The 72,089-nt window shown below is 44.7% G+C and overlaps 2 long non-coding RNA genes across 4 annotated transcripts; one reads left to right on the plus strand and one right to left on the minus strand.

Moving 5' to 3' along the window:
• Positions 1-4,621: 4,621 nt before the first annotated feature.
• On the minus strand, positions 4,622-7,641 carry LOC123086312 (uncharacterized). 2 transcript variants are annotated; one of them, XR_006440792.1, is made up of 7 exons: positions 7,499-7,641; positions 6,103-6,217; positions 5,918-6,019; positions 5,580-5,832; positions 5,283-5,487; positions 4,919-5,016; positions 4,622-4,809 (listed from the first exon to the last, which is right to left on the minus strand). It is a non-coding gene; the product is annotated as an uncharacterized lncRNA (long non-coding RNA). The 2 variants fall into 2 exon arrangements; XR_006440787.1 differs by having other exon boundaries at positions 5,918-6,217.
• Positions 7,642-26,741: 19,100 nt separating this feature from the next.
• Positions 26,742-32,050, plus strand: LOC123106232 (uncharacterized). Of its 2 annotated transcripts, XR_006451245.1 has the most exons (5): positions 26,742-27,122; positions 27,375-27,602; positions 29,870-30,059; positions 30,161-30,284; positions 31,634-32,050. It is a non-coding gene; the product is annotated as an uncharacterized lncRNA (long non-coding RNA). The 2 variants fall into 2 exon arrangements; XR_006451244.1 differs by having other exon boundaries at positions 27,375-30,059.
• The last annotated feature ends 40,039 nt before the right edge of the window (positions 32,051-72,089 follow it).

The raw sequence follows: 72,089 nt of genomic DNA on the forward strand, positions 1-72,089 counted from the left end.
ACAAAAATCCCTTACTGACCATGAGCCAAAAAGGATCAGAAGAAACGATGGCACCCATGTAAACATAGCAAGTTTCGTTAACAGATTCAGCAAACAGAGCATGGCATTGACAGAATTATGAAGGCATCTTCGCGAGCTCGATTCACTCACCACAAGCCATTGCATGACAATATAAGCATAGCATCAGCAAGAATACATGCTTATGAAGCTATCCATGGCAAGAAGAAGTTGATACCATGCAAGGATCAACTACAACAACCTTGGCAAAATTGAATAACATGTAAACAATCTGCCAGGAAACATTTTCTAGCAAAAGTAGAGCACGAAAATGACATGCTAGGCTACTCCATACTTGAAACCAGCGGCATGATTGGATAGAGCATAACCATATGTTCAAAACATCCTTACTGAAGTATCTCAAAATATGCATGGATCTCTCTGTAGCATCATGTTTACATGGCATCAAAATAACAGCAGAACAGGGACTAAAATCAGCAACATCACGAGGCCTAGTTTGCATGCTTGTGCTAGTCACCATATTGATCACAAAAATACATGGTAAGCACCTATGTAAAGAAGACATGGCATATTTCAAAACATATGTACGGCTCAAGTCCATAAGATGCACACATCAATCATGACAAAAATAACAAAAGTGCATGTTCTGATAAGAATCTGAAACTAACATCACATAGCCCTCTTCCTACAGCATTTCGGGCATCAAGATTTGCTCAAATGAAAATTATGCAATGCGATAAAATGATGTACCCATCGAGACGAACAATTCGGTATGCTACACGCCCAAAACGGAGCCACGGGTGCAAAGTTATGACACGATGAATATGGCATGATAATATGCAGACTTAGCGAAAAATGAAATCAAGCTAGGGTTCTTCTCCAAATCCGATCTGGCACGCGAATCGAGGCGAGGCTGGGGCTCGCCGGAGCTGCTGGAGAAGGCCGGAGATGGGCCGGCGAGGGACCGGGGCGGCGGATCCGGCACCGGACGCGGCGACGGACAAGGAGGCGGGGTCGGGCGGCGCCGGCGGCGACCAGGACGACGACGGGCGCGGCGGAGGCGGGGCCGGGCGGCGCCGACCGGAGCCGCGGCGGCCCACGGGCGGGCGAGGCTGCGGGCCGCGGCGGCCGGAGGGCGGCGTCGGGCGGCGGCGTGCGAGCTGCGGGGCGGCGGGGCGCGGGCTTCGGGGGCCGGGAGCGGGCCAGGCGGGCCGGCGGCGCGGGGGCGGCTGTGGCGCCACATGGAGGCTCGCGATTGGCCGGGCGGCGGAGGGCAGACGCGTCCGGCGCGGTCCGGGCGTGTCCGGCAGCGCGAGGGGAGCGGTAGCTAGGGTTTGATCCGGAATTTCGGAGGGGGAGGTGTTTTTATAGGTAGAGGGAGCTAGGAAGCTCGAAATGGAGTGCGGTTTTCGCCCACACGATCATGATCCGATGATGGAGAGCATGGAAGTGCCTTAGATGGGTTATTGGTCTGTTTTGGAGGGGTGTTGGGCTGCAACTCAAAAGAGGCATTTGCGGTTATGCGGTTAACCGTTGTAGTATCAAACGACCTCCAAATGACACGAAACTTGACAGGTGGTCTACCGGTGGTATACCAAGGCCACTTGGGAAGCCTCGGTCCATTCCGAGAACGTTTAACACCCGCACACGAAAAGAGACAAGAGGGGTGCGCCGATGCATGTGGGAGTGTCGGATTGCAAAACGGACAACGGGGAAAAAGCTCGGATGCAATGAGACGAACAGGTATGCAAATGAGATGCACATGATGACATGATATGAGATGCATGACATGAATAAATGCAAAACAAAAGACAAAAACCCAACCACAGAGGGAATACCATAACACATAGCCGAAAATGGCAAGAGTTGGAGTTACAAAGATGGAAAATTACATCCGGGGTGTTATAGTAATGTTATATAGTTTATCAATATTGGTGATCCGTAGATTCTTCAATTACAAACAATGCATGGTTTATATGCAATTAATGTCTAAACGGGATTACACTATATGTTGCGTGTGTGAAACACATTATACATATTTGAAAAGTTAAAAAAACGCATGAGACACACATGAATTGGAGACAGTTAGCGAGGAATGCATACAGTGGATTTCAACATAAAGTGGTTTCAAATATTTGAAAATCCAAATTGATGGATACAACCTTATGAATCTGAGATCATGCCATTTGTAAACCATATTTATGTATAAATGGTGTTGTGCTTTTGATAGTATATATAAAAAAATGATGTATATAGAATGTAATTCCAACTGAAAATGGATCCCGCCCGAAAAAAATAGTAGAATACAAACGGGATTCGAATTGAGTTGCCACGGTAAACGTGCATTGTGCAAAATTTGAACGAAGCGGGGAAAGTCGCAGTAACCGCCCGAAACCAAAATCTGCGAGATGGAAATCACTACTGCCTATCCCTGCCACGCAAAGCCTATCTGTTGGATATCTATAGGTTTCGATAGGGATAGGTTTGTAATTTCACCCAAACGTGACGTAACCGCCTCTCACCCGGATTCATACACGGTTGGCGCCAAAACACAGTGTGCCCTCGGCCGAAATCGACTCCCTCCCCGATTCATATTCATACACGGTGGGTGCCAAAAACAAACTCTCGTCCGCAAATATTCGGTGTATGCGAGATTACCGTCCTATCCCCAACCGACTAATGTTGTTGTGATGTAGTAGAAATTTGAAATGGGGGCTAAGTTTGTAAATTTCCTCGCATTTGAGACAAGCAAGCCCTGAATACATGGTTCCCCTCCTTCCTCTCTACCTCCCTTTTCCCCATTCGTACTCCGTGGGCGCAAAAACACCCTCTCCACCCCACCCTCCTCCGTCCGCCGCCGTCCGCCACCCCATCCACCGCCGTCCTCCTCCACCATGCCAGAGCTGATACCCCGATGCTGCTGTCCATTACAAGAGATCGACCTCTCTCATCCACTCCTTCGGACCGGGATCCTTGCATCCCGTCCTCTCGCTTCATCCCCGCCGTCGTCCACCTTGCCGACGCCGCTCCTACAACCATCTCGTCCACCGCGCCCCTCCTCCATCGTCTACCCTCCTAGATCTGCTTCCACGCCGCCGACAGCCATCGCTACTGCAGCACCGTCAAATTCTCAGCAGATGCGTACACGGCGCCGCACCAGAGGCGGTACTCTTTCGTATCTGCTCAACTTATTTATCACAGCAAGAAAATAGATCGCCATTTCTTTACTCTGATTTCTTATCTTGGTTGCGAAGTTGCCTTTGTCCGGTTTGCACCTTCAGATCCGCCATGGCACGCTCAACACTATACTCCCAATGCTTATGGTTTTCCCCTTTTATATTCCACACTAGTTAAATCACAGTAGACTAAATTTCAAAATTGGGTCAGTCGATTTTTCAGAGCTCGCCGGAGTTCGCCGGTGCGATCCAAGGGGCTCGGGTGGTTGTGGGGCCTTGCCGAATGAAGAAAACTCGACGTGGGTGGGGGTGGGGTGGCGGAGGAACACTGGCAGTGGGGGCCGGTGGTCCGGCCGGCAGCCCGTGCGGTGTTCTGTTTGGGAAGAGTCAGAGACGAGGAAGAAGAAGGGTTAGGAGACATAGGATCTTCATCCAACCGCCTGAAATGGTCGAGAGACAGCTGGGAGTTGCATTCTTAATGCGCTCTGGTTCATCATGTGTGGGCACTGCGCAACCAACATTTTATTATCCAAAATCTGCTTGCTCTTCTTTACCATGTTCGATAGTGCTGGCCTGTACGTGATTGATAGGCTTTCAATTACTAGCGGCAATACAACACCGTATTTTCAAGCCAGTTCCACTTTCCCGATTTATATATCGTGGTTATGGTGTACCCCTGTTATGTACACTATGATCTGCCTAATTGTTCACTACAAGGATCTGGGTCTATTGCAACAAAAGCGTTCGTCACAATAAGTTCCCAATTGTCGCAATAAGTACCTATTGCCACAACATGGTGTTCGTTGCCGGCCGTTGCGACTGAACACATGGTAATAGGTTATCGCGACAAAAAAATAATTGTGGCAAGAAAGTGTGTTATTGCAACAACCATGTGACAAGTTGCCACATTTGTTCCTGTGGCATCACGCACTTGATGCCACAATTTGGTCTGCAGCAATAGCTTAATGCAACAGGTAGCAAACCGGGCGAATTTGCCGTTTGTGGCGATAGGCATTTGTTGCAATAACCTATACCAACAACTCTTTTTCGTGGCGCTTGCTCTTCCGTGGCAATACCCTATGGCATCAACTCTTGTTTTTGTGGGTATAGTCCTTTCACCACGAACACTATGTTCGTGGCAGTAATGTATGGCAACGACTCTCTAGCCGTGGTAATACTAAAATTGCAACATACTCATTTTGGTGGTGACAAATAGCTATCACAACGGACAGAATGTTTGCGGCGATAAGTTATTGCGACAATATGAAGTGTTCTGTCGCAACAGCCTGGTGCAACAAAACAAGTGGTTGCGGAGACTAACATTTGACGCAACGCTACATTTTTCGTGGTGCCAACATGTTGCAACCAAAAGTAGGTTGCGGTAATAGCCCACTGCAGCCGTAAAAAAATACAGGCACTCAATTACATGAGTCAAATAATGCATATATGATGTAGAATTGTAGATACATAAAACATCAAGGTTTACATGGCCAATATCCATCAAATGAAACTGAAATATAATTTAGCACACATTCAACATACTGAATGTGCCATCCTAATTAAAAGCAAAGACTAAATTGTCCATGGTCTAGAGTCCATTCCAGTTACTTTGATCCTGCAACGAAGAAATCAAAATTTTATTTAGCTCAAGTTAAATGAAAATTGAAAATACTTAGTCAGGAAAATAAAGAAACAACACAATGACTAATTAGCAGTGTACTCACATAAACATCATGCTACTCTTTGTTAGTCCATGTTCCATTCTTCGTGTGGGTTAGTTCCCAAAGAGCAATACAATCTGGCTCTTCTCCGGTTTAGAAGTCTATGCAAATAGTATAACAATGAGATGCTTGAAACATGGAAGGATAGTTAGCATCCAAGCATACATATTGAGTTAGACTCATAGCTTCTCAAAAAAAAATTTGTGAGTATGATTGTGATCCAATTCTATGTTTCGTCTTCTGTTTTTTACGGTTATCGAAGTTCTGTTGGCTGATTTTCTATCCATTCATTCAAACAAAATACAACCATTCAGACAAGCCATTTCATCATAGTACACAGTTCATAAACAGTGAGCTTAGAGATAACCTGAAAGTTTGAATCAGTGCCGAAGTACTCAATCATCCATTCCCACTCTTCTGGTTGTAAATCTTCCGGCACATTGTCCAATCTACTCGCATCGGTTTTTTATGCCTTGTAAGTGGAGCTTAGAGTTGATCGCCAGCCTCTATATCGCTCTTTCGCAATTTTGAGAATTGTTTCTTCTGTTTCTGGTGTATCATCCAAATCCCAGCTGTCATGTAATGCGTACAACAAATGGATAGGATTTAGTAGTCACCATCGATGGAAAAATGAGATTACACATGCGAAAAAGGTTGTACACACCATCATATCTGCAGCAATGAGTAGATGGATGGTAGGGTGAATGTCCGATTATCTCCTCACTCCAATGAGTGGTGACTTTCTTTTCATTATGACTACCACGTCATCCTTGAATGAACGATAGTTCATTCCTACTGTACCACCCAAATTTTCAGAGAATGCAATATTAGCTTTGCAAATCCATTGGCAAAACGCTTCTTGCTTGATTTAAAACCTTTTAGAACACCTCGCCCTTTCTTCTTCTGTCCATCACTTTCTACAACCCAAACCATACAAGAATTATTGCAATAATCGGTATTGCATTGTAAGAAACGAGGATGCAAATATAAACAAAAAAGTACCATTCTGCAGCTGTGCATGGTTGCGGCGAGCATGGGACGGCCATTCATCCGGTGCACACATGTCATTAGCAGACACGTGAGTGTCAGATTGTTCTTGAGTTCCTGTATAAGGTTTAACAGTTCTGAAGATTAAGAATTCCAGGATCTTCTTAATTATACCAAATATTAGAGATAACTTAAATTACCTTTGCTGCTATGGCATAAATTGAAGTGAACATAAATATCATTACCAAGTTGACGATGTATTGTACTTGGTCTCCTACCAGCAGAATTTTGTGTTGAATTCATCATTGTGCCCTTCTGTAGGTAATATCATAATTTGAGTCAATTTCAGAAGAAACACAATACTTAAAGCAGGCATAACAAAGTGACTAGAAATATTTTTACTCAAGTCTATACTGAAGCTGTTGTAAGAAAAAAGAAGCTAGGCATAAAAAAGTGACTAGAAAAATATCTACTCAAGTCTATACTGAAGTTGTTGTAAGCAAAAAGGAGCTAGGCTTAAAAGAGTAAATCAAATCAAATTGTGTTATAGCATGCAGAACAGAAGTCTTTTAGCAAAGCATAAGTCTATAATTTTGATTTATAATTAAAGCTAGGCTTTCTGTAATCTAAACCTATACTGAAGCTGTGAAGCATACACATGACACATCGATTAGAGCTCACCCTGATAAGGAAATCCCAGTACATACACATGCAGTAATCAAGCCTGAATGTGGTAAGCAAACTACTACCAAGGTTAAATAAGCTGAATGTAGCAATATGCTTCAGTATAGGCACATACGCTTATAAGAAGTCTGGACAGTGGTTGTGGTATTAACTTAATATTTTACATAGTCAATGTTAGCTTAAAACTGATTATAGTCAAACAATTGTCTAAACCTGCCTGTCTCTCTCTTTCACCTAAGCTGCACTAGTACTCTGTTCTTTTTCCTCTGCTTTGTTTGTGCCTGATAGAAACTGAACAAGTTCCTAATCCTATGCATCTGCGTCCGATGCCGGGGAACAAAACGAGGGTCAGCGGCCATCAGTGAAAGGAAAACTTGGGACTATTTACACAAAACGTGGGACACTCCAAAATACAAAAATACAGGAGTCCTGATCGTGGTCGCGACCGCCGTGACTGTGGCCGAGGCCGTGGACGGCACCGACGACAGCAGGTCGACCGTCTCCCAGCACGGCGAGAGTGAGGAGTGCTGCACGGCGGCCGGCGGCGTGGTAGTTCTTAGATGGAAAGGGGGCGCTACCATGGCCATCCGTCCACCGCCTCCTGCTGCCCCTCCTCCTCGTGTCCGCATGGCCGCCCCACCGCCTCCGCCTCCGCGTCCTCCTGACCGCCGCCGCCACCACCAATTTCTCTAGCCTTGCGCGCATCCGCCTCGTCTCCCGCTCCACCCCTTCCCAACGGAACCCCCTCCCGGTCTCCTTGCTCCCACGCCTACGAAGGGAAGAATCTTACGGCCGCGGGGGGACGGGTTCGAGATGGAAGTGCGGAAGCTGCCGGGGAAGAAGAACTGCGGCCGCAACTCTAGGTGCTGCGCTGCACATCTATGCGGACGAGATTTGGGAGAAAGGAATAACCTGAGACGGTGTACGTTCGTTCGATGGACTCCGGTGTGATCCGCAGTGTCGCCGCCGTCCTGACGCCCTGAGGATGGAGTAACCAGAACGAGAGATCTCAGATCCAATCTCGACGGTTTGACTAAGAGAAATAATCGGGAGTATTTGTGAGGGGTGTTTAGCGGGGAGGTTAAGAAGTTGTGGCGCCAGACACTACCAAATTATTTGTTGGAAAATACAAAAAAATTGGAGGGAGGCTCAAGGCTTTAGCGGGAAGGTAAAAAATTACATCCATAAAACAGAGTACACGCTTAATTATTTGTTTAGAAAGTGTTTTTTTAGGAACATTTAGAATAATCAAAAAAAATTGAAAAAAATATTTCGAATCAATATGAAATATATCTGCTGCTAAACGTAATATTACTAAAATTTGTTTGTAAAAGGTTGTTTTGCTGAGTGACCGAGATAGATGCCCTCCTTGTTGGCAATCGTACATGACATTTATGATGACGGGGAGAGTATGCAGTTGACACAAGAACAACAACCGAGGCTCCGAGCCGGCAAGGGTAATGGAGGTGGTGTGCCCTACACTCATTGACAGAAACATCATATCATCCTCGCTTTAAAACTATTATATGTTATACTCTTGCTTTGAAACATATGTAGGTATGTGGTGATGAGATGGTCGATCTATGTCGGTCCCGATCTCACGGTTCGATCTTAAGATTGGGTGATAAGACGGGAGATGACGAAGAACACGAAGGACGCAACGGAAAACCGTCCTTCTTATTGGTTGGTCTGTCGATCCAATAGAATGGAATCCAAAGAAGTCCTGATGGTCACGCATGCAAATACATACACCAAGAACATATGTAGATCATCATGTTAATCATACAACCAAAATCAAATGCCACCACATATATTCGACATTTTTCATCTAGCAAACCCTAGCTAACCATAACCGGCGCTCCCAGGCTACCAACTCACCGGGGCTTCTAGTGCAAGGATGACGCCGATCCAATATAATCCAATCCAAGGAAGACCCAACAGCCTGGACTTGGATGGAGATCCATTTGTAGAGCGGTAATGCTACATCAACGAGTTTTTTTACGGGGTTTCACCGACTGGTTGACGTGGACCACTAGTATTAAGGATGGGGGGAGGAAGGGCCCACACCCCCTAAAAATCAAGGGGGCAGAGAGGTTAGCTAGAAGGATGCCATGTAAAACGCCCATAATCGTCTATGCGTCTAGCATTTTCCTTTATAGAGAAAGAGGCCATGTGTGTCTAGTTCATCTACATAAACCATTCTTGAATTGAATTCCCGCACTCATCAAAAGGTCATGATAGAGAATACACTTCAGTCCTGCAAACAGTTTGGGAAACTATAAACCCGGAACTCCGTCGCCCGGGCCTTTGAATACTGGGCTGAATATACTACCACTCTAAATTAGCCCATAAGCAAATCTAGCCCTACTTCTGCTTTCCAGTTCGATCATGTGTCAGCCAACCTCCATTGCGATCTCGCCGAATCGCTAGGTCAGGGCGGATTCTATTTGACGCGCGCTCATCAAGAAGCTGCGACATCGCTCAAGGCGCCCAGTCCCGACGCCCAGTTTGGGCCAACCCACGGTCAAGCTTCACTGTTTCTACCTTTTTTTCTATTTCAGTTTCTTTTTTTTCTTTTTTTTTCTATTTATGTTTATTTGCATTTTCCTTTTTTTCCTTTTCCTTTTTCCATATTTCTGTTTTATGGTATGATAAAAAAGTTCAATGTGTAAAAAAAATGTCAATTGTGTATTACAAATATGTTCATCTTATATTAAGAAAATGTTCATGGTATATCAAAAAAAGCTCAACATGTATCATAAGAATGTTCATTGTATATTAAGAACTTTTTCAACGAAATACTACAAATGTTAATTGTGTGTTTGATTTTGATTCACCATATCTTACACAAAATGTTAAATGTGTATTTGCGAATTGGTCAACGTATATTACAAAAATATTCGATACATATTAGAAAATTATTCAACATTATTGGAATCGGTCGAACAAGCTGGAATCCGTACCCAATACAACATATGCGTTTCCTTCCTTATCTAACCATAAATGTTTTTTTAGGTGAACTCATCATTAACTGCCACATAAGGGTATTACTTCCAGCCGAAACTGTCAAGCAAACATGAAAAAAAAGATTTTTGATAAGTCACGTCTCACATGGATGATGGCTTTCAAAATCGATGAACTTTTTTTCCAAAACCGATGAACTATCTTTCAAATTTGATGGACTTTTTAAAAAAATTGATGAAATTTTTTCAAATCAATAAACTTTTGCCAAGCATGTGAGCCTTTTTTCAAACTCGATGAACTTTTTTCAAATACGATGAATTTTTCAAAACCGATGATTTTTTTTCAAAATCGATGAACTTTTTTTCAAATTTGATGAACTTTTTCAAAAATTGACGAACTTTTTTCAAATATGATGAACTTTTTCAAAACCAATGGACTTTTTCAAAATTGATGAACTTTTTTTCAAATTCGATGAACTTTTCCCAAAATTGATGAACTTTTTATCAAGCAATATGATTTTTTTTCATTTTTGTGAACATTTCTTTGAAAATCCGTGAATTGTTTTACAAAATGGATGAACTTTAAAAAAAGTGGATTCTTTTTCAAATTTACGTTTTCTTTATTTAAAAAATGTCATGCGACAGAAATAATTGTCATATAGTCTGTTTTCGGAATAAACAGACCAAAGTCATGGAGGTGCAGTGGTACTGTGCGCAAGTTCCTCATGGTGGCATGTGGGTTCGATTCCCACTTCTTGCTTGTTTTTCTATATGCTCTGGTTTTTAGCATAGATGTGTGCAACGCTGGGCCGGCCAACTGTAGCTCACCTTCGGGCGTGCAGGCCCATGATTCGGCTTCGCTCTGTTTTCTTCATTGCGGGACCCCTGTTTGGGGAACTTTCTGGAAAGTCCCTAGTCGGTTTTAGAAACCTTCTAGAAGCTTCCATGAATTTGTTTGTTCTGTTTTCTTTTCCAATCGGGGTTTATTCTTTTCTTGATTTCTTTCTTCTTTCTCTTTTTCTTATTCTTTTTTTTGCTTATTTCTTTCTATTTATTTTTTATTTTATTTTCTTTTTTGCGGTTTCTTTTCTTTCTTCTCCTTTTTTGCCATTTATTTTCTCTATTTTCCTTTTTGTAGTATATAAAAAGGCCACCGTGTATTAAAAATATGGTCACCGCATATTAACAAAATAATCACCTGATATTATGAAAAAGTTTGCCATGCATTATAAAAATATTCATCGTGTATTACAAAAACATTCATCGTATATTAAGAAATTGTTTACCTTGTATTTGAAACTTGTTCATCGTATATTAAGAAATTGTTCAACATATACAACAACATATTCATTGTGTATTTCAAAAAATTGTTCAGCCTATATCACGAAAATGTTCAATATGTTTTGAAAAATATTTCAGCGTATACTACAAAAAATTTCAATGTATATTTAAAAATTGTTCGTCCTATATAAATAGTTGTTCATGTTTTTCAATTTTTAAAATATATGCTATTACGACCAATACATTTTTTGTTGCAATAGGTAGCAAATATTTTACAACAATATTTGTATCTAACGCTACGTCTCACAGACGTCGCAATATCTTTACAAATATTACCACGAATAGATATTTTTGTTGAAATACCTTGTCTCTATTACAACAAGATGATTGTCTCGCGCAACGTAATTTGTTTGTTGCAATATCGCTATCATGTTGCAACGACTATGTAGTTTGTTGCAATACGACGCCTCTATTTCAACAAAATGAGTATTTATCGCCACTAGGCTCGGTTGTGGCAATGTGTGCATCCTATTACCACAACTAGAGAATATGTGGTAATATTGTGTTCTATTGCAACAAAAGATAGTTGTAGCAATAAATTTTGTTGCAATAGACCGGAATCCTTGTAGTGGTTGTGTGCTTTTGTTATTATGGTTTGGCAATAAACTCTCTATACAGTATATTATGAACCTATGATCTGCTAGCTATCCTTACTTCTGGAGTCTATTTTTTTGTGTACTTGTGCCAGATTATATAAATGCACGCACGATATTACAACACACATGAGCTCTCTCATCAGAATCCAGTGATAGCACATAAGTGTTTACAGGGGCGCCCCTATATTAGAATATCATCTGCATTACAAAGATAATCTCACAACTATTTATGTTTTCATGGTTCTCAGATATTATACGAAATTACAGTGAATATCAGAATCCGCACATCAGAAGAATATTGTGGAACACTGCAATGACTTACAAAATTGGCACCAAGGCATTGAGTGCCATTCTGGAAGCAATGAAACCCGTACGCTCCCCACCTGTTGATTCTTGTTCAGAATATCATCCTAATGACTATTCTAACCTCGAGGAGTCAAAGGCTGATGGTCTGTCCTGTTCACCCATCAAGGTGCCTGTTCTAATTTGGCAAGGTGTTATTGATTGCGCGTATCTTGCATATGTTGTCTTGCATTTCTTCTACTTTGTTGCACCATCATCTGCTTAGTTTACTCATCATATAACTCGAGATGCCATGCCCATCCATTATCAATACATATTCCATCCATCGTCATACCATGTTTTTCCACTCAAATGTTGTTTTTGTGCATCAGACATCAAAAAGGAAGAGGGTGATTGCCGAACCTGAAGGAGCACTAGCAAAGTCCTTGAAAAACGTGGTGGTGCCAGAGAAATCAGACAGCGCCCCACTTATATTGGTTGTACAACCAGTGACACAAAACATAGGACCGACTCCAGCAGACTGTACCCATACTTCACTGGCCACACTACTAGCCCCATCACATAGGACCTACACTTCAGCAAAAGGTATACCGATTTCATTTGCAATAGCACCAGCCGTACCACAGAAAAATCCCACTCCAGCAAAAAGTACAGCAAGTCCACCGGCCGAAGACCTATCCCAACTGCAGAGACAGCCAATTCCTGCAAATTGGAACCCCATTCAATTTATTCTCAGTTTAAAAGACAATGTTTTCAATGTTGTTAGGGACTACGTGCATATATTCGCATCATGGGAAGATTATAGTGAAGACAAACACCATTTTCACATCTTCCTGTCCAACTTACGTGTAAGTGATATTATTCATGGTTATTATTTTTCTGTTTTCTGCTGATCGAACACATCAACGATTTACATTACATTGTTGTAACTAGGTGAGGGTCAATTTGGATAGTCATGACGAGCAAAGCTTGCTTGTGATTTTCAAGGAAGCATTGCTGAAGTATCGATGTTACCTGAGGAAATCACACTTTGATGGCAAGTCTATAAACGAATTTCCGGTGAAGTCTCCTATGCTAAATTTAGAAGACATTGAATGGAAAAACTTTGTTATGCATTGGTCTCATTCCCAGGATGAGGTACTGTCTATGAAATCACATGACAATTTGAACTTCTACTTTTCCGCATGTGCCTTACAGATCTTTTTTGTAGGAAATCAGCTCGAAGAAGAATTCCGGTTTGAAAAGAACGACAAGATATCGCAAATATGCTGCCCGCTGCTTTGCTCTTGTTAGTACCTGTTGTCCTGTATCACTGTACTTGCATACATACCTGGTTCATTATGTGACAGCAGTATGCATGATAGCTTGCTTATCAATTGTTCGCTCCAAATTATCTGATCTGTATGAATGGTTACATTAGTGTAGAATATATCCAATGCCAATGAATTTTTTTAGCTCTGCATTGTTCTTGTAAGTACATGTTGTCCTTTATCAGTGTACTTATATTGACAGGTAGTTGTTCATGTACCATCACTCTGCTGCTTATTTTCCTTTGCCCTCCATTTTCTACACATCAGATCTATATTTACTCTTACCATAAGGTTGGTACTGAAGAAGTTTAGCTGTGCATTGCTCTTGGCTGTGCCTTTTGCCTGTATCGCTGCACATACATTTAAAGGTACTTGGTTATGTAGCATCACTCTTCATCTTATCTTAAATATTCTCCATTTTTTTGTATATTATCACATCTATATTTACTCTTAACAAAATGTAGAATAAAGGCAATGCTTAAGAAGAAGATTCTGTGCTAAACTTCTTGAATTGCCCCCCCCCCATCAGCATGGACAAGGGCTTTATAGAGCATGTCTTCACCAGTAATGTAAGTTTGTCCTTCTCAAGCCTTCAAACTTTGTTGTGTATATTTTGTTAGGCATGACTACAATAGCTGTTTATTTTTGGTGTTTGCATCAAATTGCATTTTAAAGTTTATTATGTAGTTCATAAACAAAAGTTTGTCCTTCTCAATTTAAGTTTTCAGTTGTACAACCAAGTTCCTTCTTCGTACCATGTAAATTAAACTATTTAGAGCAGGTGATCTTCTTTTGCACTACATGTATGCTTCTGTTTTTCATCCGTAATCCAGTGGTGTGGTGAACCTACCCACTACAGCACAATGTCATATTCTGCAATGTCTTAACCATGAACAATGTCATATCATTCTACTACTATTTAAACCGTCTCTTTATTTGCCAATCTGAAATGGGATAAATTGACAGCACACTAACCATTGATACTTATGAGTTCTTTATCTGTAATCCAGTGGTGCCGTGAAGCTGCCAACTCCTTCACAATGTCATTTCCTGCCATGTCTTGACCTGAACAATACCATATTCTGTTAATGCAATTTTAAACTGTGTCACTTTATTCGTCAGTAAGAAATGTGATGAATTGTCAGCACTGATACTTTTATGTGCGAAACCTGTCATCTGTCTGCTTGTTTATCTTTCAGAGTGAGGAAGAATAACTGTTGAACAAGCGCAGTCTCATCATCTTGCTCAGCTGCTTGCGTTGCAGCTCCCCAACAGGGCTAACCTTTCTTGAACTCAATTGAAGTGCTGTCGGTTTTGTATATTATTTTGTTGGCGTGTTTATTTGCACTGGTGGCGATCTTTGATGCCCAGTGTATGTAATGTGATGTCTGCTTGTGCTTCATTATCATAGTGGCGAACTTTGATGCCCAGTGGATGTAATATGCCGTAATTTCTTTATTGTATAGTCTAGATTTTTTCTTATTCACGATGCTGCAGTTATTTTACTATATATATGTCTTGTCTTCGCAGTAAACCGGCCAAACCGTAAAATTACGGTACATAATCGGGCCGTCATGCAATCACGATGTATGATCCGCATCATGGGCCCCGTCAAACTGGCCCACTAGTAGATTCGGGCCTTTAATAGGCCGAGTAACCCCCGACCCTCTTTTCGCAAGAAAACTCAATGGGCTTTTAGGAGGCTGAGAAGTAGGCTGGGCCTGAAACGTGTCGAATAGCTCACGGGCCGGTGGCAGCCCGAAATGGACCCCGGCCCATGATTGTGCGAATCAATTCATGGGCTTTTAACAGGCCAAAGTTGTCTCGGTCCTTGTTTGGCCCAATCAGATATTGGCTGCGAGCAGGCCGGATGCAAACCGGGTCATAGTTAGGCCCAACTATATGACGGGCTTTTAACATGCCGAAATTAATATAAGGCCGAAATGTTAAATGGGCCCTTAACAGGCCGAAACTAATATCAGGCTGAATTAGTAAATGAGCCTTTAGCAAGTGGGCCCAAAAGCATAGCGTCCAGTCAACGGGCCGAATCTGATATGGGCCATAATTGAGCCCAAAGCCACTTAAAGGGCCGGACCTGATCTGGGCCGTGATTTGGCCCAGAAAGTGGGAGGCTTTTAACGGGCTGGGTCTTATATGGGCCAGTATTAGGCCCGGAACGTGGCAGGCCATTAATGGACCCGATCAATTATGTGCCGGCATTTGGCCAAAAACATGACAGCCAGTTAATGGGCCGGCCTACTAGGGTTCTCAAAATCTTGTGGGCCTATAGCTGGGCCGGCCCATTAATGTCGGTGCAATCTCGAGGGCCTTTAGCTGGGCCGGCCCATTATGATCCGCAAGAATTTTGTGGGTGTTTACCTGGGCCGGCCCATTATGGCACACAAAAATCTTGTGGGCCTTTACCTAGGTCGGCCTATTATGGCCCGCGAAATCTTGTGGGCCTTTAGCTGGGCTAGCCCATTATAGTCCGCAAAATCTCATGGGCCTTTAACTGGGCCGGCCCATTAAGGGCCACAAAATCTTGTGGGCCTTTAGTTGGGCCAGCCCATTTAAACTTGATTGGTCGTGCCACGTGTCGACGTATCATAGGCGCCTTCTGTTCAATGAGTGGATGACATCTGTCTCAATGATGAACCGACACGTGTTTTCGCCAGCCAATGATGATTTTACACGTGGAAAATCCCCATTGGTCACGGCTATTAACGGTTTATCGGATCCAAAACCTGACCCGATAGCTTAATGGCGTTCCGTTACGGTGGATGCCATGTGTCGGTCACCCTTGACGAAAGCACATCTGTGACGCGCGATTTATCGTCTTGGAAGTGGACACTTCCGTGATGATAATTTTGGTAATGTCATCGAACACTTCTACGACAGCACAGGTACGACTATCTTGATTCTGTCATAAATTTGTCATGGATGTACATGCATGACAAAAAAGGCGACCTACTGTGACAAACACGTATCATCACGAAAGTGTATTTTTTTTGTAGTGGTATCTATTTTTCCAAACACTTTTGCCCTTGTTTTTGACTCTAACTTGCATGATTTGAATGAAACTAACCCGGACTGACGCTATTTTCAGCAGAACTGCCATGATGTTGTTTTATGTGTAGAAAAGATAAGTTCTCGGAATGTCCTGAAAATCCTCGGAGGCACTTTTTGGAAAATATAAAAAATGCTGGAGAAAGAATCAAGACCAGGGGGCCACACCCTGTCCATGAGGGTGGAGGGCGCGCCCACCCCCCCTGGGCGCGCCCCCCTGCCTCATGGGCCCCCTAAGGCTCCACCGACCTCAACTCCAACTCCATATATTTCGTCTCGCAGAGAAAAAAAATCGGAGAGGAAGTTTCATCGTGTTTTACGATACGGAGCCGCCACTAAGCCCTAATCTTTCTCGGGAGGGATGATCTGGAGTCTGTTCGGGGCTCCGGAGAGGGGGATTCGTTGTTGTCGTCATCATCAACCATCCTCCATCACCAATTTCATGATGCTCACCGCCGTGCATGAGTAATTCCATCATAGGCTTGCTGGACGGTGATGGGTTGGATGATATTTACCATGTAATCAACTTAGTTTTGTTAGGGTTTGATCCCTAGTATCCACTATGTCCTGAGATTGATGTTGTTATGACTTTGCTATGCTTAATGCTTGTCACTAGGGCCCGAGTGCCATGATTTCAGATCTGAACCTATTATGTTTTAATGAATATATGTGTGTTCTTGATCCTATCTTGCAAGTCTATAATCACCTATTATGTGTTATGATCCGACAACCCTGAAGTGACAATAATCGGGATACTTCTCGGTGATGACCGTAGTTTGAGGAGTTCATGTATTCACTATGTGCTAATGCTTTGTTCTGGTTCTCTATTAAAAGGAGGCCTTAATATCCCTTAGTTTCTGCTAGGACCCCGCTGCCATGGGAGGGTAGGACAAAAGATGTCACGCTAGTTCTTTTCCATAAGCACGTATGACTATTTATGGAATACATGCCTACATTACATTGATGAATTGGAGCTAGTTCTGTGTCACCCTATGTTATAGCTATTACATGAGGAATCGCATCCGACATAATTATCCATCACTGATCCATTGCCTACGAGCTTTTCACATCTTGTGCTTCACTTATTTACTTTTCCGTTGCTATTGCTACAATCACTACAAAACCCAAAAACATTACTTTTGCCACGGTTACCTTTATTATCATACTACTTTGCTACTAAATACTTTACTACAGATACTAAGTTATCCAGGTGTGGTTGAATTGACAACTCAACTGCTAATACTCAATAATATTCTTTGGCTCCCCTTGTGTCGAATCAATAAATTTGGGTTGAATAATTTACCCTCGAAAGTTGTCGTGATCCCCTACACTTGTGGGTTATCAACATGTGGGCCTACTAAGTTGATGTGTACCAAGGGCTTTGTCAACTTAGTCAATATAAACGATTCTAGTTGCAGTGACTGTACGATGTCCATCCAATGGCTGTAGTGCTTCTTCAACCTCTGGTCTTCTTGCTCCAGCCGCCCAAAGCAGCGCCGGTCGTGCCTCCTGCTTCTGCCTCCCGTGGCCGGCTGTGCTGCCGCGGAGGCCTCACCGCCCCCTACTACTCCCACCGTTGGCCAGGCCATCCCTCCACTCATCCACACACCTTGTTATTCTGTGGCGACGGCAGCCTCACACTGCAGCCGAACCAGTGAACCCTCGTACTCCTCTCTGCGTGTGCATCCACTGCCGCGTCTTCCCCGGCTCCGCGTCGTCCCCTTCCTAGGCCTCACCGTCGTCCACCGCCGTGGTGCTCTCGGCGCGGCGTGGTCAATGTGGTCAATGACTAACTTCCATCGAAAGAGTACTATACATGGAGAAGCTGACAGCTGGGTCCACGGCAGCCGCAAGGAAGTGCCTCTTTATACGCACAAAATAATTATTCCTCCACCTGACAGCAGGGACCCACTGGACAGGCCATCGTATTTTGTGAAAAAAATGTTTCCCCCCTGACTGCTGGGAACCATCGGACGGGCCATCGTATTTCGCGTAAAAAATGTCCCCCCCGCTGTCAACTCGGACCCACCGGAAGTGCCTCCTTATTACGCACAAAAAAATGAATACTCTCCCTACTAGCTGGGACTCACCTTGGTGGGAAGCTGACTTGTGGGCCTACTAAGTTGACAGGGATGGAGGGCTTTGTCAACTTAGTCAATATGAACGATTCTAGCTCCAGTGACCGTACGATTTCCATCCAACGATCGTAGTGCTTCTTCAACCTCTGGTCTTCGTGGTCCAGCCGCCCAAAGCAGCGCCGGTCGTGCTACATGCTCCTGCCTCCCGTGGCTGGCTGTGCTGCCGCGGAGGCCTCACCGCTCCCTACTATTCCCACCGCTGGCCAGGCCCTGCGGCGACGGCAGCCTCATACCGCAGTCGAACCAGTGAACCTTCATACTCCTCTATGCATGGGCTCCCACTGCCGCGTCTTCCCCGGATCTACGTCATCCCCTTCCAAGGCCTCGCCGTCGTCCACCGCCCTGGTGCTCTCGGCGCGGCGTGATCAACATGGTCAAGGAATGACTTCCATCGGAAGAGTACTGCATGTGGACAGGCTGACAGATGGGTCCATGGCGGCCGCAAGGAAGTGCCTCCTTATTACGCGCAAAATAATTATTCCTCCACCTGACAGCAGGGACCCACCGGATGGGCCACCGTATTTCGTGAAAAAAACATTCCCCGCTGACTGCTGGGACCCACCAGCTACATCTTCGCATGCAAGGAAGTGCGTCCGGGCAAAAAAAACATTCGCCCCCCTGACTGCTAGGACCCACCAGCTACATCTTCGCACGCAAGGAAGTGCCTGATAGTCGGGACCCACCTGGTCGAAGCATACGTAGCGTTGTCATTTTGGTCGCAAACGTGTATGTACATACTGATCGATGTAGAGGCGTGCATGTGTCGTAGTAGAGACGCTCACTGTTCATCCAAACCCCCAGTAACGCTCGCTGTTCATCTAGAGGCAGCATCAATCGGCTTCAGTTCGCAGCAGTAGCGACGGAATCGCTCGCTTGGGTTCAGTAACGCGTAGCCTGCAGTGCAATCGCTCGGGTTCAGTTAGGCGACGCCTCGCTCGGGTTCTGTTAGAGGCATAGAGCCCAACGCCTCGCACCCACGCGCGTACGGTACAAGATAAACGCGCATCGCTCGGCCCCCGACCACCCACCGTAACCGGGAACTCCCTGATATTTTCCTTGCCCTCACTTCTACCATGGTTTTTTCCGTCATGGCCGGCCCAAAGAATGTCATCGAGCTGCGTCTTCGGCCCGCCCAGGACGAAAAGCCCATTTTCTGTCATGATTTTTTGTCATAGAAGTAGGAGCCCACCACATGTATGATGATACCGGGTTTTGTCACAATTATCGTCATAGAAGTGTCATAAGTATGATAGAAAAAAAATTCGTTCGGCCCAACATGTCACTGATGTGTCTTTTTTTTGTAGTGGTAGAGATTGAACCTGCTGTTGATCTTGATAACCCACAATCAAAGAATCAACATTATGATAAGAGAGACTTCATTGCTAGGAAGCACGGTAAAGAAAGAGAACCATGGGTTCAGAAACCCATGCCTTTTCCTCCTAAACCATCCAAGAAAAAGGATCATGAGGATTTTGAGCGCTTTGCTGAAATGATTAGACCTATCTTTTTGCGTATGCGTTTTACTGATATGCTTAAAATGAACCCTTATGCTAAGTACATGAAAGCTTGCTAATTATACTTTTAAGGGTGGAATACCTAAGAAACTTGGAGATCCAGGAGTACCAACTATACCATGCTCCATTAAAAAAACTATGTTAAAACTGCTTTATGTGATCTTGAAGCCGGTGTTAGTGTTATGCCTCTCTCTTTATATCGTAGACTTGATTTGAATAAGTTGACACCCACTGAAACATCTTTATAAATGGCCGATAAATCAACCGCTATACCTGTCGGTATTTGTGAGGATGTGACTTTTGTGGTTGCAAACGTTACTATTTTAACGGACTTTGTTATTCTTGATATTCCCGAGGACGATAGTATGTCGATCATCCTTGGTAGACCCTTTTTGAATACTGCATGGGCTGTTATTGATTGCAACAAAGGCAATGTCACTTTTCATGTTAATGGTAATGAGCATACGGTACACTTTCCGAGGAAACAACCTCAAGTTCATAGCATCAATTCTATTAGAAAAATTCCAACTATCATTATTGGAGGTTTTGAATTTCCTCTTCCTACTGTCAAGAAGAAATATGATATTCTTATTATTGGGGATGTGCATATCCCCGTTGAGGTAACCTAGTGTTATTCGAAATTTCTTCAGTTTCATGCGATTCGTAATGAGTTTGTTAACAAGACTTGATCAACCTTGTTAGTGGATTCCTTTTGATGATCATGAGATGGATGAAATTAGAAGGCACAACCTTCTGTACCCTCCTTTTACTTTCTGTTATTTAGATTAAATAAAGTAAAAATAATTTTCTGTCTGTTTTCTGAATTATCCTTGCAATAAACAATACCCCGAAAATAAAAGTTCTCCAAATGTCCCGAAAATGAAATATGATTTTTTTTCTAGAATATTTAAGAATTATTGGCTCTGAGAACACACACCAGAGGGGGCAACTACCTGGCCACGAGGGTCCAAGGCGCGCCCACCCCCCTGGGGTGCGCCCCCTGCCTCGTGGGCCTCTGGTGGGCCCCCTCCATTTATTCGAGTAACCACACACTCCTTCTTCCTCCCAAAAAAATCACCAACCAGCTCAAGCATGAGTTCTAGCTCATCTTGCTGCCATTTTCGATCTCCATGCTCAAAGCTCCATTCATGAAACTGCTTTGGTGGATTGTTCTTTGGTATGTGACTCCTCCAATGGTCCAATTAGCTTTTGTTCTAGTGATTTTTTCATTGTAAATTTTTGCTGCTAAAGGTGACCCTGTTCTTGAGCTTGCATGTCAAATTTATTTGGTCCCAAGTAGTTCTAATGCATGATCTAGTCTCTAGGCACTTGTGGGAGTAGTTGCTATCAATTTTGTTGAGTTTGGTTCACTTTTATTTCGAGTTACTATAATTTTCAGAAATTTTTCATAGGAAGAAATATGTTTAGAAAAATGTACCAAGGTGGTTCTTCAAGGAAGCAAGGACCCAGGCCCGCAATATGTGAGCCGGACGATGAACCACCGAGGGAAGCTCAAGTGCGGCCTTGTGAATGGCCGTTAGAGGAGTTTATGGTCCAAGCGGGCATCAAAGATGAATTTGATGCATATGTGCGTAATGCTGATCTGGAGGACTTCGTGTCAGATAAGTGCCTACAGTACTACTACCTTACTGATTCCTTTGTGAGAAGGTTTAAATTTATATCTCCATGCAATTTTCGCACTGTTTTATTTGATCCTTATGATAAATCATATACCATGGACCTAGAAGATTTTAATACTACTTGTAAACTCCCGCTGTGGGGCAATGCTAGTGAACCTCGTAAATCTGAATATAAAGACTTTCTTGCTAGTATCACTGTGGGGGAATCTAGAGAAATCACACAAGCTACCATAGGGAGCATTCATTTCCTTTCCATACATTATTTTGCTCTCTTTATAGGTAGATGCATTAACGGTAAAGATGAAGCTTGTCACATGTGCGTTCTTGATCTTAGTGTCCTCAAGAGTGCGGTATTAGGTGATAAACAATATAACTTGGGGGCCATGGTTGCACGAAGGCTGCATCTTAATGGTACATGTGGAGATTTGTTTGGTGGGATTTATGCAACTCGTGTAGCTAATTATCTTGGGGTACCCATACATGAAAATTATAGGAAGTTGCCTCCTGCTTATCTAGATTATAGTGCCATGGTTAGCCATCAGTTTCTTGAGAGTAATGAATAGTTCCTTCATTACCGACTAATCTTTGACAGACAGCATACTGTCCATGTTGCTCTCCCTTCTCCCACTTTCTTTGACTTTCAGGCAAAAAGGAGATACTTTATAACCAGGGAGGAGGCAAACGAATATGAGAGGAGGATGGAGGCAGCTCGCCTCCAAGCTGCAGCTCTTGAGGCAGTAGCTGTTGCATCTCAGTATGACCCCAGTTACAACTTTGGATATCCGCCAGGCCAGCCGTGGCCATAGACCAACTTAGGCCAAAATACTAAGCTTGGGGGAGTACGTATTTCTCACCGACATTACATTCATGTTCACACACTCATTCTAGTTGTCGGTGCTCATACTTTTTCATTGTACTATCCATGCTAGTTTATTTTCTTTTCTAAGCCTTCTTCTAGTGTGTTTAAAAAAACTTAAGAAAAAAAACAAAAAAATTAGTTGTAGCTTTTAGCTAGTTTACTTTCCATGCCTGTAGTAGTAGTAATTAAAAGAAAACCCAAAAAGATTTCTCGTTCTTCTTTTGCTTGTTGGGAGCTTTCCCGTGTAAATAGTTTTATTTCTTTTCTTTTCTTTGGGGGTCGAGAGGAGAAGACCATGATGAAAATGTTGAGTGGCTCTCATTTGCATTATTATTGACTTAACAAAGAGCCCATATTACCTTGTATTCTCCTTTGTATTGAATGCTTGCAGATTCCAACTCAGTCCAATGCATGTACACTATTATTATTTTATACACCGTTTGGTCATGCAAGTGAAAGGCAATAATGACGATATATGATGGACTGATTGAGATGAGAGAAGCTGGTATGAACTCAACCTCTCTTGTTTTTTTAAATATGATTAGTTCATTGTTCCTGATTCAGCCAATTATGAATAAACATGTTTGCAATGACAATTAGAGATTATAGTTGCTTATGCCATGCTTAACCTTTTTATTTCATAGATTTCTTTGCCTCTTGCATATCTTCAGGACTGAGAAATAGAACACCTCTTTTCTTCGGAGTTGGCTTAGGAGTTGGTTCAGGAAGTGTTCAATTGTTTTCATTAGTCAACATATTATTCAATAGCAATTCAGCTTGATTAATAGTTCTTTCCCTGAAAACACAACCAACACAACTATCCAGGTGGTCTCTGGAAGCATCTGTTAGTCCATTATAAAAGATATCAAGTATTTCATTTTTCTTGAGAGGATGATTAGGCAAAGCATTAAGTAATCGGAGAAGCCTCCCCCGAGCTTGTGGGAGCTCTCTTCTTCAATTTGCACAAAATTATATATTTCCCTTAAAGCAGCTTGTTTCTTATGAGCGGAGAAATATTTAGCAGAGAAGTAATAAATCATATCCTAGGGACTACGCACACAACCAGGATCAAGAGAGTTAAACCATGTTTTTGCATCACCCTTTAATGAGAACGGAAATAATTTAAGGATATAGTAGTAACGAGTTTTCTCATCATTAGTGAATAGGGTGGTTATATCATTTAACTTAGTAAGATGTGCCACAACAATTTCAGATTCATAGCCATAAAAAGGATCAGATTCTACCAAAGTAATTATCTCAGGATCGATAGAGAAATCATAATCCTTATCAGTAACACAGATAGGTGAAGTAGCAAAAGCAGGGTCATATTTCATTCTAGCATTCAGAGACTTTTCTTTAAGCTTAGCTAATAATTTCTTAAGATCGGATCTATCATTGCAAGCAAGATAATCTCTAGCAGTTTCTTCATCCATAACATAACCCTCAGGCACAACAGGCAATTCATATCTAGGGGTAGAACCTTCATCATCACTTTCATCAATATTATCAGTTTCAATAATTTCATTCTCTCTAGCCCTAGCAAGTTGTTCATCAAGAAATTCACCTAGTGGCACAGTAGTATCAAGCATAGAAGTAGTTTCATCATAAGCATCACGCATAGCAGAAGTGGCATCATCAATAACATGCGACGTATCAGAATTAATAGCAGAAGCAGGTTTAGGTGTCGCAAGCTTACTCAAATTAGATGGTGAATCAAGTTCAGAGCTAGATGGCAGTTCCTTACCTTCCCCCGTAGTTGAGGGAAAAATCTTAGTTCTTTCGTCTTTCAAGTTCCTCATAGTGATCAGCAGATATAAATCCCAAGTGACTCAAAGAATAGAGTTATGCTCCCCGGCAACGGCGCCAGGAAATAGTCTTGATAACCCACAAGTATAAGGGATTGCAACAGTTTTTGAGGGTAGAGTATTCAACCCAACTTTATTGATTCGACACAAGGGGAGCCCAAGAATATTCTCAAGTATTAGCAGTTGAGTTGTCAATTCAACATCACCTTGATAACTTAATATCTGCAGCAAAGTATTTAGTAGCAAAGTAGTATGGAAGTAACAATAATAGTAGCAAAAGTAACAGTAGCAGTTTTGTAGTAATTATAACAGTGGCAACGGTAAAGTATCAATATGTGAAAATCTCGTAGGCATTGGATCAGTGATGGATAATTATGTCGAATGCGATTCCTCATGCAATAGTTATAACATAGGGTGACACAGGACTAGCTCCAGTTCATCAATGTAATGTAGGCATTTATTCCGAATATAGTCATACGTGCTTATGGAAAAGAACTTGCATGCCATCTTTTGTCCTACCCTCCCGTGGCAGCGGGGTCCTATTGAAAACTAAGGGATATTAAGGCCTCCTTTTAATAGAGTACCGGACCAAATCATTAACACATAGTGAATACATGAACTCCTCAAACTACGGTCATCACCGGTAAGTATCCCGATTATTGTCACTTCAGGGTTAACGGATCATAACACATAGTAGGTGACTATAGACTAGCAAGATAGGATCAAAAACTCATATATATTCATGAAAACATAATAGGTTCAGATCTGAAATCATGTCACTCGGGCCCTAGTAACAAGCATTAAGCATAGCAAAGTCATAGCAACATCAATCTCAGAACATAGTGGATACAAGGGATCAAACCCTAACAAAACTAACTCGATTACATGGTAAATCTCATCCAACCATCACCGTCTAGCAAGCCTACGATGGAATTACTCACGCACGACGATGAGCATCATGAAATTGGTGATGGAGGATGGTTGATGATGACGACGACGACGGATTACCCTCTCCGGAGCCCCGAACGGACTCCAGATCAACCCTCCCGAGAGAGATTAGGGCTTGGCGGCCGCTCCATGTCGTAAAACGCAATGAATCCTTCTCTCTGATTTTTTTCTCCCCGAACGTGAATATAGGGAGTTGGAGTTGAGGTCGGTGGAGCACTAGGGGGGCCACGAGGTAGGGGGCGCGCCCAGGGGGTAGGGCGCGCCCCTACCCTCATGGATAGGGAGTGGGCCCCCTGGCCTTGATTCTTTCACCAATATTTTTTATTAATTATGAAAATAACTTCCGGGAGTTTCAGGTCATTCCGAGAACTTTTATTTTTGCACAAAAATAACACCATGGCAGTTTTGTTAAAAACAGCGTCAGTCCGGGTTAGTTTCATTCAAATCATGCAATTTAGAGTCCAAAACAAGGGCAAAAGTGTTTGGAAAAGTGGATACGATGGAGACGTATCACACGCGAGTTTGGCAGCTTGGAATGACAGTCCGGAACTTGCAAAAACGTTTGGACAAGTTGTGCCAAAGATCGGTGGGGCGAGTCCCAACGGATGTCAGGACCGGATTTTCGGGGTATTAATTTCCTAGAAAATGGCCCTTGTGCTCACCAGCCCCAAGATTACTGTTAGCTGATGAGACACCAACTTGATATAGAAACTCCAAGCAAGATACATAATATGTAGTACAAGACCATTCTGGCCTATGAGTACAACACAAGGCTTCTAGTGGCCGATGGCGGAAGCGGTTTGTGGTTCATCAGCGTCTATGGGACTCCATTTCCCACAGGAACAGTTGACCTGATTAACTCCTATCTTCGTGAGGCTGCTATCTTCATTGCGTAGGTTCCGGGGCTGTCATCGCAACGCTCCTCTCCATGCAAGAAATCTGGCCAAGACAACAACCAGGGACAAGCCAGTGAGTACTTTTGAATGTACTCGCAAATATTATGAACACAGGTATAATATAACAAATGATAATAATGCTCTGAAATATTTCATAATCGTAACGTCAGTCACAAAATAAAAATCCATGATGCACGCAAGCAGGTCATGCCTATATAATATGAATATGCAGTAATGGAGTAGAAATAGAATGCACCTATCGGGTGTCTGAAGCGACGCCTCGAAAGGATAACACTTTAAAGCATGCCTCAGTCGGGCGTCTGAGCGACACCACATAGAGGGCTTATAATCTATTATCTATTATATATAAAAAGTGATTGACGGGTTAATGAGAAAAAAGATAAATAAACTAGAAATTACTAGAATAATTAAAAACATCTGGTCGTTGATTTGGTGGACCCATAACTTAAAACATATAACTAAAGGATTAGATCTATGACATCTCATGAAGGAAAAAACCTGAAAGAAAAGAAATTGCAGAGGCGTGGGGTTAAGTCTTCCCTTGCAAGACAAGGACTCTTAAAAAATGCTAGCGTGACGTGGGCTAATCTTTACCTAATAATAAAGCAGCTAGGGTTTCTGGTCGGACGTCGTCGATGTTTTGCAAAGAAGTCCCTGAAGTTTTTACTATTCAACCCGTAGTCCTCGGCATAAGTCAGCCCGGATCGGTATGGAGGAGAGAAAAGGAAAAAAAGCCCAGCTGCCCACACGACCTGCCTCCTCGATCCCATCTCGAGCCCTAGCCTGCCGCCACCTCCTGCCCCAGCTCGCCTCACCTCAAGCCGCCCTCCGCCGCCCCGCGCCGCCCGCCCCCGCCGCCGCCGCCACCTCCAGCCAGCCTCGCGTCGTGCCGCTCTCCACCACCGCCACACCCCGCGCCGTGTCCCCCCGCTGCGCTCGCAAAGGACCTCGAGGCCTGCTGCCCCGCCCGGCGCACCCACCTCGCTCAAGGTTGGGCGAGCGCAGAAGCAGAGTTCGGGACGACGGATCGGAATTCATTGACTGGTTCTCTCTTTCTCTCCTCTCCCCTGGATTCATGGAGGTGGTGGATCAATCTTGCCTTCGTGGCGGCGGCGGAACGAGCTCCGTGAGATCAGGTGGGCTTGCTTCTGGTAATCTCAGTTTTGTTAGTAGCAAGTGGTCAATTTAGTGTTCATTGTCAACAAAAAGAAGTAAATAATATCATGCCATAATTTAGTGTTGCTTCCTGGTCCTGGATAGATGATGTATTGTACTTCTGCATAAGCTAGGAAATCTACAAATTGATTATCTGCAGACTATTTGTTCATACTTCTCCAAGATCTGAATATATACCATCTTTGCTGATCGATTTTATTACTAACTAGCAGATTCCTCCTGGTGTTTGGAATGTTTTCGGCTGGTTTGATTTTCTAGCTACGTCCAAGCAGGGCACTGGATTGATTTCACCAATCAAAGCTAGCTGACTTACTAGCTACGTCCCAAGAAGGCCAATACAATATGTTGATCCATTTGGTTGTTGCGGCTGGAAAGTAACACATCTGGGGCTCAGGAGGTGCGTCATTCACACTAGATCGTACCCGGAGTTCTACTATTAGGTATGATTACACCTGGGAAGCTACCCTTCCTGGATAACTATTTTAGTATCTGTTTTTATTTACTGATGATGAGAACCAAATAAATTGGCTACTGTCATGTTCCTCCCTTAAAAAAAGATTCTGGTAGATGTGCTTCACAATAATAATGGTAATACGTAAAGGAGTTCTTGCTGCAACTTGGCGCATTTATATATGGTACCACTTACCTGCGTTACCAGTTTGCGTTAAGGATTTTGCTACTATCGCCAAGGTATCTACAGAATTACAAATATGATGCAACATGATTTTGCTAATGTCGGTTACAAATATGATGCAACATAATTTTGCTAATGTCGGTTACAAATATGATGCAACATAATTTACTTAGGCTTAAGTATATGAGCAAATAGTTGGAGAGCTACGAGCTAAAGAAATATCACACTCTATAATACAATTCTTGTCTAACTGAACCAAGTTCAGTTTTGAGTATAGAGAAATGTAATATAGCAACCATTTCAAGGCTGCATCTTATTTAAGAAAGTGATGAGATGAATGTAGGGCATGCTTATCGAATGTAAATGGACACAGTATTCAGCCCTTACAACAGGAGTATAGAAGCCTAGACCTTACTGATTCGATGATATGGTACGTGCAACAGAGGAACTTGATGCAACAGACCACCCTCCATTTACAAACCTTTCGATGCAGCATTAGAAATTGTGCCATATGTAATGGCAATGCATTTCTTCCGTTTTGGAAGTTATATTACGAATTTTAGTATGTCTTATAGTTTTTCAATAACCAATGTGTCGTGACAATACAAAAATGATCTTGCATATTAAAACACTAACAGGGTACCGGCTATAGATCAATACTTACCATGAATTTCTGCAATCCATACCTCTTTTAGATAGTAGCACAAAAGATGGGAGATGTTACAACAGAAGTACATGATAATGGCTGATCTGATATCTCAACAAGGTAATATGGCTGGTCCGAAAATTTTTGCGACCCTTAAACATGTCAGTGCATTGTCACGAACCTTCCTTGAAGATAGAGATATGCCAATGACCTTTATCCGATTCCTGAGTTTCAGAGGTAATGGGTGGAACAATTGTAGAGTTTGTTTTTCAGATAAAGAACAAAGGGCTAGATTGTCCTGAAAAAGTGATGGCCGCCAAACCTCCCAAAAATTAATCGGCCATTAATTTACGGGACTATTTTTCAGTCTAATTAGTGGAGACTTAGAGAGTGACAAAAATGTTTTTAAAAAACTAATATAAAAATATGAAATATTTAGTTATTCTCTATACCTGAGAAAGCAATAAAGAACTTTGTGTTAGGCAGTGCACTGCGGGAGTGTGTACTGTGACTATTACTGCACCGCCGAGGAAGGCTTGATCTTTCCCACAGGTCCACCTTCTTTGCCTTTCCATTCTTTGAACTGGATCAGTTTTGATATTCTAACATTGATGGAAAATCATTATCATCTGTAAAGCCACATTTCATTTTATGATTTTTAGCAGAGGCTGCATAGGCCTCCTGCATGAAGCCTGCGATTTGAGGCAGTTCTTTCCGCTCCACCTCATGCCCGTGCATTGTTGGTACGCGTATTTGAGCTCGTGTGTTTCTGCAAGCGCAAACTAGATACCGAAATCAAGGGATTTGATTGGTATGTGATGGAAAAAAGGAGAGGAATAGCAGCAGGCAATAGAAGGATTTTTGAATAGATACCTTTTTCTCTGTAGAATTTGTAACTGTGATCCGATAGTTAATAACTGAAGCCTTGTGCGTGTCTTCTTCTTAAGTTTTGCACAAGCAGCAGCGCTAAAATTTACCATGTTTTGTTTTCATTACCCCGCGCTAAAGTGTATATGTATGCTGACCAATGACCATAAACTATACATGATTGGGCAAAGAATCACTCTGGTGACCCAGAGATAGATGAAGCTTTAAAGAAGGGAGAAGATGCTGGGGCTTGCCTTGGTTAGCAGCAATAACCATTTCATTTTTGTGTTTATCAGCATAAGCTAATATCTGGAAGCCGGGCTTCTTTACTCTGTAGTCCTGCAATTTTTCATGTTCCTGGTGTCACTTTCCCAGTACTCTCCTGTAGCAGTGTTTTGTGCTAAAAAGTGAAAATTTCAACGTTTTGCAGTCACTACCAGCAAGTAATAGCACTGACTATTATTTTAAATAGAATATGAAATTGAGCTTTCAGCTGCATCTTTTAGCATCCTAGCGCTCTCATCAACTTCAGAGTTACCACTGGTGTCACTTTTTTCAAGAAATCTAGAAAGAAGCAAGGATTCTCAAGTAAGACAAGTCTGCTTACAAAAATTTGCCTACTGGAAAGTAGATAAGAGACTCATGAAGTAAGAAGACATGCCTACATATCATACATAGCAGGCTTCTGACTTCTCTGATTCTTCAAGCCTTGAGGCTGTGAAACATCTATGCTGACCTTCATTTGATTAGGTACATTCAGATTCAGTTTGTTTATTACTTTATGGATGCTTCTCTTCTCATTATAGTGCTGGGCAATTTGATGAGAAATTATCTTCTATTTGATGGTCCAGGTTCAGCGTTCACTGCTATGAAAGAAGAAGGCATAGATTTGCCTTGTAGAATTGCCATGGCAGTGAGAACGGATAAATATCTACAACAGGCAATACATTATTTTGAAGCTACATGGAAAGCAAAGTAAGCACATGGATCCCTCCTTTCATATTCTGATGGTATGTCGCCATAAGTATGGTCCATTTTGGAAGCCACGATGTGCCAACAGCTCAGCATAGAACTGGTCAACATACTGTGCGAATGCTGCTGCTATGTGAAAATTGTTGTTGTGCTACCAAAAGAAATCGTTCCACACCATGATTTTGAAGTTTTTGCAAGTTCCAAGTGTTATGATGTTATTTTAATAATGAGAGTGATTTTAAATTGCGTGGGATTTGGCCGCAATCACTCGCGATTTTCACGCAGTACAAAATCACAAGAGATTGCGGTAGATCGCGCCGACTTAGGCTACAATTTCACTGCAAATTTGGTTGCCCTGCAATTTTAATCAGTGATCATGAGTAACAGTACTAAATTTTCAACTGATCTGAAGAGGCGTATGTTTCATCATTGTTATCATTCTTTCTTACCGAGTGCTTGTTCATTTGTTTTTTAATTATATTGATGCTACTTTGCTTGTGTCAAAAGATTCATATAATTTCTGTTTTCCATATTGATAAACAACTCCCTTGACAAGCACAACTATAGTATGCTACCCACTATGTTGTTTACTTGTTTTGCTATTCAGTACATGTGAGATTCAAGGAAGGCCCGGAACGGGCTGAGCTACTGCCCGAAATAGAAGAGGACGACTAGAGTAGATGAGCCTAATTCCAATCCAAACAATTGATGAGGGAGTCTAGTTATTTTTCCATTCTTGATTCTTTCAATTGCACTTTCTTCATTGGAGGGTTGCTTGGAAAGTGCGATAGTTACGGCGCTTGGAGTATACAGATTGAATTCTTCCTCCTTATATAGGTCTTTCTAGGTGAGGCGGAAAAAAGGTGTAGAGAAAATTTATTGATTTAACTTCTACGCTGGTTGTATCTCGTTCGTGGGAAGATCAGAAATTGATTGAGCATCATGTGTCACCTTATTTGAACTCCGTGTTGCCAGATCTTTTTCACCTGAAGCGTGATCATCTGTGAAGTACGCCACAAATTATGAAAACATCAGGCCATTTGAAAGTGGGGGTTAAACATCCCTGGAGTTCTTCTCCTTAAATCTTACTGCAACCCTTTTAATCACATTTCCTATTGTGTAGTTGGTGACGACGATGAATTGTTATCCACTTGAGAAATAAAGATTAAATCGATGATGCTCTCAAAAGTAAAATGACTTTCTGAGCTGGATAGTGACATTGTGAGCACCAATATAAAACTTATAAACCTTTTTCCATGTTTGTTATAATGATCTTTTCATTTTCCTTTGTATATTAAACTTGAGAATATTATTCCATATTACTTCAACCATTCCTTTTTATGTGTTTGCAGTATGACTGTATGGTTCCCACTCAAAGTACAGGCCCAACAAACTTTTTTGAAGTAGGAGTCTAAAACTACAAATCCATCTATTCCTAGAATGGAGCTGGTTGGAGTTGAGCCTACAATTGAGTGGGTAGTTTGGTGGCACCGACATCCAGCTGAAAGTTAGGAGGGTTAGTAAAGCAAATTTGTTCATGAGGAAATGTGTCAGCAAAACATTGAGTCAAAGTGCAAGTCAAATGCTCTTAACAAATTTTTTGTCGCTTTTCCTTAATTACAATTCTTATTTTTTTTAGTTGGCATTGATATACAACAGAAAATCCGGTGGCTTTTTTGCCCTCTCATCAACCATTGTATTTTTGAATTGTATCAGTCTATGTAAAAGAATTCAGTACCTTATGTTTTGTATATTTGGAAATGTCTAAAGGCGTGGTGTTACATATAATTGTATGCTATGCTTGCCTATGCCTTTTCCCGTAGCCTTAGTATGATCATCGTTTTCTCTTTCATATCCTTAATCTTAAATTTAAAAATATGAACCATTGCCTTGTGCTAAAATTTACCATTTATTATTTTATTTATTTTTAGGCAATAGTTCTTCCAGAAAAAAATGTAAATTTCGTGTAACAAGTTAAAATAGAATCTTCTCTGTTGCAGTTGGGAACATGTCACATGACTACTGAGCTGGCATTATTTGCAAATTCTATTAGTTGGCAATGTTGATGTGTATCTTTGACACCATTCAATTTGAACTACCAAATAATAGAAGTTGTTCGATTGGTAAAATATTTTTGGGTTTCTAAGCACATGCTTATTTATTTTGTATTCACGGTAACGCATGGTCTTCTATGCTTTTACAAAATTTCAACCACTAGAAAACCACTAAAATTGTATGCCCCGTTGCAACGCACGGGCTCTTGTGCTAGTGCCTTTTTACGTGTATGCATATGCATTCTTCTCTTGGTATATGGATGCATGCAAAAAAGTACACAGCAGGCCGGCCGGCCAGGCGTGAGTGTCTATATGCACATATTAAGGACACTGAGGTGTTCTCAAAAAAAAAAAATTTAAGGACACTGAGTTTCATACTTGTATCATGTGTGGATCCAACCATTAAGGAGCTAGATCTGAGATATAATTTTTTTTTCTAGATCTCATCCGTACATGGACAAGAATCTATAGCTCCATATGTTGGACGAGTTGGACGCTCGTAGTCGTACATGGATGAAACAATCCACCCATGCGCATGTTTAGTATTCGAGGAGCTAAATCTGAGATATAAATATTCTGTCCGGTGCTCATCCATACATGGACGAGAATCTATACCACCATATGCTGGATAAGTTTACACACATGGCTCCATACCCATTTGTGATCAAGTATGATGCACACACACAACTCTACTGTAAACTTGTCTCATGCGTACAATTAAGAGTTAGGTAGTAGACATGTACTTGACATGTCTTTTGTCTATTGCTCCTTCTATTAATGGATTATATAACAAAAATAGATTTTTATGGACGTGAACTATGTGAAGCAAGAGCTGTGTATCAATTATAGATATGTTTTATTTTCCAAGAAAAAATTAATCTGGAACCATGCAAGGAATACATGATGTGTTGTACAAATTTTTAGTTGTATGAAGTATAAAAATGAATGAAACTCACATATTTTTTCCTCGACATGATATATTTCTAAGCAAATTGGCCCAAGTGTACTAGCGAAGTGGAGGAAACAACCAGTATACTGGACATTCTCAAGCCCGAACTGGTATATTTGAAATTTACGAGAATAAACATGTTTGTAAAAAAAAAACATTTCCCAAAACTTTAATAGATTTCTTTCGCAAGTAGTAGACAAATATCGGCTAATTGTTTCAAATATATCTATTTTCATGTGTGTACCTTACACACACGCGCACGCACGCACACAGCAGCAGCCGAATAAAACACAACCATCACATAGCGCGAAGCATTACGGCTTGCATGGCCATCAACATGGCGCGCACAAGGGATTGTGTGGCTGAGCATACGGTGGGGGTGCTGGTCACGCCATATGATCGGCGAGCACATGTTCAGGGCGGTAAGTTTCCCTCTTTTTTATACTACAGTACCATATGAAATCATGTGATTGAGAAATAAAAAGCAAATTTACAATATAAATAGCTTATTGCTTTGATAACTTGGCATTTTTATATTGCGTATTTGTGTGGAATCTAAAATATTTGGTTAACCAGATTTAAAATTTTACAATATTGATTTAAAAGTAGTTTTTTGTACAGTTTTTCATCAGAAGTTTATAGATATTTCCCATCAGCAAATTCAGATCTCAGAAACAAATATATCATATTATTACATCCCATGTGTCAATCACATTTTAGCCTAAAATGATCACATCCAATTGATCCAATTTTGTGTTTGATGCATCTTTAGATTAATTACGAAACCATTTACCCTTTTCTAGGATGATCTTATCGCTTATGTTAACAACACACTATTGCGAGGTAATATTTTATAACAAAATTCAGACAATAATGTTCTTTTACACTTCTCAATTGGAATCTTTTAGATTTCATGCCCTACCTTGGAGATCTCAGTTTCCAATGAAATACTTATATATGGCAAGTTTGAGTCACGTACTAGGCCATAGTACTAACAACTAGTTCACTTGCAAATATATTTTTACACGAAATAATGATCCACTTGTCCCTTCATATTTTCCCTTCTAAACTTTGATGAGAGCGTCTAACCAACATCATCCAATTTTCCTCATGGGAAATGCATGTTGTCTTCATATTACAATCATTGTTGTACATTGTGATATTAATTAATATAATATCCTAGACCTTTAACTCTACCCTCCTTATCTGAGCAAATCTCCGTAAATCCTTACATGCATTCTTGACTTGGTAATTAAGTTGCAGTCTGTATATAATGCATGAGCTAGCAACAAGGCAGAGGTGGCGAACAGCCGATTTAGAGATCACCGATTCCGAGGTCCGTTTTAAGGCAGTTGGGACACGGGCCAAGCTCGCGGTGGAGCAGCACCTTGAGCTCCAAAAATGCTAAACGCACGGGCTCGTTACGGGGGTATTAGGGGCCCTTCCTTCTATTCTATTCAACTCCCCCCAATTTTCAGGTGGGTGGGGCCCCTCCTCTTTTAATATAAAGCAAACCAGGAGCAAGATAAATATGCTAAAAAATTCCACGTTAATTAGTAAATACTGGCTGTGAATCTGGTAAATCCTTCAACATAAAATTTTGTGACCTTAGATCTGTGTAACATATAATACAGTGGGCCTCTAGCAACTTCACGTGACACATGAAGATATGTACCATATGTTTGAAAAATATCTTTGGTGATCCTCAAAAAGAATCTTTGGTAAGAAAACAAAACAACAACGTAAAAAAGCATGGTGCATCCATGGGAGAAGAAAAATAGCGTGAATCTTTGGCAGAAGAAAAAAACAACGCCATCCTTATATGTATAACATGGTGGGTCTCACCCTAAAAAGAACATGGAGGGTCTCAAACGATTTATCGTGACAGATATACATGTACATGGGTTTAGAAAAGCATCTTCCAAAAAAAAAAATAGCATTTTTTTAGAAAAGGAGGACGACCCCCGGCCTCTGCATCTGGACGATGCATAGGCCACTTTATTAATTATTAACACAAGACCGTACAGAGTCATACAATAATAAGTCTAAAGCCACCAAACTAAGCAACAACTGTCGCTATCCCTATCCAGTTGATGTAGGGGCGCTGAAAGTCTGGGCCTCATACCAAACAGACCACGCAGCCAAACCTAACCATCTAAAGACTTGAGGTCCCACCCAGGACGCCTGCCGGGTATGGGCACCCTCCAGTCCGGCGTGCTTCTCAATCAGGACCCCTGCCGGGTACGAGGCCGCCGTAGCCACCTGTCACGAACCCATCTTCAGAGCTGTACTGCTACATCAACCTTGGCCGGTCCAACTGCCGCCGACGCCACCATGACGCCAGGCAGCGTCACCCTCCTGCGCGAGTCCATCTCCGCTCATCAGCCGCCGAGTCTCCACTGTGCCACGCCGCCGAGATCCGTCGTCATCAATGGAGCAGATGAAACACCGCTCCTCCTCTTGTCCCCTCCAACCAGCACTCGCTCCAAAACGAAGCCCCCAGGAGGGAGAACGGTACCGAAAGCACCGTCATCGTCCGATCCGGTAGACCCAGATCTAGGGTTTCCCCCGGAACTTCCCGATCAGGTTGATGAGACCTGCAACAACGATGCCTCCAGAAGGAAACGACGTCTGAGACGCCGCCATCGTCCGCCAAGACCGCAGTCTGGCGCGATTTTCACCGGAAGCCACGTCTTCCCGATCTCGTGGCTGGCTGGAACCGAGCGGAACCTCGCCACAAAGACGTATGTTGCCGTCGGTACTCCGGCGGAGATCCGGCATCTCCTCACCGGTCCCTCCACGCGCCGCCGGTCGGCGAAAGGCCTCCCCGCGACGGATCCAACCGGGGCGTTGGATCCGCAGTAGCCGTCGTCACCATCACGAGCAGGACAACCCATCTCGCCGGATGGGGCGCTGCCACCGCCGCCGTCCATGCAGGGCCGCCACTCCGACGTGACCCGGCGATGGTGCTCCGGCCCCCGCCGCTCCGCCCGGATTCTCCGTCCAAGCCGCCGCCATTGGTTCTCATGAGAGGGGCCGCCCCCGCCGCCTCAGATGCGATCTGCCGCAACCACCCGCCCAGGAGCTTTGACACCGGGCCCGCCGCCACCGTGGCCCACGCCGGTGGCAGCGGCGGCAGGAGGGGGTGGGAGGGAGGGGCTGGCGGCGCTAGGGTTGGGGCCCCTGGCGCCGCCCGGGGGGAGGCGACGCGAGGGGGTGCGAGGGTGTTTGGTTCTCCCTTTTAAAATGGGGAGATTTTCATTTCCCGGCCTCTGCACCAACTAAGGATGCATACGACCATTTTAGTATGAGTACCAAGATAAACATGGTCCTCAGAATTTTTTAAATGAGTATCAAGATATTTCTTGATGAGTGGTTCCACCACACATCAAGCTTGATTCTCAATAAACGGGGGAAAACCCCTGTGCATCACCTGTCAATTTTGAGAATTGAACTCGGGTCGTTGGGTTGCACAATCACATACCCAACCACTGAGCCAAGGCTCTCTCTGCAATTCTAAAAGAAACCCGGTTCTTCGGTGGTCAAAAACAAATTGGACTCTTCCCTACAAGAAGATTTAACGTGTTGTATCCCGCGGCAGGCGGGATCAGCAATTTACAAATCTTCTTAAGATTTAACGTGTTGTACTAGGAAAGAAGGGGTGTCAGGTTACATGAAAAGAAAATACACACGCACGTTCATCCATCTGCGAAATACAAACAATGAACAACATATACGTACACACCTCACTAACTCATACATGATCGTGCTGACATGCTTATATATAATCGTACCCCCAATTAATATTTGTGACCGATGATTTATAACATTCGATTTTTTTCAGTATCTTCAATGCACTAACTTAATATTAGTGGTGGATAAATTTATACTATTTGAAATTCAATTGATTGTATATCGCACAAAGAAAAAGAAATCCAATTTATTGATCAAATATCCACATTGTATAAACTTTAATTAGACATATTATTTTGCTGCGACACAACCCTATATTCCCAATTATGATTATATGTTAACAAAATAACTCAATGGCTCGATACAAAGGAAAAATCACCTGGGTTGTGTTCCAAGCTTTACCTGTACGTACTATATCAGGTAAATGGCTACAAGTCACATGAAGTAATCAACACTCTAGGTCATGGTCGGAGGTTTACTAATGCATACTCATAAATATCATGTAGACCACTAAGTGTCACATGAACTAATCAACTGTTAGCTCAGTATCTAAACATAGTTATGCATAACTGAAAATTAGTGCCAATAGTCTTCAACTGAAATAGATATTGATTGCACAACCATCCATATTAATTAATATAATATCCTAGACCTTTAACTCTACCCTCCTTATCTGAGCAAATCTCCGTAAATCCTTACATGCATTCTTGACTTGGTAATTAAGTTGTAGTCTGTATATAATGCATGAGCTAGCAAAAAATAGTAGGATATAGATAATATAATAACAAAGATTCAACTATTATAATTCTAAGTTTACATACAATTTGCATACCTATATTTGTGTATGGACACAGTTAAACAAAAACAATGGTGTATGAATAACTTTATATATCCCTTCTTCATTGCTAGCAGTTTTGGTAAACTATATAATGGCCAATATTTTTCCCTGCTCTTACATATCCTAATCTAGCATTAAATATGCTTCCCCTCTTGCTTATCCAATAGTGTGAAATCTGGTCCTATGTTTAGTTCTTTAAAAAGAGGGGTATTGAATGTTTTTGTTATTATCTTCAATTGTTGAGCAACCCTCAAAAATATGTTATGGTATCTGTTTTATAGATGATGTTGTGTACATTATGTACTTGAGTGTTACATATGATTAATGAGTTTAGCATTCCTCCTCATTAAATTTTAGGTATTGCTTATTCTCCTACCTTTATTATTTGTATCATGTGTGTGTTCTGTATTCTTTCAATTACGAGACCCATAAGTTATTTGAAGAGGCGGTAATCCAGTATTTTATTCTCTTCTTTTTTAAAATGTTGAGAAAAGGATGGAAAAAGTGTACAAGCATTGTTTTTTCAGAGAGATGATGTCATATAGACAGGACACTTGGGATTTATGATATTAAAACGGTTATTGAGACCGATCAACATATTTGATTTATTGTGGATTCTCCTTTGTTTCTCATTTCTATTGTGTGCCATTTTTCTTGTGATGCAGCCAATTTAGTCATGGTCGCATTGACAGATTATGCAATCAGAAATGAACAATTATATGTCTAGAAATTATTATATTCTCCATAATTGCACCGGTTTATTGTGGATCAAAATAATACTGGTACCTATGCCAAATACCAAGACCAAAAATATCTTAATTCTTTTAAAATGTGAACATCATTATTATGTTTCAATTTAAAGAACAGATAACTTGAGGAATAAAATGCTATTCCGCACACGGTAAATGATAAATGGATAGAATATATATTAATAAAAAGCATTACTAAAACAGAACATAGTTCACAGAAGTCCTAACTTTGAAAATTTCATCACAATTTGTTCCAAATGTTTTACTAGACAAATCAGATAATATGTTCTTAAATGGTTAGTCCACAATAATAATGTTCGTGTATTTGATGTTCCCACGGATTGGATGACAGAAGCTGTTGCTAGGGTGCTGATGAAGAATATTGGCAAGATTAGAGAGGTGGACATCAAGAAATCTAGTGTAGATAACATGGGTGCATATATGCGTATCCGTGTTGAGCTGCCGGTATATAGAGCCATACCAGTCAAAGCAGCTATGAACACTAGGATCCAGGAGAAGGTGCAGCGGGTGGAGTTTGCTGTCAAGTACGAGAGATTACCTCACTTGTGCTTCTTTTGTGGATTCCTGGGACACGCAGAGGATGATTGTGGTAGGAAGAGCAGAGGGGAGCAGTCCCCTGGCATATATAGCAGTAAGCTTCGATGCTCGCCACCGCGCAATGTCTTCCAAAAGACAGGTGTTCTGAGGGCGAAGGAAAAAACCTTGGTCTTTAGGGAATTATTCTCGGCGGCAAGTGGTAACTTGAGCACTTCGCGCAATTTGAGGGGGAGTCGGGGATCAAAGAATTCCCAGAGTCAACGAAAGAATACAGTGCACGAACCTGAGATGCAGACTACAGAGAATCGGGCGAATGACTTGTACCTCGCAGAGAAACTTGCTGATCTCAAAGGTGTCACGTCTGTACAGGCAGCAACTACAGCACAATCAAAGGTGATAAACCAGCAGAGTATGGGGGCTAGTCCCAGCTTCACCAAGGACCCCGAGGGTCGCTGCCTGACTGATCCGAAGAGTTCTGATATGCTACCCATGTTCAAGACGCTGGAGGCAGATGCCACGGAGGCCAACATGGAGGATTCAGAGGAGGGAAATTCTGCACTGGGAAAGAGAGTTGCAGGTGCACAGCAAACCTTTGGTACTTCAAGGACTGATGAAAGTTTAGCTCTTATTCCCTTTGTCAGGCAGACTGAGCAGGAGGTGCAGCAAGGTACAGGAACGCCAAAGAAACAGAAGCTGGACAGTGCGGAGAGGTCGACGCAGGATGCCGACATGGGAGATGGAATAGAGGAGGGCATGCAAATTGAGGCAACCAGCCCAGGGGCCGCAGGTAAACTGACGGGGACACGTGATGTGCCCCGTCAGGAGCAATGAATTGCTTAGCTTGGAACTGTCGGGGGGTGGCCAATGACCCGACAGTTCGAGATTTGGTTGGCTTGGTCAAATTGGCCAATGCCAAGTTGGTGTTCTTGTGTGAACGCGTCAAAAAGCAAATAAAGTTCGTCGTCTTCGTGGTAGACTAGGCTTAGGAGGTTTTGCTGGGTGTGATAGTAATGGTCTTAGTGGTGGTTTGGCACTTTTTTGGTGTGATCAGATTCATGTTGAAATTAAAGAAATAAAAGAGAGGTATATTGATGCTTATATCCGTTTGTCTGATGATGCCCCTCTATGGCGTCTGACTTGTGTGTATGGTGAACCGCGGGTTGAGAACCGGCATCTCATGTGGACTGCGCTGCAAGACCTGAAAGCGCAATCCAATCTGCCATGGTGTGTCTTGGGGGACTTCAACGAGGCCATGTGGTCTTTTGAACATTTCTCTGCTACTAGGAGAAGTGAAGCGCAGATGTTGGCTTTCCGGGAGGTATTTGAGGTATGTGAGCTGATTGATCTGGGCTTCTCTGGATTGGCCTACACATATGACAATAAAAGGCAGGGAAACAGGAATGTTAAGGTCCGGCTAGACCGTGCGGTTGCAGATAACAGTTGGCGTGACATATTTTCTGATGCTCGGGTGGTACATCAAGTGAGTCCATGTTCAGATCACTGCCCTTTTGTCCTGCAATGTGAGAAGGAAGAAGAACCCCGTCAACCCCGACAAAAACAGTACGAAGTCATGTGGGAGCGAGAATCGAGCCTTCTGGAACGTGTACAACAAGCATGGTCTAGGGCTGGTGCGAAACACAATCTGGGTGACATTCGGTGCGGGCTGAGCGCCCTCATGGCGGAGCTTCAAGTTTGGAGTAAAAAAGCTTTTGGTAGTGTGACGAGGGAACTAGAAAAATCCAGAACACGGTTGGAGGAACTTATGGAGATGAATGCAGACAGGAGGGAGATACGGCGGGTCGAGGATCATATGAATGAGCTGCTTTATCGTGAGGAACTCATGTGGCTGCAGCGCTCCCGTATTGACTGGCTTAAAGATGGTGATAGAAACACCAATTTTTTCCATCGGAAGGCGGTTTGGCGAGCAAGGAAAAACAAAGTCCGGCGCCTAGTTGATGACTCAGGGGTAAGTCAAACTGATCATGCAACCATGGGTAATATGGTTACCTCATACTTCCAAAATTTATTTACTAGAGATGAACAACTTGATCCCTCGCCGGTCTTAAATCTTTTTGAGACTAGAGTTACAGCAGCCATGAATGACAAGTTGTGTGCACCCTTCACGGAGAAGGAAATATCGGATAGTCTTTTCCAGATTGGACCGCTCAAGGCACCTGGTAAAGATGGATTCCCAGCTCGTTTTTTTCAGCGTAACTGAGCAGTGTTAAAAGTGGAAATTGTCAAGGCAGTGCAGGAGTTCTTCATGACAGGTCAAATGCCTCCTGGGGTCAATGATACGGTAATAGTACTTATACCCAAAGTTAAAGAACCCATTAGGCTAACGGATTTTAGACCGATTAGCTTATGCAATGTCATTTATAAGATTGTTGCCAAGTGTCTGGTGAATAGACTGCGACCTATCCTCGATGGTATTGTGTCTCCAGAACAGAGCGCGTTTGTCCCGGGGAGGCTAATTACTGATAATGCTTTATTGGCATTTGAATGTCTTCATTATATGCAACATGAGCAGAACCAGGGAAGAAATTATTGTGCATATAAATTAGACCTGTCAAAGGCATATGACCGTGTGGATTGGGGTTTCTTGAGACAAGCGATGCAAAAGATGGGCTTCGCTCACCAATGGGTACAGTGGATTATGACATGTGTTACCTCGGTGAGATATTCAGTGAAATTTAATGGAGCTATCTTGGAATTCGTTTGTACCGTCGCGTGGGCTTCGGCAAGGTGACCCATTATCCCCATTTTTATTTCTATTCGTGGCTGATGGTCTTTCTGCGCTTTTGAGACAGGGCATGGAGATGAATATTATTGACCCGGTAAAAGTGTGCACCAATACTCCTGGTATATCCCATCTCCTATTTGCGGATGACACACTACTGTTTTTTAAAGCAAACCATGACCAGGCCACACACATAAAGGAGGTCATAGATAAATATGCTAGTGCAACCGGCCAACTTGTGAATCCTCAAAAATGCTCCATTAAGTTTGGTACTTGTTGTGTAGAGGAGGATAAGCAAGATGTACGTCAGGTATTACAAATCCAAGGTGAGGACTTTGAAGAAAAATATTTGGGGCTCCCAACCCCGGATGGACGCATGCATAAGGGCAGATTCCAGAACCTACATGAAAGATTAATGAAGAGAATTTTGCTTTGGGGGGATTCACTCTCTCAGGCAGGAAAGGAGATGATGATAAAATCTGTTGGTCAGGCCTTACCTACATACATAATGGGTGTTTTTAAACTGCCATTTTCAGTATGTGATGACCTCACAAACCTTGTAAGAAATTTCTGGTGGGGAAAAAGGCAAGGAAAAAGGAAGGCTCATTGGATTGCTTGGGACAAGATGATAGAACCTAAATGTAGAGGAGGGTTGGGATTCCGTGATTTCCGCCTCTTCAACCAAGCCCTGCTCGCAAGACAAGCTTGGCGCCTCCTGATAAAGCCGGACTCGCTATGCGCGAGAGTTTTAAAAGCTAAATATTACCCTAATGGTTCTCTAGTGGATACTGTTTTTGCAGGTAATGCGTCATCAACGTGGCATGCTATCCATCATGGACTAGACCTTCTCAAGAAGGGCTTGGTCTGGCGCATAGGCAATGGTGAGAGCGTCAGGATCTGGCGCGATCCATGGCTGCCACGGCCACCATCTTACCAGGTCATCACCAACCATGCAACTTGCCGACTCCGACGAGTTTCAGAGCTCCTGGATGACCAGGGGCGCTGGGACGAGGGGCTGATCCGTACTTACTTCATGTCGCTAGATGCTGAAGAGATATTGAAGATCAAACCGTCCCCACGGCAGCTAGAGGATATAATCGCATGGGCACCGGATTCCCGCGGAAATTTCAGCGTGCGCAGCGCATACAAGCTCGCCCTTGATGAAAAAAATCGCACTTCTACGTGCGCCACGAGCAGGGCACCGGATGGCACCAGAGCCGTCTGGGACACAGTATGGGGGTGCTCTGCTCCCCCAAAGGTACGAGTACTGGCCTGGAGGGTTGTGAAAAATGCTCTAGCTACCATGGCAAATTTGGTAAAGAGAAATATAGTTGAAACTGATATTTTTATGTGGGGTGGAACGTGAGGACACATACCACATTTTCTGCAGATGTCCGAGGGCCCGTGACCTATGGCATGCCATGGAGGAGACTTGGAGAATGCCTAGCCTGGATACTGTGTGTAACACGGGGCCGGAATGGCTTTTGCATCTCCTGGAACGCTGCAGCGAGGACGAACGCCTACCTGTGCTCATGACAGTTTGGCGTACATGGCATGTCCACAACGAGATAACTCACCACAAGCCGGCGCCTCCAACTGAAGCTTCTCGACGCTTCCTGTCGAGCTATATTGATTCTTTGTTGTGCATCCAACAACATCCAAACGCAGATGTCTCGAAAGGGAAGATGGTCGTCAGTTATAATTATATGCTCAAGCAGAATTTAGGCCGTGCTTCTCCTGCTGAGAACCCCCGGCCTCCGGAGAGATGGGCGAAACCTCCTGATGGCTGGTGTAAATTAAATGTCGCTGGTGCATTTGTTGAAGCTGAAGGTTCTGGAGCTGCTGGCACTAGTGCAGAACCGGGCTTTAGTGCCGGTTCGTGACGGCCTTTAGTGCCGGTTGGCGAACCGGCACTAAAGAGTGGAGACTAAAGGCCCCCCTCCCCTTTAGTACCGGTTCGTCACGAACCGGCGCTAAAGTGCAAACACGTGGCACGAGCCAGGCCCGTGTGCGTGTAGGACATTAGTACCGGTTGATAACACCAACCGGTACTAAATGTTTGGATGTTTTTTTTAATTTTTGCTCTAATTTTGTGTTTTCAATTTGGCTTTATTTTCAATTTAATTCTTTTTTGTTTGCTGGTATTCACGATACTACAAATTGTACACGTTATGCACATATATTAAATAGATTTTCTCGTACGTAGAACCGCATATATATATATATATATATATATATATATATCATCGAATGTCTCACAACCAACACCATTAATTAACTATTCACACACACACATGTATATACATATACAATTTCTTCTACATGTTGCCTTGGTGCCTTCGGAGCACGATGACAAGTGGTTCATAGGGGCGGTAGCGGGTAATAGTATTCTCCTTTTGGATCTATCACTAATAGAAAAGGGGGCATCAGTCCCGGTTGGTAAGGCCCTTTAGTCCCAGTTTTCGAACCGGGACTAAAGGGCCGTTACTAATGCCTCCCACCTTTAGTCCCGGTTCAAACTGGAACTGGGACTAAAGGTCGCGGCCACGTGGAGCTCCACCTTTAGTCCCGGTTGGTAACACCAACCGGGACTAAAGGAAATTTTATGATTTTTTTTGAATTTTTTTTTCAAATTTCTGAATTATTTTAACCTCTAATCTCTAATCACCACCCCTCATCACTGCTCAATTTATTCTTTAATCTCTAATCACCCCTCCTCATTCCTAATCATCCAACTTCCCGAACGGTCACCCATCCTCTCACTACTCCAGTCTGAGCACGCTTAACTTCCGGGTTCTATTCTCCCTCGTTTCCAGGTCTGCACTTGTTGTTTTCCTGACAATAGTAAGATGTCAATCCTATTAACCCTCAGGAATTTTGCGTGAGCATGAAGTGACATATTTCATTGTTTGAGTTTGAAACTATTATTTTAAAAAACAATAATTATTTAGTAACACTAATATTTCTTGAATAATTAGTTTGACCATTGTTTGACCACAATTTGACCACAGTTTGACCAGATTTGACCAAAATTCAAAATAACTGAAATAATTATTTAGTAACACTAATATTCTAGAATAATTAGTTTGACCATTATTTGACCATTGTTTGACCATAGTTTGAATTTTTTTCGATTTTTTCCACTCTAGATCTTAAAAGCCCCATAACTTTGTTTCTGTTAGGTTTTTGAGGATTTTGAAAACGTTTAACGGGTTCCCCCCGTTAAATTTGGATGTAACTTTTTGAGTAGATGAGTTTTCATATAAAAAACTTTTTCATCCGAGTCAGTATGCAAAAGTTATGCCCATTTTACTAAATTCTAGGGAGATTTTGCAAATAAAGTCAAAATTCACATTTGCAAATTTTCCCAACAACTAGACCACATATCACATGGGAAACTTTTTTTTTTTATTTTTTTGACATTTTCATCATTTTCTTTTAATTTTTTTAAAACTAAAAAGGCGATCCACTGGGGGGGGGGGAGTTTGAAAATGGGACCTTTAGTACCGGTTCGTGCCATGAACCGGTACTAATGCCTCAAACCCCATTAGTACCGGTTTGGGGCACGAAACGGGACTAAAGGTCTAACCCTTTAGTCCCGGTTGGTGCCACGAACCGGTACTAATGAGCATCGCACCCTTTAGTCCCGGTCGTGGCACCAACCGGGACTAAATGGTCCAGACGAACCGGGACAAATGGCCCACGTGGCCCGGCCGGCCCCCTGGGCTCCCGAACCGGGACTAATGCCCCCATTAGTCCCTGTTCTGGATTGAACCGGGACTAATGCTCCCATTAGTCCCTGTTCTGGATTGAACCGGGACTAATGGGCAAACCTGGCCTGGACCAAAGCCCTCTTTTCTACTAGTGTATGACCTGGTCGAGCAAAAATCCGGCTATTTCCTCTTGAAGTGCTTGTATGCGGTCCGATGGTAGGAGCTTATCCCGCACCGATTTGAACTGTTAAGGAGATCAATATGCATGTGTGTTAGTTGTGTGACTAGATATCGATAATGGTGTGAATAGTGTTCTGACAAAAACGTACCCAGTCATGTCTATCAGATCTGCTCCTTTCGCACGTCATCATGTGAATGTTCTCGCAAACGTAGAATGCACACAGATTATTCCCCGACGCCTGCCTCAGGGCCTTTACGAGAATGGAATTGAATCAGATAATGATTAATCAAGCATGATAATTAATTAATGATATTGAAACAAGAATTAAAGAGATGGTAGAGCTAGCTAGTACCACTTAATTACTTACCTTGGGTCGATGCCAAAACAACTTTTTTGGCCACGTGCCTGGAGTCACCTTGATGAACTTTGCCCATGCCCTGCCCGCCGGCAAAGAAAATTAATAAAGGGGTTATTAAATAGTTCATATCAGGAACTAGTAGTTAATAATGATTGAAATTACATGTTGACTATCCCCTTCACGATGGTGTAGTCTTTATCTTCTTTAGTCAGTGAGTCCAGTAATTCAACTTTTCCTTCCTCAACTTTAATGTCTAACAAGACCCAGTGCCAACTGCATACGCACACGTTTGCATGTCTTAATTAAGCGGGCATGTGCATAAAATTAATCAACTACCGTAAACCGTATACACTTAATTATTAACATCTAGCTAGCTACTAAGCAAAAACAGAATTTGTAGTACAAGACAGTGTGACTCACGGGAAGTTGTAAGGAAGTAGTATATCTTCATTGGTATTGAGGCGCTTCAAGAACTCTAGCATGCTTTCCTCTACTTCAGCTTGACAATGTTTAATCTGCCATATGTCCTCATTAATGGTATTTGGGTCAATGAACCCAATGCCATAGCGTCCAGATTTTTTCATTTCATACATCTTCGTCCTGCATATAATACCACAGAAAAAGAATATAGTTACGATAATTACATGTAATGATTGATCAAAATTATCACTACATAACTAGCTTGAGACTTAAATTACAGAAAGAAATCACTTACAGACAATAGCAACTGACGATAGACTTGTCGAGTGCGTCTTGATTAAATAACTGAAATAGTTCTGGATACTCAATGGTCAGAGCTTTCTGATGGTAATAATGCTCATGCTTGACATTCACCATGAGGGACTCTCGATTGGAAATCTTGGTAATGTTCATGTACCATTGATGCAATTGATACATTCTCGTTGGGAGGTCCTTGACCTTTTCTGGATGGACCAAAGGTTTGCCCCGGACATATTGCCATGCTATTTCCGATTCTTTAAGCCTAGGCATGGGCTCGATTTCGAGGAGTTGTCCAACAGAGATATTGAGCATTTGAGCCTGCATTATATGATCCTCTGTTATTACCACATCGCCTTGCTGGGAACGCTAACGCTTTGCCCACAATAATATTTGGCACACGTACTACTCCTCTCATGTGTTGTTGGCACAACAAGCGGGGGGATCGCTTGCGCCGCCTGTTCTCCCAATTGGGGAACGGTTTTCCCGCATTTTTTGCCAGCTACTTGTTGGCTCAAGCTTGAGCTCGCTTCCTTCTATAGTCGTGCTCAATGTGCCTTCCTGATTTGGCGCTCATAGTCCGAGTCAACAGGCTTGGGAGCTGGTTCTCTAGCCATACGAATGAAGTGGTCAATTACTTTCTCAGGCACTTTCTCCTTTGGCGGCGGTGCCGATTTCGGTCCAAAATGGGCGTCCACTTGGGCTTGCACTATGGCTGTGTTTTGCTCCTTAGTCATGTCGTAAGGCCTCTGAGGAAGAGGAGCGAGACTTGGACCATATTTATATCGCTTGCCTTCGCCTGTACTTCCTGAAGTACCTCAACTCGTACCTACGCACCAAAGCTGCGGGATGTCTCTTCTGTGATTGCTGAGACGACGGAGACGGCTGACGTGGAGTTGGACCAGGAGAAGTGCCCTGACGATGTGTCGGACTTGAAGCAGGAGGTGTGGCTTGACCCGGTGCCGGACTTGCAACCGGAGAAGTGGCATGACGCTGTGCCGGGCTTGAAACCGGAGGAGTTAGCTCACGCGTTCGGGGACTTGGAGGAGGTGGCGGACTTTGAGGAGGAGTCGTCTCACGCGTTCGTGGACTTTGAGGAGCGGGAGTCTGCTGACTCGGTGGCAGACTTTGAGGAGTCGGCAGACGACGCGGTGTCGGTGGACTTTGAAAGATGATGCAATCCTTTCTCCATAGGATGATACGATGTATGGCCTCTCCCAGTGTGTGCACATCTTCACCTCCAGGAATGTCAAGCGTTAACCCCAAATATGGGTCCACCACTTCATCAACCACGACACGAGCATAGCCCTCTGGAATCGGGATGCAATGGTAGGTTGCTTCAGGGGTAACTGGAAAAGCAACGCCGTCCGCCACCTTCATGAATATGTTCTTCATTTTGGAGTGTAGCTCGCAGTTAGTGTTCTCTATGATGTCATCCACAGGGTATTTATCCAGCAGTGTGTCGCCCGGGGCAGAACCAACGCTGCTTCTCGGCATGGATGGGACGGTGCTATCCAATGCTGGACGATCATCTGCTTGCTGCTGCCGCTGCTGAGACCCCCTTTCCTGGCTAAGTGAGTCGATTTGCTGTTGCTGCTGCTGGAATTTGAGTGCCAGGTCCGCGTGCCTTGCTTCTAGGCCTTGAAGGCGTTCTATGTCCTGCTTCCTCTGCTCCTCCTCCAACTTCCTTTTCTTCTCCTCCTCCATCTTCCTTCTTGCACGGCTCCTGTAGTCCTCGTTCCATTTTGAAAAGCCCTCATAACAGGGAATAACGCCCATGCCTCGTGTTCTTCCCGGGTGTTCAGGATTTCCCAGGGCGCGCGTAAGCTCGTCGTTCTCTTTGTTGAGCGTGAACACCCCCCTTCGAGCTTCATCTACTGCATCGATTATCTTTTGTTCGGCTCCTTTTAGACTTGCCTTCTTTGAAACTCCGCCTGTCTTCGGGTCCAACGCTCCCCCATGTGCATAGAACCAAGTTCTGCACCTGGGGGGCCAGTGCCGGGTAACCGGAGTGACCCCTGCATCCTCCATCTCTTGCTCAGACTTATCCCACTTAGGCAATCCCACCGCGTAGCCACCTGGACCCAGCCTATGGAACTGCGTCTTTCTTGCGGCATTTGCCTTGTTTTTCATCGACCGTTCCTTAGATATTTCTGAATCCTTGAAGGTCACGAAATCGTCCCAGTGCTCTCTTTGCTTCTCTAGTGATCCCGTGAATTCTGGAGTCTTCCTTTCATTAGCGAGGTAGTTGGCCCATACAGTTTTCTTGTGGGTGTTGAATGCAATTGCCATTTTCTTAAGAGCAGCGGCCTTGACTTTGTCCACATCTGCTTTAGTGAAATGATCTGGTAGGATGAAATGTTCCATCAGAGATTTCAGAAGGTCTTCTTTGGCTCTTTTGTCGACCCAAGTAACACCTGGACGTTTAGTCTTTGGATCTTTCCATTCTTGAATGGAGATAGGGAGTTTGTCCTTCACAAGAACTCCGCACTGACGAGTCCACTTGTTCGCAATGTTCTTAGGCATGAGGGGTTCGCCACTAGGTTTGATGGATTCGATGTGGTACTTTACACCATCATTCAATAATCTGCCCGAGCCTCGCTTTGTCTTGCTATCTATAGAAGCAGATTTGCTCGATCCGGAGGGCTGAAAGAAGAAAGATCGATTCTTAATATATCTTCAATAAAAAAACATGTGATGATCACCATCATGCATGCTTATATAAATATACCTTGCCGGTAGTGTTTGTTATTTGAAGATCAGCATTGTCTGTGTCATCACAAACATTGTCTGTGTCATAATCATAATCATAATGACTTCATCAGCCCGGTCGTCGAGATCGAATATCTTTTCATCACCCTCTCCGGTATTGTTAAGATATTGGGAGCCGTCATCTGCTTCATTCAGATCATCTAGCCTGTGAGGGCTGCATATGATGTCGAACAATTCCTCTTCTCTCTCTGCCGGTATTGTCCGCCATAGCTTTTACTTTACTAATACATAAGAAATATAAAACAATTTAGTATTCAAATTACAATGCATGGATACAATTAATCAATAAGGAAAATCTGAATCTTGAATACATCCTCTTGAATATATAATCTCAAATACATCATCGATCGTCTTAATATATATAATCTCGAATACATCGTCTCGAATACTATATATCGAATACATCACTGGCTAGGTACCTAATAAAGATCGAGTACTACAGAAGAATCTAGGGCGCCACTCACGGTTCCTGGGGCGCGGGCGGTGCACACCCAAAGAGAAGGAACCATCACAGGATCATATCTCCGATCATCTGCCCAAAGAACCCGCCAAGTAGTGGAGAACCTGACGTCGTCCATAGCAGCCATGTAGCGATGGAAGTGCTCATCTTCCTCCCTGACACGGCGACGCACCACCTCCGGCGGGGCCGGCTACCTCTGTACCGAATGTGGCCCACGCGAACGCCACCAAAGAAGATCAGGGTCGACGACGGGACCCGAGGTTGGGTTCCTCACCAAGCGGCGCGCCCCTCCAGGTAGCACCTCCCAGTGCCAGCCCGGCGGAGCCCAGTCCCGGACATGGGTCCCCTCATGCAGGACGTCTTCGCGAATGGGTCGACGGCGAGGATGCGGGCCAGGCATATCATCGAGAACAAATACTATATGCCCGCAAAAAGTAACATTTTTTAAATGATTGGATTGTGATAACTAAAATTCTATATATATGCAAATTCTAACAATTTGACATTAATCTAATTCATCTAACTAAAACTAATTCTAAAATTTCCTGATTATATAACTAACATTTCCATAACAATTCTAATATTTATATAACTAAAAAACAGAAAAATTGCTAACATTTCTATAAATATTTCTATAACTAAAAAACAGAAAACATTTATAACATTTCTATAAAACTAACATTTCTAATGTTTATATAACTAAAAAACAGAATAATTTCTAACATTTTTATAACTAAAAAACAGAAAAATTTATAACAAACAAACTAATGTGTGTGTGTGTGTAGTGTGTGTGTGTGTGTGTGTGTAGTGTGTGTGTGTGTGAGTGCACATGGCGGCCGGGGCGAGCTCACCGGCGAGGCGACGACGGGGTGGCGACGATGGGGCGACGGGATGGGGCGGCGACGACGGGAGGGCCGGCGACGATGGGGCGGGGCGGCCGGGGCGACGGGACGACGACGTGGCGGGGCGGGGCGCGGCGATGGGGACGGGGACGGCCGGGGCGGTGACGTCGACGGGGCCGGCGACGAGGGGCGGCGACAGCCGGGGTCGGCGACGAGGGGCGGGGGCGCGACGATCGGGGCTGGGCGGCGCGACGGAGGGAAATAGAGGGAAGAACAGAGGGAAATCGAATTTTTTTCAAGTGTAGTATATATATGATGGACCTTTAGTACCGGTTGGAGCCACCAACCAGTACTAAAGGTCTGTTTTGTCCAGGCCAAGCGGCAGGAAGCGCACCCCCTTTAGTACCGGGTCGTGGCACCAACCGGTACTAAAGGGGGGGTCTTTAGTACCGGTTGGTTCCATGACCCGGTACTAAAGGGTGTGCGCTGGCTCCAGGCGGTGCGCAAGTTTAGTCCCACCTCGCTAGTCGAAGGGCTACCGCAATGGTTTATAAGCCCCAGTGTGGTAGCTCTCTCGAGCTCCTCTCCTTACCTGGCCTACTGGGCCTACCTGTCCTCTTCGCCCAGTGGGCCTACTGGGCCTTTGCGGGCCTGCATCCTGGCCCAACAAAAGGTTGTGTTGATAGTCGTATGCAGGCCGCTTTGGCCCAGTAGGCGGGCTTTTTTTTCTTAATTTTTTTTCGGTTTATTTATTTTTGAGTTGTTTTTGCTGTATTTAGAGTTTCTTTGTGAATATTTTTGCTTTCGGTACAAAAAATTACAAACTTTCTGTTAGTGCCGGTAGTTTTCAAATTTGAATAGTTTAAATTTTGAATTATTTGAAATTTGTGTGAATCACTAGTTTGTGAATAACTTAACTTTGAAAAAAGTTTGTTCAGTGATTCTTTTTTCTTATGTTTAATATTAGTGTGTTTTATCATTATATTCAATTTGGTAATGCTTAGGTTATTTAAAAAATGAAATGCCTTTGTAACAGTTCAGTTTTCGTCGGAAACCCTGATACTTCGAAAGAGATTGTCCATTTTATACACGAAGTGCATCCAGTTTTTGCCGTAACCCTCTCTACTTTCTTGCACATGCTATCTGTATGAAATTATGATACCATGCCAACTTTCAACCTTTTCTGAGTTTATTTGAAATGCTTTTCAATTTTAGGGTCATTTAGGTGAAAAAAATCAGTAAATGCATGAAAAGAATTTGTTTGCACATAAAATTTCTTGGCGTTTCAAATGCCAAAACACATAACTACCCTAACTATTACAGACATTCCCTCCTGGGTATGAAACACAGAAGAAAGTGATGATAGTGAAGCCAATCACATCCCAGATCTTTCGGTGTGAAACTTTTTCTTCGCGTGTGTCCCTTTGCGCCGTAACCATGGAATATCTTCATCATTTAACAGGATGCTCGTGTCAATATTCACTATGAATGGAGCAATTTCATCAAACTTTTCATAATCTTCTGACATGTCTGTCTTGTCATCCACTCCCACGATGTTTCTTTTTCCTGAAAGAACTATGTGGCGCTTTGGCTCGTCGTATGATCCATTCGCTTCCTTATCTTTTCTTTTGCTCGGCCTGGAAGACATGTCTTTCACATAAAAAACCTGCGCCACATCATTGGCTAGGACGAATGGTTCGTCTGCATACGCAAGATTGTTGAGATCCACTGTTGTCATTCTGTACTGCGGGTCTTCCTTACCCCGCCTCGTGTCATATTGACCCATTTGCACTGAAACAAAGGGACCTTCAAATCACCTGATCCATAGTTAAGTTCCCATATGTCCTCTATGTAACCATAATATGTTTCCTTTCCCGTGTTGGTTGTTGCATCAAAGTGGACACCACTATTTTGGTTGGTGCTCTTCTTATCTTGGGCGATCATGTAAAATGTATTCCCATTTATCTGGTACCCTTTGAAAGTCATTATATTCGAAGATGGTAACTGGGACAGCGAGTACAGGTCATTTTGAATATCGCCATCATTCAGGGCACGTTTCTGCAACCAACCGGCAAAAGTCCTCGTTTGTTCGCGTGTAATCCAGTCGTCAGACTTCTCCGGGTGTTTGGACTGTAGAAAATTCTTGTGTTCCTCCATATACGGAGCCACCAAGGCGGAATTCTGTAGAACTGTGTAGTGTGCTTCAGTGAGAGAATGCCCGTCCATACATATTACTTGATGCCCTCCTAGCGTGCCTTTTCCTTCCAGTCTGCCCTTATGCCGCGATTCAGGAACACCAATCGGCTTAAGGTCAGGAACGAAGTCAATACAAAACTCAATGACCTCCTCATTTTCATGGCCCTTCGAGATGCTTCCTTCTGGCCTAGCATGGTTATGAACATATTTCTTCAAGACTCCCATGAACCTTTCAAAGGGGAACATATTGTGTAGAAATACAGGACCCAAAACGTTAATCTCTTCGCAAAGGTGAACTAGGATGTGCGTCATGATGTTGAAGAAGGATGGTGGGAACACCAACTCGAACTGACAAGACATTGCACCAAATCATTCTGTAACCTTGGTATGATTTCTGGATCGATTACCTTCTGAGAGATTGCATTGAGGAATGCACATAGCTTCACAATGGCTAATCGAACATTTTCCGGTAGAAGCCCCCTCAGTGCAACCGGAAGGAGTTGCGTCGTAATCACGTGGTAGTCATGAGACTTTAGGTTTTGGAACTTTTTCTCTGCCATATTTATTATTCCCTTTATATTCGACGAGAAGCCAGACGGTACCTTCATGCTGAGCAGGCATTCGAAGAAGATTTCCTTCTCTTCTTTGGTAAGAGCATAGCTGGCCTGACCCTGATGTATGTCGTCTTTTCCGTGCATACGTTGCTGGCCCTCCCGTGCCTCTGGTGTATCTTTTGTCTTCCCATACACGCCCAAAAAGCCAAGCAGGGTCACGCAAAGATTCTTCGTCACGTGCATCACGTCGATTGCGGAGCGGACCTCTAGGTCTTTCCAATATGGCAGGTCCCAAAATATAGATTTCTTCTTCCACATGGGTGCGCGTCCATCAGCGTCCTTCGGAACAGGTTTTCCGCCAGGACCCTTTCCAAAGATTACCTCCAAATCCTTTACCATATCATGTACATCAGCACCAGTACGGTGGCGAGGCTTCATCCGGTGATCCGCCTCACCTTTGAAATGCTTGCCTTTCTTTCTTACGGGATGCCTTGTCGGAAGAAATCGACGATGTCCCAGGTACACATTCTTCCTACAACTATCCAAATATATACTGTCGGTATCATCCAAACAGTGCGTGCATCCGCGGTATCCCTTGTTTGTCTGTCCTGAAAGGTTACTGAGAGCAGGCCAATCATTGATGGTCACGAACAGCAACGCCTTTAGGTCAAATTCTTCCTGTCCGTGCTCATCCCACGCACGTACACCTGTTCCATTCCACAGCTGTAATAGTTCTTCAACTAATAGCCTTAGGTACACATCAATGTCGTTGCCGGGTTGCTTAGGGCCTTGGATGAGCACTGGCATCATAATGAACTTCCGCTTCATGCACAACCAAGGAGGAAGGTTATACAAACATAGAGTGACAGGCCACGTGCTATGGTTGCTGCTCTACTCCCCAAAAGGATTAATGCCATCTGCGCTTAGACCAAACCATACGTTCCTTGGGTCACCTGCAAAATCCTCCCAGTACTTTCTCTTGATTTTTCTCCACTACGAACCGTCAGCGGGTACTCTCAACTTTCCGTCTTTCTTATGATCTTCTGCGTGCCACCGCATCGCCTTCGCATGCTCTTTGTTTTGGAACAAACGTTTCAACCGTGGTATTATAGGAGCATACCACATCACCTTGGCAGGAATCTTCTTCCTGGGGCGCTCGTCCTCGACATCGCCAGGGTCATCGCGACTGATCTTATAACGCAATGCACCGCATACCGGGCAAGCGCTCAAATCCTCGTACTCACCGCGGTAGAGGATGCAGTCATTAGGGCATGCATGTATCTTTTACACCTCTAACCCTAGAGGGCAGACAGCCTTCTTTGCTTCATACGTACTCTCGGGTAATTCGTTGTCCTTTGGAAGCATATTCTTTATCATTACCAGCAACTTTCCAAATCCCTTGTCAGATACACTATTCTCTGCCTTCCATTGCAGCAATTCAAGTGTGGTGCCCAACTTTTTTTTGTCAGCTTCGCAATTCGGGTACACCAATTTCTTGTGATCCTCTAACATGCGCTGCAACTTCGTCCTCTCCAGATCACTTGCACAGTTTCTCTTTGCATCGGCAATGGCCCGACCTAGATCATTAGCGGGCTCATCTGATGCCTCTTCTTCAGCTTCTTCACGCATTGTCGGCTCAGCTTCTTCCCCCATTGTTGTATCATCGTATTCAGGGAACCCATGGCCAGGATAGCTGTCGTCCTCCTCTTCTTCTTCATTGTCTTCCATCATAACCCCTATTTCTCCGTGCTTGGTCCAAACATTATAGTGGGGCATGAAACCGGACTTAAATAGGTGGATGTGAATGGTTTTTTCTGTAGAGTAACTGTGACCATTCTTACAGCCAGCACATGGACAAGGCATAAAACCATCCGCCCGCTTGTTTGCCTCAGCGGCCCGCAGAAAAGTATGCATGCCATTAATGAACTCGGGAGAGCATCGGTCATCATACATCCATTGTCGGCTCATCTTCATTACACAGCACCAAATAGACCAAATTAATACAAGTTCATACATAAAGTTCATACATAAAGTTCATATACAACACTTAATTAAATGCAACATACAAATAACTCTCTAGCTAAAGAATTTAAATGCAACAACAAATGCGATGAAGATCGCAACTAAGGTAACAATTGATCCAACAACATAATGATACCAAGCCACACTATCAATGTCATATTTTCTAATATTTCTAATCTTCAACCTCATTTTCTCCATCTTGATCTTGTGATCATCGACGACATCGGCAACATACAACTCCAATTCCATCTTCTCCCCTCAATTCTTTTCAATTTTTCTTTCAAATACTCGTTTTCTCTTTCAACTAAATTTAACCTCTCGACAATAGGGTCGGTTGGAATTTCCGGTTCACATACCTTCTAGATAAAAATATCTATGTCAACTTGATGGGCATAATTTTTCATAAACACAAAATGCAACAACTAGTTTTAAAAGAGAATATACCACATCCGAATCATAACAAGGACGAGGGCCGACGGGGACGGATATCAAAACCATGGCACTATGTATAACAAACAACGTACAGGTAAGATAATTATACGATTAACTATATATCCAAATCACACAAACATCAATTTCGTAATGTAAAACATTCATGAACAAGAGCCTCACCACAAGGTGGTGCCGGCGACGGGACGGTGCGGGCGATCGACGGTGGTTACAACGGAGATTTAGAAGGCACTAAGTAAACCACACCTACATATGCAAACTAAGTGTTATTTTTTACCTCAAATTGCAGATAAATCAAATACTAGCAAATATAATTCCTCCCAAATTAATCACTATACAAAGCATTGCAAGAGCTAATCTAGCAATGAGAGTTGAAAGGACAAAGTTGCTAACCTTTGTGATCATTTGAATGGATGGAGGCCTTCAAATCTTGACAAATTTTGGGCAAAATTTGTGAGGAGCTCGAGGAGAGAGGGGAAAGAACAGAGGAAGTGAGGGGAAAGGGGAAGAACAGAGTGGCTCGGGGGGACGAAGGGTTTATGTACGTCGACCTTTAGTACCGGTTCGTGCCAGGAACCGGTACTAAAGGTGTTGGACGGGCCCCAGACTGACAACACCCTGCCACCACCCTCTTTAGTACCAGTTCATGGCACGAACCGGTACTCAAGGTTCGCCACGGACCGGTACTAATGAGAACGGCCGGCTAGCCGTTGGAACCGACACTAATGGACACATTAGTGCCGGCTCAAAACCAAACCGGCACTAATGTGTCTCAGATTTGACCCTTTTTCTACTAGTGTGGTATGATCTTGCGCAATCATCATGGGGAGGTGATTTTTGCATCTTGTCGTTTCCTGCCGAAGTGCTCGAGTGCGGTGGAAGCTGAGTTTTCGGCCTGCTTGGAGGGAGTGTCCCTAGCACTCGAATGAAGCACTGATCCATTCATCTTGGAGACGGATTGTACTACAGCTGCAAGCATGCTAATGGAGACCGAAGTGAATAGATCACTGGCTGCAGCGATCATCGAGGAGACCAAACGCCTGCTGCGTTTGGGACGGCCGCATATTATATCCCATGTTAGAAGAGATAAAAACCATGTTAGTCATAGTCTGGCTCAAATGGGGCGGCAGCCTAGGACAGCCGTGTGGCTTCGCCATGCTCCAGAGGAGATTCTTTCCTTATGTACTATGGATTGTGATCCTCCTGATTGATTAATGAAAGGTCTTTTATTCGCAAAAAAAGTCTATTCGAATAGATGTAATCTCTGCAGAGGGTGTACTCTTTACCCACGAGTAACGGATTCCTTTAGTCCATCGGGACTAATTCGTCTACGGTCTTTTATTTGAAAACACACCTGATCGCACACACCAGCCTGACTTACCGGTGTCTGGAATCACCCACGACACTCGTTAAGCAAAACTCTAAGTGGGAAGGCTACAACCTCGATTAGCATGGGATCACAAAATTTATAACGCGCGCAAGCTAGGGGAGCTACCCCCTCGGCTACAACCGGAAACACCCATGCCCCCGGACCAGGTGGCATGCCTACCGAATGCAGCCGGTATCTTCCACCATGGCCTCTCTGTACGGTGTGTGCTAGAAAGGGGTTTGACAACTTACTGAACCGTACCCTGCCTATGGCAGGGACAAGTGGTAGTACGAAACAAGTATGGGGGTTACTGGAACAAGACTCGATCTATGGTCAACTCAGGAGGTTTAAGTATTCCCTGCATAATTAGCATAACAAATATGTTTCAACCAACAGACAGAATCACCAATCCTCATACCTCACTATGCCATACCGGACACAACCGTCTTGAAGAAGACTGGAGACAAGCTCGTGTCTACCCAAGACAGAGGCTTTCCCGGATTCCTTCCGATAGGCATAAAAGGCATACGAGGGTGATTACTATCACAAGCATATCAATTTCCAATGAAAGGAACATTCATTATGCACTCACGAGTATGATCATATCATCACATAAAATAATGAATGCTCCATGCCAAGGTGGTATTGTAACCGTATCAAACAACACACAACTATATTATGCCAAGGATCAGAATGCTTGCCTTCAAGTTGTGGAGAGGCAGGGTGCATCCCAAAACTTTTGAAAGTTTTCTCCTCTCTCCATAATTCTATTTCAAAAAAATTTGATTTTAACACATAGTTTCAAAACAGTACAAAAAAGTTGTTTGGAATATTTTCAAATAAATATGAAAATAAACTAGACAGAATTTGACAAACAACACAAAAAGAATCAATTCATTTGGACTTATATTTAAAAAAGTTATAGCTAGTCAAAGTTTAGTCAAAATATGTTTTTTATAAATAAATAAAAGAAACAGAAAAAGTACAAACGGTTCGGGGGGGGGGGGGAAGCGTACTCGAGACTTTACGCCTTCACTTATGCCAGCATGGACCGGCTCTGGCTCACTGACAGTGGGTCCCTTGGGCCCACTGGTCAGGTTTGACCAGTCGCCCGCCTCCTTCCTCCTCTGTCCGAGCGAAGGCGGGGCTCCGGCGATCGCCGTTGATGAACGGCGGCTTCCCGCGGGGTTCCAAGGGCAGGGATGGATCCGCTGGTCTAGGGCGGTCCTCCCAGTAGTCGAACGGCTGGCGGGGGTGAAGGGAGTCGCCGGCGGTGAGCTCTGTGGCGGACGGTGGCTTCGGGAGGATTGGGGGTTTTGGCTACGGTGGCTCCTGGTCGAGGCTGAGGTGTTGGGTGGCTCCGCAAGATCGAGGTGGAGAGGATGGTGGCACTGGATGGACTGGGGGGTTCAGCTCGTGACGCACGGCACCGGAGCGTGGCGGCGGCCGATCCGGCCGGAGATGGGGGAGATGATGGCCTCCAGCCAAGCTGGAGAAGGAGGGGCTTCCTACCACTTGCACAATGCAGCTGACGAGCTTGGGCGTGATTGGGGGGGGGGGGGGCTATATATAGCCCAGAGAGATCGGTTCCTGCGGCCGTGGATAGGATCGACGGTGAACCACCGTTCTATTGCTGCAGGGTGACGTGGCGGCGACGAGCGCTTGCAGACGAGCTTGCGGATGAGCTCGAGCTGTTCCAGGGGCAGCTGGCGCGCTGGAGTGGCTTGGGCGGTGCCGTCCATGGCAGAGGCTGCTGCGGCCGCCCGCTTGCTGCCATGGACGACCTGATGGCGGTGCTGTAGGGCACCAAGGGAGGACTTGGATGGTTCTGGCGAGCGGATGAGGACGAGTGTGGCTCTGCGGGCGAGCAAAGGCCAGGGGCGCGGGGTGAGCGAACGCGGCGGCTCGGTTGCGTGCGCGCGTGCAAAACGTGCGCTCTGGGCGCGCCCAAAGCACGCACGCCAGGCTTTCGGCAAAATGCCAAGGTATGCCAGGAGGCATGGGTGGAGCTGGGGTTTAACAGGTCTAGGTTAGAGTAATCTAGGGACTTAGTGGACATGTTGGTTTTGTCAGGGGATCAAGATCACAATGCAACCTAAAAATCATGCCAAATCTATGCATGCACTCAAGGTGTTTGACAGAATGCCAAGGGCATCTGGCAACTCTTGGGGTGGCCAAAAACTCTAGATCCTAGTCTCTTTAGATGATAGAGAGGGTGGCAAGGTTAGCTGGGCCAAACTAGAAACTAGTTAGGGCAAGTTTTTGAGAAAACCAAAACTGGGCAGAAACTAAAGGCTATCATTTCATGGGTAAAAAATATTCCAATGGGTCCAATCTCCTGGACTTAAGGGTTTTGTAGGGTGGTTTATAAGCAGGAGAAAGAGCATGGTCTTTAGAGAAGAATAAAATAGGGTTGCAGTAGAAAACACTACACTGGACTAGAAAGCAAAAGAGGATGATTTGCTCAAATTTTTCAAAGAACATTCATGGGTTTTTGCATAAAGTTGAATTATATGCATCTACTGACATCTCCAAATTTTTATGCAATTTTTAAAGAAATATTTAAATAGGTTGCAGTGTAAACCACAAACTGATCCAGATTTGAAAACTTGAGGTAGGGCTCAAAATCCCTAAATGATCAAGAGAAGTTTTTGCATAAAAGTGATTTAGGAACCTCACATGTCATTCCCAAATTTTGGTGGAATTTTTAAAAGAGTATTCAAAAGGGTTGTAGCGCAAATGGGACCCTAAATCTTATAAAAATCATTTTAAAGAGATAAAGCTCAGGAAAAATAATTATGCAAATAAATTCACTGATAAAAGAAATGTTTTATTGAGAGGGTATACAAGTCCATTAATATTTTTGGAAAGTTTTCACTTGAGGTAAAAACTCCACAATATCAAAGAAAAGAGAGGTTCTGAAATCAAAAGATAAAAATTAATTTCCTGGCAAAATTTTAATAAACAAACATGGTTAAATTTTGGGGGTGTTACAACGGACGAGGAGAAGAGTGTCATGCAGAAACTCAGAGAGGCGATGCATCTCAAAGAAATATGGATGAGGCAGCGTTCCCGAGTTCCATGGTTGCGAGAAGGAGATCGCAACATGGCATACTTTCAAGAACAAGCGAGGCAACGGAAGCGGGCTAACAGAATTGTAGGACTTAAGCAAGCAGATGGCTCTGTTTGTGCTTCTGAGGCGGAGGATAAGGCTGAAATTCAAGCTTTCTATTAGGATCTATACAATTCGCAAGGTGCCAACGACACTAATGTGTTGTTATCACATGTTCCACCGAGGGTTATGCCGAAGATGAATGAGATGATGTGCAAACCATATGAGGCCAAGGAGGTGCATTGAGCACTGTTCCAGATGGCCCCGTCAAAGGCGCCAGGGGTGGACGGCTTCACAGCCGGATTCTTCTAGCGCCACTGGAAGTTGCTGCACGAGGAGGTGACTCCGGTGGTGCTGGCTTTTCTCAACAGTGGCGAACTACCAGTGGGTCTCAATGACACGTCGATCACACTGATCCCCAAGGTACGTCACCCCCAGAGCATATCACAATACTGTCCCATTGCACTATGCCCTGTTCTTTACAAATTAGCAGTCAAGGTGATTGCCAACAGACTACGTCTCTACATGGATAATATTATCAGTGAAGAACGGAGTGCCTTTGTTCCGGGTCGTTTGATTAAAGATAATGTTCTAGTCGCTTTTGAGAGTGTGCACACTATGAAGAGACGGAAAAAAGGGAAGAATTTTACTTGTGCAGTTAAGCTGGATATGATGAAGGCTTACGATAGAGTGGAGTGGCATTTTCTGGAGGCTATGCTTTTGAAGCTGGGGTTCCATGCGGATTTGGTCCGGCTGATTATGAAGTGTGTCACATCTGTGAGGTTCTCAGTTTGTGTCAATGGCGAGCTGCAGCCCTTCTTCAACCTATCAAGAGGGCTTCGACAGGGGTGTCCAGCATCCCCCTGCCTCTTCCTACTATGTGCTGAAGGATTCTCGCCGCTCTTGAAGCACTATGGCAACTTTGTTGATCGAGGGATTAGAGTAAACTTTAGAGCACCATGGGCGAGTCATATTTTGTTCGCTAATGACAGTCTTATCTTCATCAAGGCAAATGTGGAGAGTGCAACAAGGTTGAATGAAATTCTAGAGATCTATGGGGAAGCTTCGGGACAATGTGTTAACAGGAGCAAACGCTCAATTTTCTTCAGTCCCAACACACCCACATCTCTTAGACAGAGTTTGCAGCAAACACCACAAGTTCCAGTTGAAGCTTTCTCAGAGCGTTACCTCGGCCTCCCGACGGCTGTTGGCAAAATCAACAATGGTACCTTTGAATATTTGGGGGATAGAGGCCGAGGTCACATGCAAGGGTGGTTAGAGAGGTTGTTTGCTTGCACTGGACGAGAGGCCCTCCTAAAATCTATTGTTCAAGCAATACCGACATTTAGCATGAGGTTCTTTCTCTCGACGAAGAAGGTGTAAAATGGTCTGACCTCAAATATGGCAAAATTCTGGTGGGGGAGTTCTATTGACAGGAGGCCTCTCCATTAGATTGCATGGGGCAAACTTGCTACACCAAAATGTAATGGCGGAATGGGCTTTCGAGACCTTCAGATCTTTAACTTGGCACTGCTAGGGAAGCATGGTTGGCGCTTCATGATGAACCCGGACTCCCTATGTGCTAGGGTGATGAAAGGAAGATATTTTCCTGAGTCGGATTTCATGCATGCCTCGGTACCAAACTCCTCCTCGGCGACGTGGAGAGCAATTGTGGCAGCTCGTGAAGCTTTGCAGGCAGGGCTGGTGAAGCGGGTCGGTGACGGATCTTCCATCTCAATATGGGAGGACAAGTGGATCCCTTCTACAATCACAATGGCTCCTTTGTTACGTCTAGCAAGTGTGACAGTACATACTGTCAATGAACTGATTGATACAGATAGTTGGACATGGCGCAGGGAGCTTGTCTTCATCGCTCCGGATGCGGCAGTAATTCTGAATATTCCACTGCGACGAGGAGGCGGTGAAGATTTTCTTGCATGGGCACATGAGAAGTCAGGCATTTACTCTATTAAATCGGTGTATCGAGCTCTAGTGAATCAAAAAGAGCGCCTAGCTCTAGATGAAGGGCAGATTACCGGCACCTCAGCGAATCAACAACAGATGTGGAATGCAATCTGGAAACTCAAACTGACACCGAAAGTGAGGGTCTTCTGGTGGCGCGTGATGAGGGGCATTTTACCTGATGAAAGTACCCTAAGACACCGACACATAAGACAGATCAACACTTGCAAAATCTATCTAGCCATGGATGAGGACCTTGGGCGTGTGGGCCACTAGCTAGTCGGTAGTGCTCTACAATGGCTAGCTCCACCCGCCGGTGGTCACTTCGACACCGGCGGCCACCCCTCATGCTCTGCCACTATCGCCTCACTGGCGGCGGGTGCACCTGGCCGCACCCCGCGGTGACCAACGCCCGGTCGCTGTCCCTCCGGCAACAACACTCACCAACGACAATTGGCGCTGGCATCACCACCCGCAGGTCGGATCTCGTCGCTGGTAATCATCGTCATCCACAACCGCCTACACAAGTTTAGCTCTCTCGGGTAACCAAGCGTTTGACAGGCTAGCAGGTTTGCTCTTTGATATATTTTGCTGAGTCTGCTGTCCACCAAGTCCACTCCACCATTCCCAGCTCTCCCTTGTTCTTGCTCTCAGTCTGCCCTGCCCAGCTAGCTTGCGTTCATCCAAGTACTCCCTCTCTTGATGCATGATCACCATTCCATTCGGGACAGGGCTAGATCATAACAAGCCGCTCCTACCATTACATCATGTTTGCTAGTGACGCCCTTTGGGGAGGTTTTTGCTTCCATGCATGTATGCTGCCCCCTTGATCGCTCTTGAGTCCTGGAATATGAGCGCTCCTGAGGTCGGCTCTGGAGATGCCACGCAGCCACCGGACGATGAAGGGGCTCGCTTCGAGACCCGCATGCTTGAACGGTACCGATGCGGTACTTGTTAGCAGCAAGCCATGCCCATGTGTGTGTGCGTGCGTGAGTCAGGCTGATGCTTGTGTGTGTGTGTCGCCATGGCGCGTGAGCCAGGATCATGTTCGAGTCCACCGTGTAGGTTAGGTTGTTAGCGAGAGTAGCAGGGTGCTCATGCTTAGTCCGTTGGGAGGCAGCCGCGTCGTGCGTATGTGCGCGTCGTGCGCGCGGCCGGAGCATGCGGATCGAGCGGCAGAGCAAGCTGGGCAGCGTACGTGCGCAAGCAAGGTGGAGTACGTGCCTACACCTGTGATGTGCCCAGGTATAAAATCGTGTACTGATCGTTGATGTAAAAGTGTGGCTTGAGAGATATGTAGCCCGGAGCGTATGAGCGCTCGAGAGTCTCCCTGTATGTGTCCAAGTCCTGTGAATAAAAGGCCAAGATACAGGCGTTCGTCACCGCAGCGTTCATCGCTGGAAAACTGTTGTGCTTCTTCTACCTTCGTCCAGAGAGTGAGAAAGCTAGGGCTACCCACGGTTCCAACAGTACTATCTCTATCGTCGCCGGAGTCCGACGCCCCGCCATGCTGCACGCTCCGTTCTTGCGGAAGGGCTGTTCTGCTCGCCGACTTTCTTCACGAAAACCCTTTGCCACTGGTTTGGGGTAGCCTGGCCGGCTTCCGCGTCCGGCCGTTGACCGTTGGCCATTTTGAATTTGAAGTGGCCTGTCGGTGTCAAAACCGGCAGATCTCGGGTAGGGGGTCCCGAACTGTGCGTCTAGGCGGATGGTAACAGGAGACAAGGGACACGATGTTTTACCCAGGTTCGGGCCCTCTTGATGAAGGTAAAACCCTACGTCCTGCTTGATTGATATTGATAATGTGAGTATTACAAGAGTAGATGTACCACGAGATCAAGGAGGCTAAACCCTAGAAGCTAGCCTATGGTATGATTGTTGTAATGGTTGTTGTGTCCTACGGACTAAAGCCATCCGGTTTATATAGACACCGGAGAGGGCTAGGGTTACAGAGAGTCGGTTACAATGGTAGGAGATCTACATATCCGTATCGCCAAGCTTTCCTTCCACGCCAAGGAAAGTCCCATCCGGACACGGGATGAAGTCTTCAATCTTGTATCTTCATAGTCTTGGAGTCCGGCTGACGATGATAGTCCGGCTGTCCGAACACCCCCTAGTCCAGGACTCCCTCAGTAGCCCCCGAACCAGGCTTCGATGACGATAAGTCCAGCACGTGTGTAGTCTCCGGCGTTGCAAGGCGGGATCTCCTTTAAGTTCCATGTACCTGCCGAACAGTGTCCGGCTTCCTTATCAATGTCGCGCTTCTTGGCTTCCACGCCCAATAATGGCCTTTTTCCACGCGTCACACGAATGCGAAAAGCCAGGGTATCTTTTATGTTTTACCCCCTAGCTGCGCAAATAACCTGCCTATAAGAGAGGCAGGAATCCAGATCCAAATCGCACCATCTTCCTCCCGCAAGTATTCATCGGAGCGCTTCTTGACCAAAAATCCATTCCATCATGGACCGTCGACGCGGCTCCTCTTCTCGTGCTCCCAGTCCTCCGCCAGGAGATTGGAGGAGATGTTCCGTTCCGCACAGCGAGCTGGTGACGCTCCAAGCGGAGGGATATCTTCCTCCGGCCTTTATGGTTCCGGTTCGAGCTGGGCTGGCCACCTACAAAGGTGGGAAGCAAGCGGAGGCCACCCCTAGTCCCTCTAAAGGGGAGCGGGTATGCTTCATCCCTTATCTAATAAGGGGGCTTGGATTTCCTGTACATCCGTTCCTCCGCGGGCTCCTGGAGTTCTACGGACTCCAGCTCCATCACCTAACGCCCGCCTCTATCCTGCATATCGCGGGTTTTGTTGCTCTTTGCGAGCTATTCCTGGGGGTCGAGCCCCATTTCGCGCTGTGGAAGAGGCTATTCTGCCTCGTACCCCGATCTCACGAGGGGTCAATATATCAAGTGGGCGGTGCCGAAATATGGCGCATCGCTGGGACCGGATACCTATCCGGAACCCCTAGGAAGGCGTCCGAAGACTGGCCTTCAGAATGGTTTTATATAGAAGACGCTCCATTGCCAGACCCAGTTTGGATCGGCCTCCCTGAGTTTAGCGACGCTCCTCTGAAGAAACGCCTAAGTTGGCGCCCGCGGAGCCCTCAGCTGGAGGAAGACAAGAGCGTCCATTATCTGATGGGCCGGATAAGGTTGCTGGCCCATTCCGGATTGACCATGATCGGAGTCATAGCCACGTGCATTATGCGGGGGGTGCAGCCGCTGCAATACAGGGGCCACCCAATGTGGGATTTTAACGGGGAGGACGATGCCACCCGCCATGGCCGTAAGTGGCCGGGATCGGCCGAGGATCTGGTGAAGATTCTGTCCGGCCTGTACAAGGGGGAGAAGGAGGACTTCCTCCGTACGAGTCCATTGAATGGGTTCTCCATGAATAACCCTCGGAGCTGGGTAAGTGGACGTTTACTCATCCGACCCGTGCTTTCAAAGCCGAGTACCTTACTCCGTGATTTTGACGCAGGAACTGCGCCGGGATGTGGAGGACATTCACAGTCCGGCTCCACAACCCGAGGATCCGGGAAGATCCCTCGATCCGACCTTCGAAGAGGATCCGGATATAAAGGTGGAGCTAATCGACGGGGTGTTCCACCAGCTCAGCATGGACAATGCTCTAGTCCACATTACGGTCGACTACCCCGGCTTGTCACCGGCTTCCCAGGTACTTACGACCGAATTCCTAACACCATTATTCCATCTTCGCGCATTTCTGACCACCGTATACAACGGTGTCCTGCAGGCGGTGCCTTCAAGGCAGGAAGCCAAACCCGCGGCGGCTGACCAACAAGGGTCAGTCCGGCCCAGCAGGCGGAAGAGGAGCGCGGCGCGGATTGAAACGTCGCTGCAAAGGTATAGCTCATGGTTCATTATTTAGAACAACGTTCCTAGGAAGTGTTTGAGTGCTTATAGCTTTTGTAGGAGAAAAAGCGCCCGCCGGACTGCGGGCGTAGAGGTTGCCAACCCAGCCTCTACTAGCCAAGCTCCAGCGCCTGGTCCGGAGGGGGAGGCGAGCGCAAGGCGCGAGCCGGATACTCCTCCAACGGAGGATGCCGACAGACTGTCTGCCACCAAATCTAAGGTGGAGAGCGCCATGAACCACAGGCGCCGCTGGACAATTTTTCATGACGCGTGCTTCTCCCCTGAGGCATTGAATGCCTTTAACGCGGGGGACGCGCACCTCCGTGCCGCTCAAGATGGTTTGACCAGAGCCACGGAGCAGTATGTAAAAGACATATGGGTAAGAGATTTTAATAGTTGTATATGCCAGTAGCCCCCGAGACTTAAAGTAGTTATATTAACTGATTTAAGGATCATTTGAACTGTAGGATCTTACAAAGAAGAATACCCAACTGTCTCAGGAGCTGCAAGAGTGTAAGGCCCAACTTGAGGCCGCACTCGCTGCCGCAGGAGGAAACACAGGGACCCCTCCTGGTAACACATTATTTAAAAAGATAAGTGGTGTGCGGCCTGCGCGCAAGTCTAATAATGACATTGCAGGTGCTGCCGGACAGGATCCGGACAGGAAAGAACTACTGCGCCAGCTAAAGGCTGGCGAGAGGGTGCTGCATAAGGTGCAACAAGAAAGGAACAAGCTCCAGGATGCCCATACCTAGCTTGGAGAAGAGCTGAAAGGTGTTCGGGCCGAGCTGTCTGGCTCCGTTAAGGAGAATCAGCGGCTTCGTCGCGGCATCTATAGTAAGTGCTTGAGCGAACTCCTTTGAAAAGAAGAGTTCGGTGAGGAAGTCAATTGACAAAATATGTCTGTAGGTATACTCACAGGTCGCCCTGCGGAGGAGATGCCCGTGTCAACGGGTGATCAACTTCCCGAGCTGTTGCAACTGCTCCAACGAGTTCGGCAGGCAATGAGCGGCGTCGTCCAGGCTTTATGGCCAGCCCTCTCCCTATCCGGAGGCCTTAGGGAGCTTGCAGAGAAGCTTCAGGGAGTGCAGCAGCGCTTCCGTTTATGGAAGATTTCAGCCTGCCGCCAAGGTGCTAGGGAGGCCTGGGCTATGGTGAAGACGTGGTACAAGAAGGCGGATCCCAACCACATGGCCGAAGTCGGACCTGTGGGGCCTGATGGGAAGGAGATCCCTGTGAGCTTAGTATACGGCCAAGTAGAGTTGCCCGCTAAATTTTCCCAACGGGACTGTAAATTAGACAGCCTGTTAGACGGGATTGAGGAGGAATACAGTCAGTCGATTTGACAATGTATTTTAAAATGACATGTAAAATGCCTTCTAGCCGGATTGTAGATCGTTTGTCTTTGCCGACATTTTCGCTTCAACCTCGGGACCCTAGAGTCCGGAGTGTGTCCGAATACCTTCTCGGTTGAGAAACAACCGGGGCATGCATGGAGACCAGGCGTAGGGGTCATTAGTGCTTTATCAGACAAGTGCCCAACTAGTTATGTTATATTACATGGTTAGTAAGAAACATCTTCCAGGGAGAATAGTTCCGTTAAGGGTTCCTTTCCTCTGGGGAGGCATGCCCTAAAGTGCATGTCCGGACGGCGAAAAGAGCAGCATAACATCTGGGGGCAGATAAATAAATTGGTAAAAAATCATCTTTCAAATCACCGACCGAATATTCCCTTAAGAACGCTAGCTTTCGGCTTCACCCAGTCTGAGGTACACATCCGGCTGACCCGGCAGTAACAATCGCAGAGGTGCTCCCTTTACCTCCTAGCCGAACAATCGGGAACGTAGGGGTAAGCACAGGAGCCAGGCAACCCAGCTTGGCCAAAACTTAAGTCATATCGATGCATATATTGGTGGATAAAAGGTACACGTGGAAGTTTGACACGTGTGCTGGGCATGAAGCCCTTATAATTAAGCTTCTAGTAAGGAAGCCCCCAGGTATAATGAGTGCGGATAGCACATCAATTGCGAGCGAACGAAGCGCAAGTAAGCCTTTTAAGGCTTTGATGAATAAGGGTGAGAGAAAAAAGATAAACAAAAGACAGCTGAAGTGTAAAAAATTTGGACGGGGGAAAGGGACGAACTCTTAGTCCGGCACTAGGCATAGAATCTTCGGAGGCGGGCTGCGTTCCATGGTTTCGGCTCGAGTCGGTTGTCTGACGCATTTCGTAGACGGTACGCTCCGCCGGTCAAGACTTGATCGATGATGAAGGGGCCTTCCCATTTGGGCTTGAGCTTGTCCTTTTTCTTGTCCGGCAGGCGTAGAACTAGTTCGCCGACGTTGTAAGTCTTGGCCCGTACTTCTCTGCTTTGATATCTTCGAGCCTGCTGCCGATAGAATGCGGAACGAGCCTTGGCGACGTCGCGTTCTTCCTCCAATGCGTCCAAGCTGTCCTGCCGATCCAACTCGGCTTCTCTTTCTTCGTACATGTGCACTCGAGGTGAGTCATGAATGATGTCGTAGGGCAGAACTGCTTCTGCGCCGTATACCATAAAAAATGGTGTGAATCCTGTAGTACGGTTGGGCATTGTCCGCAGCCCCCAGAGTACGGAGTCGAGCTCCTCTACCCAGTGCGTGTCAGATTTCTTAAGGGACCGCACCAGTCTGGGTTTGATGCCGCTCATTATTAGACCATTTGCTCATTCCACTTGACCGTTGGTTTGAGGATGATAGACTGAAGCGTAATCAAGCTTAATGCCCATATTTTTGCACCATGATTTAACCTCGTCGGCCGTGAAGTTCGTGTCGTTATCGGTGATGATGCTGTGGGGGACACCATAACGGTGTACTACCCCGGATATGAAGTCTATCACTGGTCCGGACTCTGCCGTTTTAACTAGCTTGGCCTCTACCCATTTGGTGAATTTATCCACCATGACCAATAGGTACCTTTGCTTGTGGGTTCCCCCTTTAAGTGGTCCAACCATGTCAAGCCCCCAGACCGCGAACGGCCAGGTAATGGGTATAGTTTTGAGGGCAGTGGGTGGCATATGGTTCTGATTAGCAAAGAGCTGACAACCGACACATCTTTGGACTAAGTCCTGAGCATCTGCCCGGGCCGTCGGCCAATAAAATCCTGTACGGAATGCCTTTCCTACAAGGGCCCGGGCTGCGGCGTGGTGTCCGCCTAGTCCGGCGTGAATTTCAGCCAGAAGGTCTCACCCTTCCTCTTCGGAGATACACCTTTGAAGGACTCCGGTTGTGCTTTTCTTATAGAGTTCTCCCTCATGGACCTTGTAGGCTTTAGATCGCCGAACTATGCAGCGGGCCTCATTTTGGTCTTCGGGAAGTTCCTGCCTAAGCAAGTAGGCTAAGAATGGCTCTGTCCACGGGGCGATTACTGCCATTGTGTCATGGGTTGAAGGTGTTATTTCATCGGCTGACGCGCCGGTTGTGTCAGATTGCTCTGTGTCGGTTGGTGCGGCCACTTCCGGTTTGTTATTTCCGGACTCCTCTTCCCATAGTACGGATGGCTTGAACAGCCGTTCCAGGAAGATGTTTGGAGGGACAACGTCACTTTTGCGCCAATGCGTGCCAATACGTCGGCCGCTTGGTTATTATCCCTGGCTACATGGTGGAATTCAAGTCCTTCGAACCGAGCTGACATTTTAAGGACAGCGTTACGGTAGGCTGCCATTTTCGGATCCTTGGCGTTGAAGTCTCCATTTACTTGGGATATTGCAAGGTTTGAGTCCCCGCGCACCCCTAGGAGTTGAATGCCCATGGAGATTGCCATCCGGAGGCCATGTAAGAGGGCCTCGTATTCGGCTGCGTTGTTGGAGTCCGTGTACATTATCTGAAGTACATATTGGACTGTGTCCCCGGTTGGGGACGTCAATACGACGCCAGCCCCCAATCCGGCCAACATTTTGGAGCCGTCAAAGTGCATAATCTAGTTGGAGTATGCGCCGTACTCTTTAGGGAGTTCGGCTTCAGTCCACTCAGCGACGAAGTCAGCCAAAACTTGCGACTTTATAGCTCGCCGGGGTTTATAAGTTATATCGAATGGTAAGAGCTCAATGGCCCATTTTGCAATCCTGCCCGTCGCGTCGCGGTTGTTTATAATGTCATTTAGGGGTACTTCGGAGGCCACTGTTATTGAACACTCTTGAAAGTAGTGTCGGAGCTTCCGGGATGCCATGAACACCGCATACGCTATTTTTTGATAGTGTGGGTAACGGGACTTGCAGGGAGTTAAAACAGTGGATATGTAGTACACTGGTTTTTGAAGAGGGAATTTATGCCCTTCTGTCTCTCGTTCTACGACAAGTACCGCGCTCACAACTTGATGTGTTGCCGCAATGTATAACAACATTGGTTCGCCCAGGTTGGGCGCAGCCAGGACCGGATTTGTTGCCAATACGACTTTTATTTCTTCGAGTCCGGCAGTGGCAGCATCCATCCACTCGAAGTGTTCAGTGCGTCTGAGGAGGCGATAGAGGGGCAATGCCTTTTCTCCCAAGCGGGAGATAAAGCGGCTGAGAGCCGCCACGCATCCAGTCAATTTTTGGATCTGTTTGAGGTCTTTTGGAATATCCAGCTGTGATAGAGCTCGGATCTTGGCCGGGTTTGCTTCAATTCCTTTACCGGATACAATGAAGCCCATGAGCTTTCCGGCTGGTACGCCGAAAACGCATTTTTCCGGATTCAGCTTGATGTCATATGCTCGGAGGTTGTCGAATGTGACCCTCAAATCGTCTACTAGGGTTTCGACGTGTTTGGTTTTAACGACTACGTCGTCTACGTATGCCTCTACTGTTTTGCCGATCTGGGTAGCCAGACATGTTTGAATCATGCGCTGATATGTTGTGCCGACGTTTTTAAGTCCGAAGGGCATCATGTTGAAGCAGAATGGTCCATATGGAGTAATGAATGCCGTTGCGGCTTGGTCCGCTTCCGCCATCTTGATTTGATGGTAGCCGGAGTATGCGCCAGGAAGCACAATGAATCGTGCCCTGTGGTAGCATCGATGATTTGATTGATGCGGGGGAGGGGGAAGGGATCCTTTGGGCAGGCCTTGTTTAGGTCTTTAAAATCGACACATAGGCGCCAGGATTTGACCTTCTTTGGTACCATTACCAGGTTTGCTAGCCAATCCGGATGTTTGATGTCTCTGATGAATCCGGCTTCCAATAGTTTGGCTAGTTCTTCTCCCATTGCCTGTCTTTTGGGTTCGGAAAATCGTCGAAGAGCCTGTTTGACTGGCTTGAACCCTTTTAGGATATTTAGGCTATGCTCTGCCAATCTGCGTGGGATTCCCGGCATATCTGAAGGATGCCAGGCGAAAATGTCCCAATTTTCCCGAAGGAATTCTCGCAGTGGGGCGTCTACATCAGGGTTCAACTGTGCCCCGATGGAGGCCGTCTTTGTCGGGTCCGTTGGATGGACCTGGAATTTTACTATTTCGTCCGCTGGTTTAAAGGAGGTGGACTTGGATCTCTTATCGAGTATCACATCGTCTCTATGCACCATAGAGCGCAGCGCGGTGAGTTCCTCTGCCGCTAGGGTTTCGGATAGTGCCTCCAGGGCTAATGCGGCTGTTTTGTTTTCGACGCAGAGTGCTATGTCTGGATCACTAACGAGAGTGAT

This window comes from Triticum aestivum, chromosome 1B (genome assembly GCF_018294505.1).
Source record: "Triticum aestivum cultivar Chinese Spring chromosome 1B, IWGSC CS RefSeq v2.1, whole genome shotgun sequence".
Classification (NCBI taxonomy): Eukaryota; Viridiplantae; Streptophyta; class Magnoliopsida; order Poales; family Poaceae; genus Triticum; species Triticum aestivum.